Consider the following 60948-nt stretch of genomic DNA (forward strand, 5'->3'; position numbering starts at 1 on the left):
CCCCACCCCCAACACTGGTGGTTACATTTCAACATGAGATCTGGGGGAACAAATATTCAAACTACTGAACATTTAAGAACTCCACAGAACACACTTCAGAATTATCCTGACAAGGTACCAAGGGCCAAGGAATCTGGATCCAAACCCTCACAATATATCTGGGGGCTATTGCCACCCATTCCCATCCTGTATTGACTGAGGATTACTCTCTTAACCTCTCAGCCTTTTTGGACTGAGCCCCATGGGCCACGGGTCATAAGCACTAATGGCAGAGAAAGTGCTCTGACAGAGACACAAGTGTTCAAGATACGATGGCATCAATAAACATGGAAACTGCTGGTGGCCTCTGGTGTGGGCCAAGGGGATGCGGGTGGGGCACTGGCAGCATCTGCTGCATCTGATAAAATGCAAGCTCCTGAGGACGGGCCTGCACTGCTCCAGCATCCAGCACAAATGCAGTCACTTAGTCCTGGGTGGATGTTTAGATGGATGGATGGATGGATGGATGGAGGCACGGGTGGTTGGATGGATGGATGGATGGATGGATGCACGGGGCAGTTGGATGGATGGATGGATGGATGGATGGATGGATGGATGGATGGACAGTTGGATGGACAGTTGGATGGATGGACAAATAAGCAAAAGAATGTAGTAGAAAATAGGATGAACAGCAGGTGCCTGGGAGAGAAGGAAGTTGAAAACGGAGTTTGACTTCCGGGCACACCAAACTAATTGTCTTTATAATTTTGAGACAATTTTGCTAAACACGTGCCCCCCCACTTCACCCTCACACACAACTTCAAAGGTGATGGGGACACTAAGCCCCAAGCCATGCCACAAGCTTCACTCACTGTTGGCCTCTCTCCACTCAATTTAAGGCCATATTTTGGTTAGAAACTTTCTGTGGCAATGCTTGCATAAATCATATTAAGTATATTCTTTGCTCAATGGTATTGTGCACCAGGGTAGCCAGCTGTGCCAAGACAGCTGCTAAATTAGAATGCTCTTAAATAAGCCGCAGATGCCTAAATGTTTATAGCTCTGAAGTTCCCCCAGCCATGCCTCCTCCTTCTCCTCCCACCAGCCTGATCTTTATGATGCTTTTTAAAGCCAGCTGCAGGGTAAGCAATGTTTGAAACTCGAAACAGGGACAGAGGGCAGCAGTGCACATGTGGGGTCAACCACACCCCCAAGGTGAGTCCAGCCCCGGCCTGTGAAGGATGGCAGGAAAATGAGGGAAAGGATTCTTTCTCAGAGCAGAGTCATGGAGAGTCACAGAAGAACAGGCCCCAGGGGACATCCAGGCCTAGAACTCTCCAGCTTTTTCTCACCCAAAGCCCTGAGCTCAAACACAACCTTAAGCAGAAAACATAAACAAATGTACCAACAGGGTGGAATGAAAAGTGATTTTGTTTATTTTCAAAAAAAGCTGCCAGCAGCTTCTCAGGCTGGGTGGAAGAATATCACCTTGCAGCAGGTCTTCCTGAGAAGCGTAATGTGAGCGGCCCCCTCTGGCATGCAGTGGAAGGTGGGGGCACCAGCGAAAGTAAGATAGGACATTTGGTGGCATTGTGCCCCCGGAGCGGAAGGGGAGGAGTGGGGAAGGAGGACACATTTGCAAAGGAGCCAAGGAACCTCCAGGGAGGAAAAGCATCAAGACCAACTCTTCTTTCTGGGGCTCTGACGCGACAAGAACCTCTGGGGGGTTTGGATGGTCCTCACTGAGCCTCAGGGCCCCAGAAGAGAACCGCAAATGAGCTGAGTCCAGACTAGTGGTGGGGTGGGAGGATCAGTTCTAGGACATCAGGAAAAGAAGGCCACCTGGGCCCAGTGTTTTCTCTCTGAGAGGAGCAAGCACGGCAGTGACTGCTGCCACCATGGACTCTAAATGATGCTGAGTTAGGCCATCAGGAAGCGCTGGGCTTCCCTGCCAGGCTAGACAGGTAAATGCTCAGAAATGGAGAGGAAAGAACTGCACCTGCACCTCAGGCTGATGGGTTATGCTGAACAGATGCAAGAGATCAGGTGGGGTGGCTCATGCCTGCAATCCCAGCACTTTGAGAGGTTGAGGTGGGAGGATCGCTTGAGGCCAGGAGTTTAAGAGCAGCCGGGGCAACATAGCAAGACCCCATATCTACAAACTTCTTTTTAAAAGAGACAGGTGTGATGGCAGGCACCTGTGGTCCCAGCTATTCGAAGACTAAGGTTGGACCATTGCTCGAACCAAAGGCTGAGACTGCAGTGAAGTGTAATCATGCCCCACAGCACCTCAGCCTGGGCAACAAAGAGAGACCCTAGCTCTAAAAACAAATAGCAAAAAAATAAACAAACAGAGGTGAGGCTGACTGTAGAAGAAGCAGACTTTGCCAGGTTAGCTTTAAGTTGGAAACCTAAGTCTAAAGGCAGAGGTTGCTCACTGGCACTGGTCATGTCACTGTTAGATGCCTAGAAAGTACAGCCACTTGGGATAAAACAGGTTTTACTACTGGAGACCCTCCCCATGCACGTGGTGGAATGCTTAAGGGTTCCAGTTATTCCCCTTTCCTGTGTCCACATTTTTGCATCAAATCTGCCTGGGGGCAAAAGGAAATTCCCTGACATCAGATGCAGTCATGTGACTTGTTCTGGCCAATGAGACACTGGCAAGCATGGCTCACATGCTACACCTGCATGGTGGAGCTTCTCAGCCTGTGCCTCTACCATCACCTGGGAAGGGAGAGACTTAGAGAAGAGCTGCCCTGCCAGAGCTCAGTGCCAGCCACATGAACTGTAGGAACCAGTGGCTGGGGTTTCGAGCCACTGGCTTTTGGGTTGCTTTGCTATGTAGCATTTCTGTGGCAATAGCTAATACAAAAATTCAAGAAGAAATGGGCAGACCAGTCGGCACTCCAGGGAGCACTGTCACCTCTCTCAGCTGAAACAATGGGCTGTCCTGGAGCAGCTGGCAGCCCTTTCCCGAGGGCAGAACCATTAGGATGGTGTCTCCTAGGCCCTGCCCTTAACCCCACTCCTCCTCATCTCTGCCCCCCTCTCCCCCAACCCCAGTCCCAGAATCCCTGTGGGCCACACTATCTGTGCACCCTCTTCTGGACATTGATCTGTCCCCAAGGTCCCTGTTGTTCCAGAGACTAGGCTGGAATTGCAGCTGCTTCCTCAGGATATTCTAGCAGAAGATAATGGAAAAAACCCAGCTTGATTCTCTAGGATATGGGTGTTATTAATGTTCTCCTGAAAGCAGAACTGAGCTGAGGATTTAGGTATGGTTGGTTTCTTTATAATTTGATCCCAGGAAGCTGGAATAAGAAAGTGGAGAGGGTGAGGAAGGAAAGGGAGAGAAGCTACGGTGGGTCTGCTGCACTTGTTGCCACTGTGGGAAACTGAGGCTCCATCCTGCTGGGGACTGTCTGGGGAGCTGTAGAGAAAACACCTCAGACTCATCCCTCTAAAAGATGGGAGGCTGGGGCATTTACCCACAGGTCCTATCCCCATGGAGAGCTGCTGTCCCTGGTATATTAATTCCCTCCCCTGAACCACAGCCATTCCCACCCTGCACCTGCCCTTGAGGGCTGAGTAAGTACACAGTTTGGAGAAAGTCCTGAGAACTGCTGAGAGCCTGGATGGCCTGAGGTGAGAAGCTTGCAGCCTGCAAATGAAGGCAGAGACAGGGCAGGAGACAGCACGGGCACCAACTGGGTCTGCTACACTGAGGGCCCACGAGCCAAGTAGGTTAACTTTGCACTGTGATCTTGCTAGACCCTCACAGCAAACCTAAGAGGTGGTCAGGGATCATGAACCCTGTCTTACGAGTAAAGAAACAGGCTCCAAGCAGTGAGTAACTTCACCAAGGCCAGCTGGCAAGTGATGACTTTTGTCGCCAAAGCCCTGGCAGCCAGATTCTGAATCCATTGTTCTTACCCTGGACTCAGGGCTTTCCCATTAACTAATTAATTTACTCAACAAATATTAATTATGATGTACACACTGTGGTAGGTGATAGGGAGGGTTGCCGAATACAGTTGTACAATTTGTGCACTGTGAAAAAACACCATATCTGGGTCACACCACAGTAGCACAGAACTCTGTATTTATTATGCTAATTTTCTAGCAGATGGTAATAATGTGCCTTGTTCTAAAAAAGTGTACCAAAACAATGTTCCAGTAGATATATCAAGTGTCCTGAGGAAGGGCCCCTGTCCACTTTGCAGAAAGGTACCATCTGGGCTCCCGGCAGCCCTGTAATGAGGGGAGTACAGTGTAAGAGTGAAACAGACACAGTTCCTGCTCTCATCAAAACTGTGGATTAGCCAGAGAGCCCCATGTCCAACTAAACATGCTGCAATTTGTATTTATGCATATATTTGTATATACTGTGGATGAAAAGAACCTAGTAACAGTCTTTGCTCAGAAAGCCTTTCCCGGCCTATCTCCCTGGAAGAAAGAATGAGAAGAAACTACTCAGGCAAAAAGTGAGAGAGAGTGTTTCAGGAAGAGGGAACAGCAGGGGTTCAGGCAGGAGGGAGCTAAGCATGCCTAGGGAGATTTTGGAAGGAGCCAGGAAAGGAGTGAGTTCAAGGGGGGGTGAGGGAGAGGCCGACAGGACAGGACATGCAGGGCCCTTAGAACAAGGTATGTGACTGAGGGCATGAGAAGCCACAGGAGGGTTAGAAGCAGCCTCATGGCAATAGCATCTGCACCACCTTTTTTTTTTTTTTTTGAGACAGGGTCTTATTCTGTCACCCAGATTGGAGCGCAGTGGCACGATCTTGGCTCACCGCAACCTCTGCCTCCCAGGCTCAAGTGATTTTCCTGCCTCAGCTTCCCGAGTAGCTGGGACTACAGGAGGGTGCCAACATGCACAGCTAATTTTTGTATTTTTAGTAGAGACGGAGTTTCACCATGTTGGCCAGGCTGGTGTTGAACTCCTGACCTCAAATGATCCAAAGTGCTGGGATTACAAGCGTCGGCCACCACACCTGGCCATGCACAAGCTTTTTTTAAAGCAGCCTGACCTGCTAATTTGCAAGATTGGAGGGAAGCTGAAACAAGGCAAATTAGCAAATAGAAGAGATTTTTTTTTTCCCCTGGGTAAGAAAAGGCCCTGTCCTTGAGTTCCATGCATTCCACCAGCTCTGTGGAGAGTCAGCAGCGGTGGGCAAAGTAGCAGGCGTGACAGGTAAGCAGTCAGTCTGGGAGAAAATTGGAGGGAAAGCGGCAGTGGTATTGACTATTGTGTATGGGAGAAGAGATAGAGAAGCTAATTAGGTAATGGGAGATCTCGCCAACTGCAATTTCAGCTGTCCACAGCACCCTGAAGGCTGCAAAAACCACTGAATTATGCCAAGAAACTGAAGGAAGGAGACCACAGGGGGTTCACACCCTCAGGTGATGAATCTACTTCTAGCCCTGAGTTTTTTTGTTTTTTAACTGCTATTCAGAGTGGAGTTTGGAAAACTCCCATTTGCAATACTGAGATGCACCGCGCACCCAAATAATACCTGAAGCAGGCACAGAGCAAGAGCTGAGTTGTTAGTGCCCAGCTCACCTCACCTCACTTGGTCTCAGAAGAACTCTGGGAGGTGGTGATTCTCTACCAACGACGGAACTGAGGCATGGGGGTAGGGTCATTTTCTAGGATGATACAGCCAGTGAGTGTTCCAGTTGGGATCTGTGTCAGTCCAGCAGGTAAGCCCTTGGGTAAACACTATATGACCCCCCGCCCTCGCCCACCCCAGGCCTCCCCCTTAGTCTTCTCCGAATTCCAGCTTAAGTCATTCCTATTGTCTTCTACTGGAGCTTTTTCACCTCATCGCAGGTACATAAAATCGCCTTCCCTCTTCTGTTACAATTTGCCCTCCTCTCTTGGATTCAAAGGTCTCCCCTAGGAAACCTTCCCTGATCCTGTGTGATGGGGCTGTCAGCATAGCTCCACATGTGACTGTGTGTACACACATGTGCATCTGAAGTGACACACCCATTTTTCATGAACTGAGACTCAAGGAAGTCAAATGCAAAACAAGTGGCTGGTATGGTGGCTCACACATGTGATCCCAGCACTTTGGGAGGCTGAGGAGGGCGGATCACTTGAGGCCAGGAATTCTAGATTAGACTGGCCAACATGGCAAAACCTCTCTCTACTTAAAACACAAAAGATTGGCTGGGCCATGGTCATGCGCATCTGTAGCCCTAGCTATTTGTGTGGCTGAGGCACAAAAATCACTTGATCCTGGGAGGCAGAGGTTGCAGTGAACTGAGATCCTGCCACTGCACTCCAGCCTTGGCATCAGAGCAAGACACTGACTCCAAAAAACAAAACAAAACAGAATAAAACAAAAAAAAAAGTAAGAATCCACAGAGAAACATCCATGAAATTAAAAACAAAATGCAATTCTCATTGAGATGGAGTGTTCTAAGACAGTAGGACTTTATGTCTTGTGGAAAAAAAAAAAAAGACTCAGGACCTCAATGCACTCTGCCATAAGGAAAAAATTAAGGTGAAAGCTGAGACAGGCAAGAAGTTGCCTCTGCATTTGTTCCTGAGCAGAGCTACAGAAAAAAGGTTAAAGATTGGCTTTTCTTAAGTAAACTGCTGATTTACTGAGCGAGAGAGGATTTGTGATTGACTACTCCCCCCACTACTCCTCCTTTTCCCTTGCCACATGTGGATTCAGTAACATGACCATGCCCTTCCTTTTTCCTCTCCAGCCTGCTTTTCCCCTTTAAATAGTGAAGCCCTCAGGTTTATCTTTGGAGAAGGCACAGACCACAGACTGTTTTTGTGATTCTGTATTCCTTTCTTCCAGGCATGTCCTTAACCTTGGCAAAATAAACTTCTGAGTTGATTGAGAACTGCCTCAGATACTTTTCAGTTTGTCTGCCCTCCACTCTCCCACCGTATGGACATTTGAGAAATCAATCCCAAGGAAATAAATGCAGGCCACTGTAATTATGGCAGTTCATTAGGAATACAGAATTTTTTTAAGGCTTCGAGGCCAAATACCTGCTGATATAGTCAACAGCAAATACTAATAACTGCATGCAGAGAACAGCAGTGACAGACAAGGCAACTGCGATATACATGAAGGCATATTCCTCATGAATATTCAAGGCTTTCTTCTAGGAAGAATTAGGCACATGGTTGCCTGACTGGGTAAACAGGCGATCAGCGTTCGCAGCAGATCCAATGTAAAAATATGGCAGCTGATGTAGGCATAGAGACCACATGCCAGAAAACAGTATGGGGAAGTCTTCCTGGTAAAAAAGCATCTCTGAAGATCAAAACGGCCCCCTAAGTGAGAGCCCTGAGCAGTCATTTTGATATTTGTCCATAACAAAGTGGGGAATGTCAACCAAATGGCCTGAAGGTAATGGCAAACAGGCATAAAGAGGCAGCTTCCAGGCCTGGCAGGAGCCAGGAGGCCCAGGTCTGAGTCTTGCTTCTGCCAAAACCCTTTTCATCTCCTGCCCTCCTTCTAAGGCCATTGCCACCTCTGACGTTCCATGATTCATGCATGGAGGAAATGCACACTCCTCTTCCGTAACGCTAATGTGGCTTCTGGCTGTGTGGACCGTGCACCAGATGTTGCGCTGAGCGCTTCACAGTGAAGCACACTGCTCTGACCTCGGGCTCCAGCTCGGTGTGGAAGATGTGGTTCCACTCTCTTATGTGATCTTCACAGCAAGAAACAAGTCTATTATCCAAATTAACATTCAAGATGCTTATATTAAAATGGAGTGGCATAAACTCTGCAAGGATAAACAGCCATCTCCTTGCTCTCTTGGAGCAATTCAATGGGCTTCACAGGGGAAGAGGCCACCAGCTGCTTACTGACTTTGCTTGGTTCAGCACCATGTGCACAGTTATTGCCCTACAGCACTGCACAAACAAAGCCTATATGCTATACTGGTGGTGATTGAAGGGATTTTTCAAGGCCTGATTTCGCAACAGGCATTATACCACCAGGCCTGGCATTTCATTCCAGGTCAGGGTCTGCAAATACCTTCAGGGGCAGTTAGGGCATGACTGGCTAATCCACCTGGAGGGACACAGCTACGACTGCCTCACCTTTTCTAAACAGGACAACAGTGGTGTGTATGAGGACACCACTCCCCCAAAGCTGTACCCTTACACACACACACTTATACACACACGCACACACACTCATACACACACGCACACAGTAATACACTCATACACATGCACACACAAGCTCATATGGTATATACCTTGAGAGAAACTGTTCTTGACAAATCACTACTACCTCCTACCGTCAATGAACTTGAGTCCTTACAACTAGGAGGAATGGAACCCCGGCCCACTGGGAAAGGTAGAAGCTGAATATTAGATCGGCAAGTAATTTGGAATAATCTTGTGATCCATTAAACCTTCAAAACTTAAAGAGATGTTTACTTTACACTCCACCTAAAATTCAGCAGTTATCACACCTTCCATCCCCTTCTTCATGGGCAGGACAGCATAGCTAATCAGCACTCGGCTCTTGCCTCTGGGTGAACTAAATCTGTCTTCAGCCACAACGGACCTAAGCTTAATGAGTTCCATCTGGTCTTCGTGGACAGCAGCCTGCACCACACAAAAAGGCAGGGAAGTTTCCCTGGGAAGGCGTTGGGATGTGAGGGTGGGGGGACCTCTGGGGCTGGCATCAACCCTCAGGTGGCCTTGATCTGGAGGAGACAGCTCTGTCTCAGGGCTTGTAGGGGCACCACGTGGGCTCCCGACCATGCCATCCCTCACATGAGTTCCATTCTGTTCCACTAGAAGCCCCTCTAGATGCCCAGCTCTCCAGTAGCCATCTTGACTTTCCCCTCTCCCCATCTCCTAGACTGGTAGCCCACTGGAGAATTAGCTTGTGTTTCTAACTGGTGCCAGGAAGCTATCTGGGTGACCTTTGGGGGAAGTGATTGCAGGGTGGTGCAGGATATTCCTGGGGGGGCTCGTTGCAAGGGTACTGCCTGAGGAAGCATCTCTGCTCCTTTGCAGACCACCTTAGGTGCAGCCAGGCACCACCCTAGAGGACAGAAGTGTTATCATAGTTTCATCAGAAGAAGAAGTTTCCAGTGACAATTGTTGCCCCTTATCCCACATCAGTCCTTTTGTGTCTGGAAGGCACATGCAACATGCTCTCCCATATATGGAGAGTGTGGAATGCCCAAGGGGCTTTGGGAGTGGTCCACGGTGGACCTGGGACTGGTGAGTGGGTGGGGAACAAGGTTCTCAGGTAACTGAAGCCCAGACCTCTAGGCAGAGAGGCTGCTCAGGGAAACGGTTGTGGGCGTGATGAGACCCGTCACTATCTCATATTCTCAGCCTCCATCACCGCTGCCCCCCATCCCCAGCTCCAGACTGCTTCTGTTTCCAACCCTCAGCTCCCTCCATAACCTCCTGTTAACTTATGCATCAGTCTCTCTCTAAAACTCAGAGTACTCTCCCTAAAACATCTTTCCTTTTAGCACCACCAGGCTGGAAACTTTGGGGGCTGCTCACTGATGCCCAGACAAACTCCACAGGCCTTGGTCCTCTGCAATCCAGGTGCCCTCTGCTCCCACAGCCCTGCCAGTGCCTCTGCCCTGCCCCTTCCTATGCACAACTTGTCACAGCCCAGCTCTGGGCCCACCACCTCCATGAAACCTTCCTGGCCTGACCACTCCAGCCTACACCACTTCTCCTTCCCCAGGGCCTGTCCCCTGCACCCTTCCCTTGTTCCTGCCTCTTGATAACACTTCTGGGAACATGTCATTATCACATGTCTTTGATTCTAAGACTCACATTTTTTTACACGTCAACCTCTCTGAAACAGGGGTGCAGCAGTGAAAAGGAGGCCCACCATGACTAGCTTCATGTATGCCAAGCTTACTATGGGACGAATTTTGTTTCTGGTTTAAAGCAAGGATGACCACAGCAGGGGTCAGTGATGTCTCCTGACCTGAAGCAGCTTTAGGCTGCAACTCTCCTAAACGGCTCTGAGGGGGACCCTGTACAGGCCATCAGCCCCTCAAAGGGACAGCAGCGAGACATTGATGTGTCTCCTCTTCTCATCCTCTATTGTTTCTGGAGACAAAAGAAACCCTTGAAATATTTATTGGAGTAATAAAATGTCATTTAATTCCTTGAGCCTAAGGAAGAGGATGGAGACCTGTTCCCAGGGGTTGTCCCTGAGCCTCCCCCCAGGACATGCCAAAGCTGCCTCAGATACATTCTCTTAAAAGTGGAAAATATCTCTGCCTGATGCTGCAGAGTGATCGCTAATGGAAGAGGCCTCACCTGCTTCCTATCACCACAAAAATGTTCATGATTTTGACAGCTCAGCCCTAGGGAGGAGCTGGATTTGGGCCTGGCCGCCAGTCCCTCACATGCTAGATGTGCTCAGATGTGTCCCTGGCGATTAGTGTCACAGCAGGCAGGGGCATGAGTGTCTCCAGGAAAGGGCCCTTCCCCCTGCATGTATCAGGAGAAGTAGGACTGGACGCCAGATACAGCAAAACAAGCCAAGAAGCCAGGCCTGGGAGCACCATGGCTGTTAGACACGGGCTCTTCCAGCTGGAGAGACCGGCAGTTCTGGACCTTAACTTCGGGCGAGTGAGGCTTAGGGGAGCAGGCTGGCCCTAGGTCATGCAGGGGCAGGGCCACTGGCTCTTTACCCTGTGGGGTTAGGAAAGCCCAATATTGGAAATGGGGCCCAGAGGAGACAGCATCCAGGGGCTGTTCATGGAGACCACAAATCTGGCCTCGGGTAACAACATTCTCTCTGGGAAGAACAGAACCCACCCACCCAGAAGCTCTACAAACAATTCCAATACCAGACAAATAGAAACCAACATCATCAGAGAGAGCCAAAGGGTGAGGAAACAGCCACTTTCACTTGAGGTAGTCAGGAAGGCTTCAAGGAGGATTTTCAGTGCACAGAGTACAGGATGAGAAGAATGAGTTTTCCAGGAGGAGTACGTGGCAGGAGCCAGGGCCCCATGATACGATGTCCCCAGCCCTGTGATATGATGTCCCCAGGGGTCCCCACCAGCCCAGCAGCCACTGGGGAAATATCTGCAGGTGCATCAGGCCCTTGGGGAGGCAGCAAGATGGGAAAGATCAAATGGAGACCATGCTTGTTTGGCACCCACAGCCCATCTCAAAGTACTTGCTGGAATGCTTCTCAAGACACCCATCAGTCTTCCAGAAAGTTATCCCTCATGTCTATCAGCAAAAATCTTACACTTTGTCCTCACAGGTTTTCAGGGGCCTGAGGCCACTTTCTAGAATAAAAACTGAATAGATGCAAAACACAGTGGTGTATTTATTTTATGTTCACCTTTTATAAGTATTTTCAAATACATGTAAGTATCAGAGTATAATGAACCCTTTCGTAACCATTACTCAACGTCAATAATTATCAACATTTTGACAGCCCTGTTTCATCTGTTATTCCCATCTCCATCGCCTTGAGGTATATTTAAAATTCAGCAAATAAAGACAGTTTTTAAGACCAAAAAAGGAAAAAAAATTATCTATATAGCTGATGCTTACATCCTAGTTACAGAATTTGTAAAAATGGGTATGCATTCATGGTGTGCCTGAGACAGTGCAGGCCAAGAACGGAACGTCAATCTGAGCTGCTGGGTAAACATTTTCTTCCTCTCCATCAGACCATCTGTGAAACCGCCACAGAGAGATGTGCATCATCAGAGTGTGGAGCCCTGCAGGGATGTGACCCTCACTGCTCGGATAAAGCCTGCCCCAGCCAGCCCCCAAGTGCAGCCAGGACCACAGCTGGGGTGGGAGGACAGGCGCTGAAAGGGAAGTGGCAGTGCTTGTGACATTAGAACCCTCCTGGGCTGTCACTGAAAAACTCTCCTCCTTCCAGCTCTCCCCACCCCTGCCAGCTCACTTGCATGGTACAGAGCTTGGCTATTAGAGTCAACGCACCATTTGAGCCTTTCATCCAGTAGCCTATGGACACTGGCGTGGCAACAGAAGGAAAAACTGTGAAAGTCTCATTCGACTTGTCTTCCTTCTGTTTTGAAGGGAAAAAGAAAATGTTTCCTGGCAGTGATTATTACTGCCTTGGTGAAATATCGTCTTTAATCTTAAGATCTGAACAACCCCTGTAGGTGGGCATTTTTGTTTTCTGTCTTCCCACAAGCAATTAGAGGTTTCAGCTAAGATAGTTAATTCCCTACTTATTATTTTCACTCAAATACTCTTAATGGAATTATACAGACTCCACATTGTCTAATTAGAGCATTTAAAATGGTATCATGAGATTATAAAACAAATGTGTGATGAAATGTGTGTGAAAATCAGAGCAGGGTGAGGCCTCAGAGCGGCATGTGTATAGACAGTGTCAGCTTAGATGTGTATTTCCAAGGGGTCGTTGCCACCTAGCCCCTCCTGGAAGCAGCCAATGCAAAAGAAAACCAACCCCCAAAATGTAGGGGGTTAGTGGTCCTGAGGACCCTGGAGCCAGGGAGAACAATGGCTTCCATCTCATTACATCTTGGCCTTTCCCGCACATCCCATGCAAACCAAAAAGTTACCAAGACAAGTCTCAGTCAATGCAGAGGTTTATTTTGCCAAGTTTGAGGAAGCGCCTGTGAAGAAGAAACACAAGTCCCAGTAGGATCTGTGACCTGTGCTTTTTCAGGAGGGTTTCGAGGACTTCAATATTTAAAGGGGAAAGAGTGACAGAAGAGAAGTAGGGATGAAAAAAGCAGGGAGGGTAGGCAATGAGGCCAGTGGTTGTGTGCTCATGAGGCTTTGCTTAGTGCTCAGTGAATCTACATTTTACATGTGAAAAGAGGGGGTAAAGAAACAGTCAATTATCCACATCTTACATAAGATAAAGTAAGCATGTGGGCCGTGCCTCACACCTGTAATCCCAGTGCTTTGGGAAGCCAAGGAGGGAAAGTCTCCTGGGGGCAGAAGATCATTGATGTCAGGAGTTTGAGACAAGCTGTGGCAACATAGTGGGACTCCAACTCTATTTATTAAAAAAAATCATTAATAAATAATTTTAAAAATTTAAAAAATAATAGGAAGAGAAAGTAAGCATGTGAAATTACAGCTGTCTGCTTGGGAACATAAAAAAGAAGGCAGAATTGGTGACTCCGCTCCCAAGCTTAACTTGTCCTTTGGCATAGTGAGTTTGGAGTCCCTAAAATCTACTTTCTTTTACATCCACATACCCCTTCCTGAAGACCCAGCCCCAGGCTCAGACACACCTGCTGGGACCCTTGTTGTGGAGTAAGAAGCACATGTGCCCCTGGACTCCCAGCCTGCCTGGCGCCACCCGCCTCTCCACCCTCCTTTCCTGCTGCTCTTGTCTCGCTTACTCTCTAGGTTTCCGCCGCACTGGGCCCATCTCTCTCCCTTTCAACAGCCAAGCCCTCTCCCATGGAGGGGAAGCTCCAAGATCTTCAGAACACACTCCCCTGTTTTGGGGCTGACTTCTTGTCTTTCTGGCTGAAACGCTGCCTCCTCAGACAGGCCGCCTGTGAGCTTTTGTCATTCTCTGCCCCACTCTGTGTTCCTTCCACAGCGCTCCCAATCATCTCTGTTTTCTCTGCTTTCACACATTCTGTGTTCCACACTAAAATGGAGGCTGTGTGGAGAAGGGACCACGCTCATCTTACTTAGGCTTTGAGCCCTAGCACCGGGCAACCACAGGGCCCGGTACACAGGAGACACAAGGTGAAAACATGGCAATGAAATGAACGAGCAAATGAATGAAAGCACAAACAGAGAGTGGAGGCCCCTTTGGGAGACTGCCACAGCCCTGCAGGGGAGCATGCTGCAGGTGGGAAAGCCCCTTTGAGAGACTGCCACAGCCCCGCAGGGGAGCAGGCTGCAGGTGGGAAAGCCCCTTTGGGAGACTGCCACAGCCCCACAGGGGAGCACGCTGCAGGTGGGAAAGGCTCCCCAACACTTGATGTGATCCTGTCTGGCGCTAGAATTAGTGAATAAAATTCAATTCGGTTCAGAAAACCTTTACTGAGGCTTATTGGGGGCTGGGTGGTTAGAACTTGTGCAAGCTGTTATCGTTCCAAGATCTCTACGTAGGAACTGGAGCTTCGTAAGGCCCCTGACCAAGCCACAGGGAAGATTCTATCTTGGCTCTCTCCCTCCCCTTGGCCACTCTTTCTCTGATTCTTTTACAGCAGTTTCTCAACCTTGGCAGGATTGAGGCTTGGGGCCAGATAATTCTTTGTGGTGGAGTCCGTCTGCACTGTACCTTGTAGGACGGTCACCAGCATCCCTGGTCTCCACTCACTAAATGGCAATAGCACTCCCATCTCCAGTGGTGACAACAAAAGATGTCTCCAACTATTGCCAAATATCCCCTGGGGCAAAACTCTGTTGAGAACCTCTGCATTACAGACTTTTCAACTCCTGATTTCTAAACATCAGAATGAACAAGACTCATGTAGATGGGTTTTAAAACCTTGAAATTGGATGAGATTCACCAGGCAGTGAGCGTAGACAAAGAAGAGTGTGGGGAGTGGTGACTCCTGTATACACATCTCCATTCTGGGCCTCTTCCCTTGTCACAACCAAACTGAGGCCCACTTGCCTGGTGTGGTGCCCAGAGCAAGGTTTTTGCAGTGATAGAAAAAAAGGTGCTTACTTGCAGGGTGCCAGGTGAAGAGGACCAGGCAGCTATTTCTCAAATCCTGGCTTCCCTGATGGCTTGCAGGCAAGGGTTTTTAAAGGCAGGGTAAATTTCAGGAAAGAAGCTACAGGCAAAATCATAAATCAAATATACCATGGAGGTTTTACATTGGTTTAAGCTTAAAAAGGTAATGTACCTTGAAGTAGGGGGCTTATAGGTTATAGGTAGAGTCAAAGATTTTCTGATTTTGTAATTGGCTAAGGAAGAGAAGCTTTGTTTACAAATTTTGGGTTACTAGAAACATGTTAACTGGCTAAGAGTGATTTTCTTTAAGCTCCCCCAGGAAGAAACAAAGCAATGAAGCTTAGTTCTCACTTCCCTCTTGTCTGCATCTGGACTCATTAGGTGGAGTCGGCACCTCTGAAGGACAACTTCAGGGATACAGGTTAAGGAGCAGCCTTTAGATTTTATAGTGAAACCAAACATCTCTGGAGCTTTAACTTCCTGGGCTACTGTTTTAGGCTACGATATCCTTTTATTTTAACAAGTTGCTTATTTACTCCTGGGGCTTCATTCACATCCACATACCCCTTCCTGAAGACCCAGCCCCAGGCTAGGTGTCTGAAATTTCTCTTGAAATAAGTCAGGATTTTCCTTTATTTCCATGCTTAGGGTCTGCAGGCCCCTAAAAGAAGGGGTCCCTGCTTCATCTCACCCTGAACTCCAAGATCACATATCTGACATCCAAGCTGGTATCCCCACTTGATTTGCATCTCAAGCTCAGCGCTCCCACTGCTGAGCTCCTAATCCTACTCTGCTCTCCCTGCCATCTCTCCCGGTCTCAGTCAACAGCAACTCCATCCCCAACTGCTCAGGCCAAGAGCCCTGTGGTCACACTTGACTCCTCTTTCTTCTCTCAACACAACTATCCCATCACCAAGTAACCCATGGGCTCTGGCTGCAAAACTTCATTTATTCCCCCCAGAGTTGCCATCCTGGGTCAGGCCCAGTGATGGCTCATCAATGTCATTTCACGGCCACCTAACAGGTTCCCGGACTTTGAAGTGGCTGGGTCTCCAGGCGGCAGCTGCAAGGGAACTCCTAAAACACAGAGGAAACCATGCCACTCCCTGCTGTCAACCCTCTATCAGCTTCCCTTCACACCTACAAGGACATGCACACTCCTGGCTGGGGCCCAGAGGCCCTGTGTGATCTGCACCCTGCCTGCTGCCTCACACACTGGCCCTGTGCTCTCCCACTTTGCTCCTCAGTGTCCAGTACCTGCTGCTCCCCCTGCCAGGCTCCATCCTTCCAAAGATAGCCGGGTGCTTGCTCTCTTCCTTCCAGTGCCTGTTCAAATGGCAGCTCATCATGAAGGCCTTCCCTGGCTACCTTACATAAAAAGCAACTTGCTAGGCTCCCTCACGCCCAGCTGACTTAATCGGCCTAACCGTTCACCATCCGGCTGTCATGAACTCACTGGTGTATGTGTGATGCCTCTTGCAATAGGATGTGAGTTCCATGAGGGCAGGAACTCTGTTGTGTTCACTGCTGTATCTCCAGCACTTGGAAAACAGTAGGCACTCGTTTGTTGATGAGAAGGTCTTTTGCTTTACATACCTTGATGGAATACAACCTTCACAAGGCACTGGTCAACACCATTACAATGCCTCCAGCCTGTCTCAGGGACTCACCCACAGTTATGTTATCCTCTCTAATACCATATGAATTCTGTCTCCACCTGTCCAGGAGGGGCTTCTGGGGAATATTTTCTGGAATCTGATCTGTTTTTTTGATATTCTTGATTGATAATACTGCCGATTAATTCTGGATATGTCCAATTATTCCAGATTTTCCAGTACTTGCCATAGCTTATACCTAACATTATGCCTTGAAGATTCCAAATTTCCCCAATTTTATATGTCACATAGGGGAGACGGGGTTGTTTGAGGCACAGCCATAAATCACTATCGATAAGGAAATGCAAGATGAGTAGAACAAGTGTTTTTAAACTCTTATTAAGCTCCATGGTCAGGCAGGACTAGGCGGTGTTGGATGCAACTAACAAACATCCCTTAGCACGGGGGTGCTTTGGTCTCCTATACTCATATCCAAAACTCACCCACATGTTGACTTCACTGCTGGAATCTGTAAAAGGTTGGTTGGTATCTCTGTAAGATACTGATGGCCAGGTGGCCACCACAGGTGGGATGGCCCTAACCTGCCCACCTTTGTGGCCGTAGTTGCTTGTTATTATATCAAGTTCCAATGGACAGATTTAACCGATAAAAGTTGACCAAAGGCAAGCAGGTCGTGAGGTGCAAAATATGTTAAATACAAATCTTTCCAGTGTTTCAGGGCTTTAAGGAGATGGTTAATTCAACAGAATATCAGTCAGCAGAAAATCAGTCCTTTCCTTTCAGGGAGAGTCACAAAAGGGCACTGAACTAGATGACCTGGAAGGCCCATGGAAGAAACTATGGCCAAAGCCTGCCAACTCTTCAGAGAATTTGGAAAGGAATTTTAAAAAGGAACAGTACATGAGTCAAAGTCATCTCCTTAGGGACTGGTCTATAATGACCCTAATGATGGTTGGTTTCTTTAGAGTTCACCTTTCAAGAAACCTTTCCCCCACCACTATCACCACCACTACCAGTAAAAGGGGTCACCTGCACATCCCCAACTTGCAATCCACAGAAAGCACCTGCCACCCCTTGACAGTGAAGCCTCTTCACCTTACTTGAAGAAGGATTCTCCTTTTGTAGAACCCACTGTTAGCCTCTCACATAAGGAACCCAGAGACTGTTCAAAATGGGGGTTGGCAAACTACAGCCCAGGCATCAAACCCAAGGCTCTGCCTGTTTCCATGCATAAGTTCTACTGGATCATAGCCACACCCATTCCTCCACCCACTGCCCATGGCTGCTTCCTGCTAGGACAGCAAAGACCTGGGGCCCACACCATCTAAGACACTTACTACCTGATCCTTTATGAAAAAAATGTACCAATCCTTGTCTTAGAGCAGTCAGCCAAATCAACAGACACAAGAATGCCATTGTAAAAACTCACGGCCACACAGGACTGCTGTCCTGTCATCCACTTCCACAGTTAGCACACAGAGGAGAGCAGGCAAAGGAGTTTTGCCCATCAGCATTGTGGCAGATGCTGTGTGCCCCACAGCGTCCCCTCACTCCCACCTCTAGAATTGAAAGTTGCTTTCTGCAAATACCCTAGACTCTGCCTGAAAATTTTTTCTGGCCAAACAAGGCAAGCTGAAAGCTGCCCCACAAGGCTGATCTTAATCATAGATACATGGGTAGTTGGTGGATAAATACCTTAGCTCCTTCACTCTTCAGTTGGGCTAACAGAGGTACCTCCAAAAAATTCCTTTTTTGTTTAAACGAATTCAAACTGGCTTTGTAGCCCTTGTAATTTAAGAGTCCCAACTAATCTCAGTGAGCTTTTCCACAGCATCTTCTCCAGGAATTGATTGGGGACCAAGGTGCCCAACACAGAGTCACTGGGCGCTCAGGGATCTGCTGGGACAGAAACCCCAGGTAGGCCCCTTGAGCACCATGACAGTCAACACACCGGCCTCCCAACTCCCACCATTCAACCAGAGGCTCACACTTGACGGCAAGTCTCTGTGGCTTCTGGGGCTACCATGAGAAATGACTTCTGTCCTCCAGGGGCCTGCATGACCTGCCTCTGCCTCTCTCCATGTTTGAGGCTGCCCCCAGCCTCCCCGCTCATAATTCTGCAGCCACACTGCCTTTCTTCCATTTCTTTCACCAGGCCAGGGCTTTGCTCTCCTGGGGGACTTTGCAGTTGCTCTTCCTTCTGCCTGGAACATCATCCTTAAGATTTTTAAATGACTGGCTCATTATGGTCATTCAGTACTCAGCAAAAATGTCACTTCCTCAGAAAGGTCTTCCTTGACTACCCTGTCTAAAGTGGGACTGTCACTCCTGCCCCCACACTCTAACACATTGCCCTGTTTTACCTTCTAATTAGCACTTGCTACTGTGAGTTCATCCTGCTTATATGTGTGCTTATATTATCGGCCTCTAACACAGCTCATGCTCCCAAAGAGCAGGGACTTCTTTCTTATTTACTACTGTTGCCCCCAGCACCAAGAGGGCACATTATAGGTGCTACATCAATGTGTGTTGGGTAGATGAATGAGTAAATGAGTGGATAGAAGGAAAGAGGGAGGAAGAAAGGAAGGAAAAAAGAAAGGAAGGGGGGGAGGGAGGAAGGGAGAATAGAAATAAGGTTGATTCCTCTCCAGAACTATCCAGATCTTGCAGCTTGGGGCTGGGTTGGTCACCACTTGAGCCAGATATGTTTTCCCATAAAATAAGTATCAATGAGAAATGTATTAAGCTGTAAAACTCAACTACAATAGCTAAAAGATATGAGATTCTTTTTCTTTTTTTTCTTTTTGAGACAGTTTTGCTCTTTTTGCCCAGGCTGGAGTGCAATGGTGTGATCTCAGCTCCCTGCAACCTCTGCCTCCCAGATTCAAGCAATTCTCCTGCTTCAGCCTCCTGAGGAGCTGGGATTACAGCTGCCTGCCACCACATCTGGCTAATTTTGTATTTTTAGTAGAGATGGGTTTCACCATGTTGGCCAGGCCAGTCTCGACTCCTGACCTCAGATGATCCGCCCACCTCAGCCTCCCAAAGTGCTGGGATTACAGGCTTGGGTCACTGTGCCCAGCCTATTTTTCTTACATAGTAAGTGTCATGTTAGGCAGTTGCTAGCATCAGTTTAGCTGTTTAATGGTGTCATCAGAGACGCAAGCTCCTTTCCACTTCATTGTCTTTAGTGTGGTGGCTCTCCCATATGTGTCTTGCCTCATGGTCACAGGATGGCTGCTGCAGCTCAAACATCACATTTATACTCAAGCAGAAAGAAAAGGAAGAGGTGATGACAGCTTTACCCATCTAATTCCTTTCAGGAAAGCAAAAGCTTTTGCTGAAACCTTCCACCAACCACATTATATCACATTAGAACCAGATCCCATGACACAGCTGCAAGGAATTCTGGGAAACTGACTATATCTCCCTTTTATCCCCTATAGCAGAGAAGCAGGTGAGAGACAGGGGGTTGGAAACAGGTGTTCTGTTGAACCAAATTCTAGCTGGTCACTGAGCATATCCCCAGCAGCCATGACAACTGAAAGAGGGAGGACAGGAAGCATCCAGTACTGACCAAGAAGTGTTAACAAGGCCACCAGAGAGAAATGTTTCTCACACCAATTCCAGCCACCTCAACAACTTGCAATGCAGTGAGTGTGCTGAATGCAATGATTTGGGAGAACACACCCCAGGAGTACTGAAACCAAGTTGTTCTTATTTCAATAATCTGTGGGCTTCACAATTAAATTAAATGAGATGAAACAATAATGGTGGGAAAATATGTCAGTTTTTTTTTCTTAGAAAGGCTAAATAACTCACTATATTTAGTTATGAAGTTGTTGCAAGCTGTTAATTATTTTCAGACTAGGTAAAAGAAACAAACCTGGGAGATGTATCTGGTGTGTTAACACATATTATTTACCCCAAGGTGACATTTTAATAGCAGGGAAAACACAGGCAGTCTCCCAGCCCTGCTGGGAGCACATAAATCCTAGTTCTGTCAACAGTAATGAGGCCCAGAGAGCAGGCACCTGCTGGGGCCCTGAAACTTTTTCTGAGGAAAATGTACATAATTAAGGAATTGTGAGCACTCACCCCTGATTTATTATTAAAACAACACACCTGGGGCCACATTTGCTCCCTGACTCGTCGGTGCTAAACAGACAAGTGATTAAACATCAGCCTCACAGGGGCTCCCCCACACTCTCCCCCCAAGCTTTCCACATCCGGGCCCCTGTTCTCAGAGAAGGAAAAGACAGCGTGGAGCAGCGTGGCAGTGAGGGTGGGAAGTGCGTGCTGGGAGGCCTCCGCTGGCCCAGCTCTCAGGAGAAGAGCAGGGCTCATGGTTAACAGCACTGACTCTGAGATGGGCCACACCTGGATTCAGAGTCCATCTCTACCCTCTAATTCCTGTGTGCTCTTCTACTTCTGAACCTCAGTTTCCTCACTGGTAAGATAGGGTGGATAATGGCTCCTGCTTTATAAGGTTGCAGTAAGGATTAGATATAGCCCTGGGCAGAGTTTCCAGCTAAACGGTCATTGCTCCTGGTCACGGGACAGCTGCCAAACAGCTAACACATCCACATTCAAGGCAGAAGGGCAAGAAGTGGGTGACACTAGCCGTATCTGTGCTATTAAATCTCCCCAACCCCTTGCCAATAGCAGTAGGAACTGCGATGAGCTTTTCTGTGCTCCCTGAGGCCTAGGCAGTTTCTTCTCCATAGTTTCTTCTATATCCTCCACCTATGAAGATTCTGTTCCTAAACCCACTTTCTCCTGCAGGAAGCCATCCCTGACCAAATGAGAGCTTGGTACCATGTCAATTTCAGTGAGGGCTACCACAGTGCATCTTCAAATCACTGTCTCTGTGGACACAGAGTGGGAGGAGATGGCAAGCACCCACCAGTGGGCCTTTCCCCACTTTGTTATGATGCCTAATAGATACCACGAAAAGACACCAGAGTGCCAGTGTGAAAGCAAGCCCATGCGCCAGGTGGAGGAGGTCATCATGGACTACTCTATTGCCAGAGCCAGCTCCCCATGAAGGAAGGAGGGTGCCCCACCCTGCCCAACACTGGAGCCAGGCTGCTCCTCACAGTGTGCTGCTGGCAAGTGGGAGCTGGGGAGACTGGCAACACATCAGAAATACTCTAGACGAGGGCACTGCTTCTGACAGAAATGGCTCCCAGGATGCTCTAGACAAGGGCACTGCTTCTGGTGGGAATGGCTCCCTGTATGTTCACCTGGGTAAGGGCTCACAAAGGCTTCCCCATCTCTACCTGGGGCTCAGGGTTGGTGTGTGACAGAGAAAAACACAAGAGGCCTGACCCTCAGTGTATCGCTCCATGGCAGCTGCGTGGCTCATCTCACACTGGGTAGCCCAGGAGGTGAGCGCTTTCTGAGCTGGCAGGACACAAAGGTGGCCCTTCAAAGCCTGGGAAGTGAGGGAGGGCTGCTAGGGACAGTAGGGACTGGAAGGACAGTGAGATTCCAAAAGGCAGGAGGAGGGCTAGGGAATGGAGGTAAACACGGGCAGGCTGGGTCCATAACACTGGATTTCCTCAAATCTAAGACATCAATTTGGGGATGAGCTTTCAAAACTCATGCAAACTCTCCCTTAAATGACACAAGGGTAAAATGCATCCTAATTCCAGAATCTCCGGATGTGGGGGTGGACTCAAGAGCGGCCACACCTGCATCAAGCACTTCCTGTCCCCATCTCTGGTGCACGTGTGTCCTCATCTCATCTTCACAGCCACCCTATGAGGGACACCACTGCCAGTTCTATTTTACACGAGGAAGCTGGAAATTGGGGCTTGGCGATTCGGTCAAGGCCTTCTGTAGCCTTCACTGGCTGGAGTTCCTGCAAGGCTCATGGGAGGCAGGGGCTGTGGATGGGGCAGGTCCAGTTGGGGGAAGAAGAAAGGCAGTCACCCAGGCCCCGGCCACCATCATCACCCACCTGTCTCATCCTCCTCCACTCAGCAATCAGGGCAACCTGCCTTCCCTTTGCACTTGGCATGAAATCGAAGCGCCTTGCACAACTAAGTTCTTATCCCACATGGCCTGGGCCACTCCCCACCACGTCCTTTCTCTCCTGAAAAGGACTCAGCCTCTAGTCATTGAGCCCATGGCCTGCTGACCTTCCAATTACAGTAACACTAGTCTCCTCTATTTCCTTCTTAGCTCTGTGAAATTGCCTGTTTCATTTTTGTTTGCCTGTTGGCTCCCTCTGGCCACACACACACTGGAATGTGAGCCCCACCACAGCAGGGACTTTTGTCTTTTTCTCACTGTTGCACACCTTGTGTTCTCCGAATGCATAAACCCACCCCACCCCCAGCGGGTAGCATGCCTTAACTTTGAACAAGTCACCCAAAGCAGGGGGCCCAGTGGGACCTAAGTCAGAAGCAAACAGAGCTGAGCAGTGTCCCAGAGGCTCGTCCTAGCCTGTGCAGATGACTCATCTCTAAGCCCTTCGTCCCTGAGAATGAGAGCTTCCTAACTGCTCCTTTCTGCCCTCTGCTCTGCAACTTCAGACCCAGTTCTTCTCTGTCTTGTCCTGTTAGGAGTGGAGCTCAGGTGTCTCTCCATGTCCATTTGTCTTATCACACCAGAGGCAGCCTCTTCATCTGCGATGGCATCCCAAGGCCACTCAGCATTCCCAGAGTTATAGGAACTACTAGAAAAGTAGTTCCAGAACCTTCTTTCAGTGGAAAGCCATTGGAAGCTTGTGACCCTTTCAGGACATCAGTTAACATGTGCTTAGAGAGGTCTGGCCTGGCTCACCTTGGGGTTTATGAGAGAAGATGCAGTCCTGCCTTTGGAGAACTCGGTCTTCTTAGAAAACCAAGACTGGTGCTTGCACAGCTACAAAAGATTCATTCAGAATTATGTCGCCTTTAAGGCTAAATTGTGAAATAAAAACAGCAGGTGCCTGAAGAGTTCACAAGCCACGGCGGGCTGGAATTGCCAGGAAGGGCTTCTCGGAGAAGGTGGGAGAGCACGCAGCCTCAGCCCTCACAGACTTACAAGGATGAATTCTCTGGGAGAGGAAGGTGCTTCTGAGAGCATAATTGAAGTCTTGTTGATGTTGAGGTTTTTCCAATGCCCCCATGGGTTTTTTTTTTGTTGTTGTTTTATTTTCTAATATATTTTACAACTTCTACACATGTCGAAGTCAGAGATGAAAACTTACATTTCCCAATTAATGCCACTAAAACATCATTCTGACAGTTCTGTCAGGCATCTAAAGTTTCAAGCCCCTCCCAGCTTCGGGGAGCTGGGAGAGAGGGGCAGGAGCATAGCCCGCTCCCATGCCTTAACTGGCCCCAAGGATGGTTGGGGTTTGCAAACCATAATCAGAAGTGGAGAGAGAGGAGTGCTTCCCGGGAGAAGGAACTCAATGGGTAAGGAAGGTTCCACAGATGGAAATGCATAAGGAATTCACAAGAGTCTTACTGAACATGCATGGAAGCAGCAATTCCTATTCACCAAGAGCCCCGTTGCAGGTGCTGGGGGAGGAGCCCCCACTGCTGCAGCTGTGTCACTGCACAGCGTTTTTCTCTAATTCCTCTGCAAATGCAGAGGCTCCGCCCTAAGATTACTACTCACCGTGACTACAGACAAAAACTCTAATGTGCATTTGACACTTGAAATCCTTTATTTCATCAGATCTTCAAAACAGCCTCATAAGGAGCAGAATCTATAAGCTAAAGAGACTGAGGCTCAGAGAAATTGAGTGGTTTGCCCTGAGTCACACAGCCAGCAAAAGCACTGGACTCCGCCTGGCATTCTTCTCTTCCAGTCCCCTCACTACACTCTCCACAGAGGCCTCATCCCACTATTCTACCTGCAGTCCTCACGAGTGTACACACTAATTCCAAGTATCAGACTGAGGAAGAAATCTTTTTTATGCAGTGTTTCCCCATTACAAAGTGATATTGCCTTGTCTTTTCATATTCCACTTTCCCCCAAAGCTGTATCATTAAGGAATATGTTCTGACTTATCCAGTAAAGTGTTTAACCTTTTTTAATGTTTTATTGATTCTTAAAGCTTTGGTTCCCCCAGAAGATCCTGCTTACTACATTAACAATGTCATTGATATTCTTTTAACAGGCCCTCTGCAACATAAAATGCAGCATGGGAAAGATGGGCCCCAATGACCTGTTAATCAATGAGCTAGTCTTGCATCCATCTGCTGCACATTGCAGGAGAATGGGTGGTGAGGAGATCGACTCTCAGGTTCTGGCGGGGGCTGTGACATCCAAGCCCAGACAGCTGGGCTGCCCGAGTGTGCAGCAAATGCCCCCTTTGGAGGCAGTTGGTGGAAGAGGAAAGCATTTTTCTCCACGCTGCTCCCTCCAACCCCTTACAACCAACCTGGTTTTCACAAAGCCAAATTCAACTTCAAGGGCAGCCATGCATTACCACTGGAAGCTTTCAGCAGAGTTGAGATATAAAGTCCAAATACATTTTTTTTTTCCTGAGACAGAGTCTCACTTGTTACCCAGGCTGTAGTGCAGTGCCACAATCACAGCCCTCTGAGGTGCAAGCGATCCTCCCACCTCAGCCTCCTGAGCATCTGGAGCTATAGGTGTGCACCACCATGCCTGGCTTTTTTATTTTTTGTAGATACAGGGTTTCACCATGTTGCCCAGACCAGTCTCAAACTCCTGGCTCAAGTGATCCTCCTGATTTAGACTCCCAAAGTGCTGGGACTACAGACATGAGCCACCACAACCAGTCAAGTCCAAAATCTTTAGCAAGGCATGCAGGCCCTCATGTCCTGGCCTCCACTCCACCTGGCAGCCTCATCTTTCTTCACTCACACCTCTCTGACATCTATGCTGCAGCCACACCCACCTACCAGGATTAGGGTAAGGCAAGGGAAGCACTCGCTTCAGGGGCAAAATTAAAAGGGGCAACAAAAAACTCAGTGATCAAGACAAATGTTATTTTAATGCAATGTTTTTTAAAAAATCAAAGTCAGTGCAAAAGATCCATGGTTAACAGATATCAGAAGTTTAAGACATGATCTGCCCTGCACTCACATGTTCTAGCCTCACCTGCCACAGTCGAATCCTGGCCCCACCTACTCCTTCTGGTTTATCAAACTGTGCTCTTTCTCACCTCCTGTGCCATTTTCCCTACCTAGAAGAGTCCCCTGTAAATCATCCTTCAGGCATGAGCTGTGATGTCACCCTTTTCAGGCAAGTCTTCCTTGACATTCACAATAACTACCCACACACGCACATGCACACACCCGGGACTCAAGCTCCTACTCTGTGCTCCAGTAACACCCTCCTAGTATTCACTATATGCGATCACAATTGCCTGGCTGTCTCCCTGACCCATCTATAAGCTCCATGAAAGTGGAGGCTGAACTTCTACTGTTGCTGTCACCACTGTTTCCAGAGCTGGTGGCAATGGTCGGGACTATGGCTGCAGTGACAGCTCCTGTGAAGGCTGCCTGCACCAAGTCAGGTTGGGCCCACACGGAGACAGGTCCCTGGGAAGTCCTGATGGGCTGGGGACCTCACGCAGGCTGCTGGCTCCCCCACCTGAAACCGCATCTGCAGATGCTGTGAGATTAGGGTTGATGGACCTGAAACACTGAAGGAGAAACTGAGAGACATCCAAGAAACACAGAAGTTTGGGTCCCAATGTGAGAGAGACAGCAGCCCAAAGGACCAGGTGTCATTTTCAGGGACAGGTGAGGGATGGCTGTTTTTTTTTTTTTTGCCAGCCTTTCTCTGGGTGGTCTGTGCCTATTTACTCTTGCTGGGATATTTTCTGTCTCACAGCGGTAGTGGTGAGGCAGTTGTGACAAGGAGCCTGGCTGGGTGGGAGGAGACAGAGCCAGATGCAGGTAGACCAGCAGGTCTTGTGCATTCCCCGCTTCCCCAGCCCACCTCCCTCCCACTCCTCAGGTTTGGGTGATTACAGCCAAGGATGACAGCTCTTGAAACGGAGAGGGGCTAGGACAAAAGTGCCAAGACTTTAATAAGATAAGGTGGGAAGCCAAAGGGAGAATGGGGCTGATAAGCCTGGGCCATCTCTTCCGCAAAGCACCACCCCTTCTCCTCCTAAATCGCCTGCCCCTAGTCCATCAACACCCCCTTGCTAAATTTACCAGAAGAGACATGAGCTAGGGCTTGGGCTTTAGCCCAATATATACTCCATGGTATTCACTTAGCAGCCAATGTAGCTGATTACCCCAGGGAAATATGAACTCTGGGAGAAAAGATAACAAGACACTGAAGGATGTTTCTCCATAAAAGAAAGAGTATGACACCCAACAACCTGCACTCTACTGACAAAGCCTCTCTCCTCAGCCAATCTCCAGCCAGGCTCCTCTGAGCCCTCTTCTCGTCCAGGCCTCAACCAAACGTTCACTGGGTTTCTTTTTTCTTTTCTTTTTTTTTTGAGATGGGGTCTTGCTCTGTCCCCCAGGCTGGAGTGCAATGGCATGATCTCGGCTCACTGCAACCTCCGCCTCCCGAGTTCAAGCGGTTCTCCTGCCTTAGCCTCCCCAGTAGCTGGGATTACAGGCACCCACCACCATGCATGGCTAATTTTTGTATTTTTAGTAGAGATGGGGTTTTGCCATGTTGGCCAGGCTGGTCTCGAACTCCTGACCTCAGGTAATCCTCCAGCGTTGGCCTTCCAAAGTGCTGGGATTATAAGTGTGAGCCACTGCGCCTGGCCTGTTCACAGGGTTTCTAACAGCTCAAGGCCATATCCCTAGGATGACCCTGGGCCCGCTTAAAGTGCCTGCCTGAGAAAACTCAAGGCTGCCAAAAAGATTTACTGTTTTTTTCAGCCAACACCTGAAGACAATATAGAGCCTCTGTCTCCCGCTCTCTGAGGAAGGACAGGGTCCTACCTCAGTAACTGCCAGCCTCAGCCACAGCTGACCTAGTCGCATTTACACAAAGTCTGCATTTTTCACTTCCCTAACTCTGCTAAGCTTCTGCTTTCCCATCCCTACTCCCTCTCTGTCTCTTAAAACACCTGTTCCCCTCTGCACAAATCAAAGAAGAGTTCGGTTCTTGCGGAATTCTTTTCCCTACTGCAGTAGTTATTGCTGATTAAAATCTGGCCTCACCACTTTAATCAGTGTCCAACTTTGTTTATCTTTGATATTCAGAATAATAATTTATGACAACCATAATAAACACAAAAATATATGAAAGGCTACTGACTAAGCCATTATAAACAAGATTTAATTAGAAATTTGGAGAATGGAAATGAGAATGATGAAAATATACAGCTCAATAGATGGGCTGATGGTAGAGAGGAGGGGCAGTGAGTCAGAAGGCCGTGTTTCTTGAAAATAAGACCCATTGACCAGCAGTATCTGTATCCCCTGGGAACTCGCCCCAGACCGCCTGAGTTAGAATGCGCCTTTAAAACTACTCCCGGGTGAAGTGTATGCACGGTAAAGTCTGAGAAGCAGTGATGTGGTTCTCAGCCTTGACTGCATACTGGAGGGATCTGGGAGCTTTAAAAAGTACTTACGCTTTCGTCCTTACTGTCAGAGAGCTTCCAAGTAAGTAGCTTGGGGTATGAAACTGTAAACGTCCCCCTGGTTATTTTAATGTGCAGCCAAGTTTGAGAACCACTGACTTAGACTCTTAGAAAAGGGATAGGGATGAAAAATGTAAAAATTACAGGATGTGGAGCACAGAATTAGAAGAATCAACATACATAGGACAGAAGTCCTACCTGGAGAGATGAAAGAAAAAGGAGAAGAGGGAATACTTTCTGAAAAAAAAAATGACTGAAAATTTCCAAGAATAAAGGAAATGTTGAAGACCCTATGATGATATATCGAAAGAACTCATAGAGTGCCAAAAAGGAAAAATTTTTAAAAATTCACATAGAAAAATATAGGCTGAGTGTGGTGGCTCACATCTGTAATCCCAGCACTCTGGGAGGCTGAGGTGGGAGGATCGCTTGAAGCCAGGAGTTTAAGAAATATTACATTGATATTTGGGAATATTAAGGACAAAGAGAAACCTTTAAAACTTCAGAGTGAAGAGGTAGATACCCAAACAGGAAAGAGAACTAGATGACAGATGTCTCAACAGCCACACCCAAATGTCATTTCAGTCTTTTCATATATTTAAAGTAGTGAAGAGAAAAAAAAATTAACTCAGCATTTTTTATCTAGTTAAACTATCATTTAAAAATTAGGGTGGAATATCCACAGTGGTACAAGGCCTCAGAGGGTTTGCCATAAAAGACCACCTCTGAACCACCTGTGTCAGTCCAGGTCCATGGCGGAAGCAGAGCTGGAAGCTCAAGCACTGCAGTGGGAAAATGGAGGAGAAAGATCAGGCAGGGGCGGCAGGGGAGCAGGTCACAGACTGTTCCTTTGGCCCAGGCTCCATTATGGCTCAGCACAGTGCTGTCGCTGATGCTGGCTTTATTTAAATATGTGAGATTTGGTTCATTATGGATTTTGCATTAATTTTGATTTTTCAATATTATTTGTCTTTAATTGCTCAGTTTTTTGACACCCCCTTAAATTTTGCTCCTGAGGCGAATGCCCCACCCACCTGACCCTCTAGGCCTCTAAGGATAGGGATATTCGCAAAAAACCACCTCAGTTAATCAATGCTCCAACCCAGGCACCATCCAGGTTCATGGTTCTTCTCTGGTTGTGAAAATCAAAAACCGGGCCACCACCCACTTCTCAGCCCTATCCCCAGCCAGCCAGCAGAGCATTGCAGAATGTGGGCTTGCATTGTGAACACTCTGAAGATTGAAATTCAGCCTGAGAACTTTGTGGCTGGAGATGGATCCTGCTGCAATTAGGGAATATGACAGATGGCATAAGATATTACAGTAATTTTACTGACAAAGCACTAAGCATATCACAAAAGAAGTTCAAAATCAATTCATCTGCTTCCAAGCAGAAGCGAGTCTAACAGGCAGTGAAGCATCATCTTGATAATGTAGTCGTTCTAAAAGAAGAAGGAATTAACCAGGCTACCCTAAATGTGTCTGTATGACACGCTTTTTTGTTTCTGTTACCCTGATAAGGACTTAAAATTCCATTTGTATGGAAATAAACTAAGCTTCCGAAGTTATCTTCCTGTTCCGGGGAGTTATCTCAGGAGGTTTGCCGCAGAATTTTTCTCTGACTAAATGGGATCTTAGGCTCAGAGGCTGCAAGGTGTCAGCTTTTGTTGTTAAATAGTAAAGCACACCCTACTTCCAGCCACTACAACTGTGCTTCTTTAAGGGTGGTATCCATTAAGGTTGTTTGATTACAAACAAAGAAAACTGGCTCTGAGCAACTTGCTATCCTTCCAACAAGTTCTTTTTCTACTTAATATTAACTAAAGAATCAGCTGAGCAGGTTAAAATTAGAATGGGAATCATGCAGCGCACTGGGTGGTAGAAAATAGTTGACAACTCTCTCAGGGTTTATTCATTCCAACAATAGAACCCGCTGCATCCATTCTTTTCTGCATTCTATACAATTTTTTCTTTTTTTTTTAGTATGATGTTTTGCAATCTAGCATTCTCCCCTCAAGACTGAAAGTCCCAAGAAAATGAGCCCAATTGTCCATGTTTGAGTCATATGCCCACGCTAGGTTGACAATCTCACCAAGATGTTCCTCAGTGAGTGAGGAAAGTTCGCTAAAGAGACACGGCAGTGCTGTTCCAAGAAAAGAAAGAGCTGGGTGCTGGGTGAGCAAGGACCACAGAGGAACTAAGAAGAGAGGCCATTTCTCCTACTGTCCCATCTCCAAAGAAAAGGAGGAAGTAAAAACTGAAAAATAAAAGACTGATCAGTGCCACTGGCCAGGCCTGTAGGTTAAAGATTAACCCCCACCCAAACCGCTTGTGCTATCTATAGATCACAGACAATGGTATGAAGAAATACTTGCCTTGCTCACCACTCCCACCTAGTCACATACCCCATGCTTGCCGGATCTATCATGACCCTTTCACGTGGACCCCTTAGAGTCTTAAGCCCTTAAAAGGGCCAGGAACTCTTTCTTCAGGGAGCTTCGTTCTTGAGATGCAAGTCTGTTGACACTCCCAGAGGAATAAAGCCTCTTCCCTCTTTAACCTGGTGTCTGAGGGGTTTTGTCTGTGGCTTGTCCTGCTACATTTCTTGGTTTCCTGACAGGGAAGAGAGGTGATTAAGGGATGGTCGAGGCAGCCCCTTAGGCAGCTTAGGACTGCCCTGTGGAGCATCCCTGCGGGGAACTCCAGCCAGCTTGAGCGATGTGGATCCTGAGAGTGCTCCTGGGTAGGCATTTGCCCCAGTGGAATGCCTCGTCAGAGTGGTGCACGGCAGGCCCCCACAGAGGATCAACGCAGGGGCTGAACACCAGGAAGGAACTGGCGCTTGGAGTCTGGACATCTGGAATACAGTAGGACCAGTCCTGGGAACTTACCCACTCCATTTGAGTGGAAGCGTGGCCTGATCACCCATGGTGTGCCCTTATCGGCACTTTGGTCTCAGTTTTGATTTTGATTTGGCTTGGCTTGTTTGAAAAAAGGAAAGTGAAAGTGAGTGAATGCTTCTTTGAGATTGGCACCAGATGGACAGCGGTTGCCGTCTGATGTGAGTGTTGAGCTCTGAGCCGCAGTTCTGTAGGATACCTCATACAGCTAAGTGGCAGTTCGTGCTGGTGCCTGGTACCAGCCTGCCTAAGCTAAGAGGATCTGAGATTCCCATAAGGGAAGTGGCCAGCATCGGGCGAGGCAAGTGAGTGACCCCTTTACCCTTTCCCTTCTTGTGTTGTGAGCATCGTTTTTGTCTGGTGGGGGTGGGGGCAGTGGAGATGGGTGAGATGCAAAGTAGGCCCACTCCATTAGGAACTGTGTTAAAGAATTTCAAAAAAGGTTTTAATGGAGATTATGGGGTTAATATGACCCCAGGAAAACTTAGGAGCTTGTGTGAGATGGATTGGCCAGCATTAGAAGTGGGTTGGCCATCAGAAGGCAGCCTAGACAGGTCCCTTGTTTCAAAGGTATGGCACAAGGTAACTGGTAAGCCAAGATACCCAGACCAGTTTCCATACATAGACACTTGGTTACAGCTGGTTTTAGGCCCCCCATGGTGGTTAAGAGGACAGGCAACAGCAGTACTAATGGCAAAGGGACAGACAGCCAAGGAAGAATCCTGCTCCACCTGCCGAGGGAATTCGGCTCCTAAAGTCCTGTCCGACCCAACATCAGAGGATTAATGGCAAGAAATGGTGCCCGTGGCCCCCCTCTTTCACCACGAAGGAAGGCCTACCACTCCTGAGCCCTCTGCACCCGAGCTTCCACAAGGCCTACGTACCCCTAGGCCACCCAGAGTAGAAAAGACAGGATGTGAGACCTTGGGAGAAACCCCTCCCTTGGCAGCCTGTTTGAGGCCTAGAACTGGGATACAAATGTCCCTGAGAGAGCAATGGTATACTGGGGTAGACAAGGACAGGCATATGGTGGAAAGGCATGCCTTTGTGTACCAACCCTTCACCTCTGCTGATCTCCTCAATTAGAAAAACAATACCCCATCCTATACTAAAAAGCCTCGAGCTATAATTGATTTGCTCCAAACTACTATGCAGACCCACAACACTACTTGGGCTGATTGCCACCAGTTGCTCATGTACCTCTTTAACACGGATGAAAGGCGAAGGGTGCTCCAAGCAGCAACTAAGTGCCTAGAGGAACATGTTCCTGCTGATTACCAAAACCCCCAAGAGTATGTGAGGATCAAATTACCAGGAACAGATCACCAGTGGGACTCAAATGAAAGACAGGGTATGCAAAGGCTAAACTGGTACAGGGAAGCCCTTCTGGAAGGGTTAAAAAAAGGGAGCTCAAAAAAAAGGGAGCTCAGAAGGCCACAAATGTTAACAAAGTCTCTGAGGTCATTCAAGGAAAAGATGAGAGTCCTGCACAATTTTACGAGAGACTATGTGAGCCCTATTGTATGTGTACTCTGTTTGATCCCGACAGCCCTGAAAATCAGCGCATGCTTAGCATGGCTTTAGTTAGTCAAAGTGCAGAAGATATTAGAAGAAAACTACAGAAACAGGCTGGGTTTGCAGGCATGAATACTTCACAGTTATTGGAGACAGCCAACCAGGTGTTGTGAATAGAGATGTGGTAAACTGCAGAGAGAACCACAGAGAGAGCGAACGCCAAGCCTGGTGAAACACCAACCTGCTAGCCGCAGCTATTAGAGGGGTCCCCCCAAAGGGGCGACAGAAGGGGGCCCCAGGAAAAATACCCAGTCTGGCCATCCATGTTTGCAGCATAACCAGTGTGCTCACTATAAGGAAACAGAACATTGGAAGGACAAGTGCCCCCAGTTGAAAGGGAAACCAGGTGGCTGTGAGCAGGAGGCCTCAGACAAGGATGAAGGGACTTTGTTCAATCTGGCAGGAGGGTTACTGGACTGAGGGGGACCGGGCTCATGTGCCCCCAAAGAGCCCATGGTCAGGATGACAGTCGGGGGCAAGGACATTGAGTTTCTTGTCGATACTGGTGCTGAACACTCAGTAGTAACCACCCCAGTTGCCCCCTTATCCAAAAAGACTATTGATATAATTGGAGCCACAGGGGTTTCAGCAAAGAAAGCTTTCTGTTTCCCCGGACCTGCACTGTGGGGGGGCATAAGGTAATTCACCAGTTCCTGTACATGCCTGACTGCCCCTTGCCTTTACTAGGAAGGGACCTACTTAGCAAGCTGAGAGCCACTATCTCTTTTACAAAGCACAGCTCTTTACAGCTCAAGTTACCTGGAACGGGAGTCATCATGGCCCTTATGGTTCCTTGGGAGGAGGAATGGAGACTCTTCTTATCTGAGCCAGGCCAAGAGATAGGACCAGCTCTGGCTAAGCAGTGGCCAAGGTTGCGGGTGGAAGACAACCCTCCAGGGCTGGCAATCAAACAGGCCCCCATACTCATAGAATTAAGCCTGGGGCCCAGCTGGTCAGGCAAAAGCAGTACCAGGTCCCAAGAGAAGCCCTTAAGGGCATACAGGTCCATCTCAAGTGCCTGAGGGCCTTTGGAATTGTAGTCCTTTGTCAGTCTCCATTGAACACTCCCCTCCTACCTGTTCCCAAGCTGGGGACCAAGGACTACAGGCCAGTACAGGATTTGTGTATGGTCAACCAAGTTACAGTGACTTTGTATCCAATGGTACCTAACCTGTACACATTGTTGGGGTTGCTGCCAGCTAAGGACAGCTGGTTCACCTGCTTAGACCTAAAAGACACTTTCTTTAGCATCTGACTAGCCCCTGAGAGCCAAAAACTGTTTGCCTTTCAGTGGGAGGATCCAGGGTCAGGTGTCACCACTCAGTACACTGGGACCCAGCTCCCCCAAGGGTTCAGGAACTCCCCCACCATCTTCGGGGAGGTACTAGCTTGAGACTTCCAGAACTTTCCCACCAGAGACCTAGGCAGTCAGGTGTGCCAAGGGAACGGATACCCTGCTTTGGCACCTGGAGGACTATGGGTGTAAGGTGTCCAAGAAGAAAGCTCAGATCTGCAGACAGCAGGTACATTACCTGGGATTTACTATCCAACAGGGAGAGCACAGGCTGGGATCAGAAAGAAAGCAAGTCATCTGCAACCTGCCGGAGCCTAAGACCAGAAGGCAGGTGAGAGAATTCTTAGGAGCTGTAGGGTTCTGCAGCTCCTAAGAGCTGTGGATCCCAAACTTTGCAGTATTGGTTAATCCCCTGTACGGAGTCACAAAGAGGGGAGATAAGGAAACTTTCAAATGGGGGTCTCAACAGCAACGAGCTTTTCATGAGTTAAAAGACAAACTCATGTGGGCCCCAGCCCTGGGGCTACCTGACCTAACAAAAACTTTCATGCTGTATGTGTCAGAAAGAAAAAATGACAGTTTGAGTTTTAACCCAGATGGTGGGGCCCTGGCCAAGACCGGTAGCCTACCTCTCCAAATAGCTAGATGGAGTTTCTAAGGGTTGGCCCCCATGCTTAAGAGCCTTGGCAGCAACTGTCCTGCTAGCACAAGAGGCAGATAAGCTAACTCTTGGGCAAAACCTAAACATAAAGGTCCCCCCATGCTATGGTAACACTAATGAACACCAAAGGTCATCACTGGCTAACAAATGCTAGACTAACTAGGTACCAAAGCTTGCTCTGTGAGAATCTCTGCAAAACCATTGAAGTCTGCAAGACGCTGAACCCCACCACCTTGCTCCCAGTGTCAGAAAGCCCAGTTGAACATAACTGTGTAGAGGTGTTGGACTCAGTTTATTCTAGCAGGCCCGACTTCTGAGACCATCCTTGAATGTCAGTAGACTGGGAGCTGTACGTGGACAGGAGCAACTTTGTCAACTCACAAGGAGAGAGGCGTGTGGGATATGCAGTGGTAACCCTGGATGCTGTCATTGAAGCCAAATTGTTGCCCCAGGGCACTTCAGCCCAGAAGGCCGAACTCATTGCTTTAATTCGGGCCTTTGAGCTAAGTGAAGGTAAGACTAAACATTTACACTGACTCTCAGTATGCTTTTTTAACTCTCCAAGTCCATGGGGCATTATACAAGGAAAAAGGCCTGTTGAACTCTGGGGGAAAAGACATAAAATATTAGCAAGGGATCCTGCAATTATTAGAGGCAGTTTGGAAGCCCCAAAAGGTGGCAGTCAAGCACTGCAGAGGACACCAGCGAGCTTCCACCTTGATCGCCTTGGGGAACTCCTGAGCTGACTTGGGGGCTCAAAAAGCAGCATCCACCCCCTCCTGGGCATCAGTCACAGCCCCCCTGCTCCCTCAGGCACCTGACATTTTACCTACTTATTCTAAAGAAGAGAAGGACTTTCTCCAGGCAGAGGGAGGGGCAGGTGACAGAAGAGGGATGGATCTGGTTATTGGACGGAAGAGTAGCCGTGCCACAACTGCTAGGAGCCACAGTCGTACTGGCTGTGCATGAGACCACCCACCTAGGCCAAGAGTCACTTGAAAAGTTGTTAGGCCGGTACTTCTACCTCTCTCATCTGTCAGCCCTTGCCAAAACAGTGGTGTAGCAGTGTCACCTGCCAGCAGCACAATGCTAAGGTCCCACTGTCCCACCCGGCACACAAGCTTATGGAGCAGCCCCCTTTGAAGATCTCCAAGTAAACTTCACCAAGATGCCCAAATGTGGAGGTAACAAGTATTTGCTAGTTCTAGTGTGTACATACTCTGGGTGGGTGGAGGCCTATCCAACATGGACCAAGAAAGCTCGTGAAGTAACCCGTGTGCTTCTCCGAGATCTCATCCCTAGCTTTGGACTGCCCTTACGAATCGGCTCAGACAACCAGCTGGCATTTGTGGCTGACTTGGTACAGAAGAGAGCAAAGGTATTGGGATCACATGGAAACTACATACCACCTACCGACCACAAAGTTCCAGAAAGGTGGAGAGGATGAATCGGACTATCAAAAATAGTTTAGGGAAAGTGTGTCAAGAAACAGGATTAAAGTGGGTACAAGCTCTCCCTATGGTATTAAGATTAGATGTGCCCCTTCTAAAAGAACAGGATATTCCCCTTATGAAATATTATATCATAGGCCCCCTCCCATACTACAGGGACTCCCAGACACTCCTCAAGGGCTAGGTGAAATTGAGTTACAGAGACAGCTACAGGCTTTAGGGAAAATTACACAAACAATTTCAGCCTGGGTAAATGAGGTGCCCCGTTAGCTTATTCTCTCCTGTTCACCCTTTCTCTCTAGGTGATCAGGTGTGGATCAAGGATTGGAATGTAGCCCCCTTGCGGCCACAGTGGAAAAGACCCCAGACCGTTGTTTTGACCACTCCCACCGTTGTAAAGGTAGAGGGAATCCCAGCCTGGATCCACCACAGCCATGTAAAACCTGCAGCACCTGAGACCTGGAAAGTGAGACCAAGCCTAGACAACCCCTGCAAAGTGACTCTGAAGAAGATGACAAACCCTGCTCCACTCACACCTGGAAGCTGACTGGTCCACGCATGGCCGAAGCATAAGGAAACTCATCATGGGACTCATTTTCCTTAAAGTTTGAACTTGTACAATAAGGACTTCAACTGACGTCCTCAGACTGAGGACTGTACCCAGTGTATACATCAAATCGCTGAGGTAGGACAAAAGGTTGATGCAGTCCTATTATTTTATAGTTATTATGAGTGTACCGGGACTCTAAAAGGAACTTGTTTGTGTAATGCTACTCTATACAAGATATGTAGCCCAGGAAGTGACCAGCCTGATGTGTGCTCTACCCCATCTGAGCCCCCTGTGAATACCATTTTTGAAATAAGATTGCGGACTGGCAGCTGGGGAAAAGCTGATATGAGTAAATAACTGGAACAGAAGAGAAAGGAGTCCCCAAACAAATTATCTTAAAATTTGATGCCTGTGCAGCAATCAACAGTGACCTGTATGGAAATAGGATAAGATATGGCTCTCTAGATTGGGAAAGGGGCTATATAGAAGAAAATAAGTATGTTTGTCATGAATTAGGAATGTGTAGTGATGAATGTAGTTACTGGTCCTGTGTCATTTAGGCCACCTGGAAAAAAAGATGAGAGGGACCCTGTCCACCTTCAAAAAGGAAAGAGTAACTCTTCCTGCACTAGTGGTTACTGTAACCCATTAGGACTACTAATTACCAATCTCCTTGATCCCTGTTGGAAAACAGGAGAGTATGTAACTCTAGGAATTGATGGAACTGGACTAGATCTCCGAGTAAATATTTTAATCCAAGGGGAGGTCCACAGGTGCTTTCCCAAACCAGTGTTTCAGACCTTTTATGATGAACTGAATCTGCCAGCACCAGGGCTTCCACACACACAAAAAAAGACAACTTGTTTCTCCAGTTATCAGGAAATGTAGCTCATTCCCTCAATGTTACTTCCTGTTATGTATGTGGGGAACCACTATGGGAGACCAATGGCCTTGGGATGCCCGAGAATTGGTGCCTACTGATCCAGTTCCTGACATAATTCCAGTCCAGAAGGCCCAAATTAGCAACTTCTGGGTCCTGAAAACCTCGATTATTGGATAATACTGCATAGCCAGAGAAGGAAAAGACTTCACCATCCTTCTAGGAAGGCTCAATTGTCTAGGACAGAAGCTGTATAACAGCACAACAGGGACAGTCACCTGGTGGGGTCTAAACCATACTGAAAAGAATCCCTTCAGTAAATTTCCTAAATTACAGACTGCTTAGGTCCATCCAGAATCTCATCGAGACTGAACGGCTCCCTCTGAACTATACTAGATATGTAGGCACAGAGCCCACACTCCATCACCTGATCAATGGGTAAGTAGTTGTGTCATTGGCACCATTAAGCCATCCTTTTTCCTACTGCCTGTAAAAACAGGTGAGCTCCTAGGTTTCCCTGTCTATGCCTGAGAAAAGAGGAGCATATCTATAGGAAATTGGAAAGATGATGAGTGGCCCCCCGAAAGGATCATACAGTACTATAGGCCTGCCACATGAGCACAAGACAGCTCCTGGGGATACCGAACCCCCATCTACATGCTCAACCAGATCATATGGTTACAGGCCATATTAGAAATAATCACTAATGAAACTGGCAGAGCTTTGACTCTTTTAGCCCAGCAGGAAACCCAAATGAGAAATGCCATCTATCAGAATAGATTGGCCTAGACTATTTGCTGGCAACTGAAGGAGGAGTCTGTGGAAAATTCAACTTGACTAATTGCTGTCTGCAAATAGATGATCAAGGACAAGTAGTTGAAAATATAGTTAGAGACGTGACAAAGCCAACACATGTGCCCATGCAGGTTTGGCATAGGTTTGATCCTGGACCCTTGTTGGCAAAATGGTTTCCAGCTCTAGGAGGATTTAAAACTCTTGTAATAGGCAAATAATAGTGTTAGGAACCTGCATGTTACTCACCTGTATGTTACACGTATTTCTCCAGTTACTAAGAGGCTTCATTACCACCTTAGTTCATCAAAAGACCTCAGCACAAGTATACATGAATCACTATTAATCTGTCTCACAGGAAGATCTAGATAGTGAGGATGAGAATGAGAACTCCCACTAGTGAGTGAGGTTCTCAAAGGGGGGACTGAGAAGAGAGGCCATTTCTCCTACTGTCCCCTGTCTCCAAATAAAAGGAGGAAGTAAAAACTGAAAAATAACAGACTGACTGGCTCCACTGGCCAGGCCTGTAGGTTAAAGATTAACCCCCACTCTAACCGCTTGTGCTATCTATAGATCACAGACAATGGTATGGAGAAATACTTGCCTTCCTCACCACCCCTACCTAGTCACGCAGACAATGGTATGGAGAAATACTTGCCTTGCTCACCACCCCTACCTAGTTGCGTACCCCATGCTTGCTCAGTCTATCACAACCTTTTCACGTGGACCCCTTAGAGTTCTAAGCCCTTAAAAGGGCCAGGAACTCTTTCTTCAGGGAGCTTGGTTCTTGAGATACAAGTCTGCCAATGCTCCCAGCCGAATAAAGCCTCTTCCTTCTTTAACCCGGTGTCTGAAGGGTTTTGTCTGTGGCTCGTCCTGCTACAGACCCAATTCTTCTCAAGTCAGATCCACACTTTTATGCACACTGAAGCTCTGAAGTTTCCCAACAACGAAAGGTTTAGAAAATGCTCTTTGCACAGTGTCTGATACAACATGCAAAACCTTATCATTATCATCTTCATCATCATCAGCTAATGTTATTACTTAGAAAATCTGGCCGAGTATTAATAAAGGTGGGGTGTTTACTGTGGGAAAGTGAAGGCTGCCTTGAAATGGCTAATTTTTTTCTCAATAGAAGAAATAAAAAAGGGTGCCAAGAGTGGTGGCTCATGACTGTAATCCCAGTACTTTGGGAAGCCTAAAAGTGTGGATCCCTTGAGCTCAGGAGTTCGAGATCAGCCTGGACAACATGGTGAAACCCCATCTTTACAAAAAAATACATAAATTAGCTTGGTGTGGTGGCTTGTGCCCGTAGTCCCAGCTACTCAGGGGGCTGAAGTGGGAGGATCGCTTGAGCCCAGGAGGGGATCAAGAGGGTGCAGTAAGCCAAGATTGTGCCATTCCACTCCAGCCTAGGCAACACATTAAGAATCAGTCTAAGAAAAAAAAAAAAAGAAAGAAAGAAAATACAAAAGCGAGAAAACTGGTTATTGTTGGTATCTGCTTCTGGAGAGCCCTGGATTCCTGCTGCAGCCTGTGGGTCACTGCCCTGCCACACAAAGGACCATGTATCCATTAGGCACGATGGGCACACACTTAGGGGCACACAAAATTTTTTTAAATTAGAAGAAAAAAATGAATGTTTAAATTGAAGAAAATGCATAATGTTATATATTTGTCTTTATACCAAAGCAGTTGCAAAATTTAACCACAAAAGTCATAATGTAGCCCCAAGTCACCCCCCACCCACCGTGGAATTTGTATGCTCTGTACGGGAGAGCAAGGGCTAACTTTACTCCCATTCCTGACAACAATCTGCCTCCAGCTCACATGGCACCTTGCTGAATCATCCCCAGTGCTTTTCTCAGAAGTGGGATCTAAAGTTATTCACAAATTCCGCATTCTTTTCTTTTCTAAAAACTCTACTTCTGTGACAGATTACAAATCCTTCATTCTTTATTCAATAAATATTAATTATTTAGTATTACACATGCAGACACTGCAAAATACTGGGACAAAATTGGCCAAGACAGGCTTAGTTTTTGTGCTTATGGGGATTAAAGTCAAATTGCAGAAATATGTAATCAATGTGCTTATCTTACTGGGCTGTAATTAGTTAGTAGAGGAATATATATCTATGCCTAAGATTTTCTACATTTACACTGATCATAGCATATATAACCTACCTCCTGAAGTTGCCATTCGCACACACACACAAACACACACACACACACACAGAGTTCAGACAAATATGTTGTCTCTTGTTCTGTAACTTTTCCCCCAAATGCCTATCCTCACTACCCCCATGAAGTCCCCTGATAAAAACCCTTATTCAAATAAGTCTAGAATACAGACTTCTCATTGTGACCCCGCAAGAACAGAGGAAAGAACAGATGAATGGATGGTGTTAAATTGATATGTTAAGACCCTACCCCCCAAATGGATGGTATTAAGACAGTGGGTCTTTAGGAATTAATTAGGTCATGAGGGTGGAACTTTCATGATGAGGTAGTGACCTACAAGAAGAGACATGCAACAGCTTCCTCTCCACAATATAAGAAAACCTGGACCCTGCTGGCACACTAATCTTGGACTTCTCAGACTCCAGAACTGTGAAATGTTTGTTTAAGCCACCCAATCTATAAGGCACTTTTGTTACAGCAGCCCAAACAAAATGAGACAAATGGATCGATGGACGGATGGACAGACGGATGGATGAATAATAGACTGAATAGAGGAATAAGAGGTGGATGGGTGGAGGGAAGAAATAACGAGGATGAAAGAAGATGAATAGGGAGATCAAGGAGTGGATGCCTAGATAAATAAATACATAAAAGAATAAACAGAAGATAGAAAATGAAAGAAAAAAATGAATAACTAGAAAGATGGATAAATTAATATACATATAGAACTTTGACAGTAGGGATAAATAAATGGGTAGAATCCCAGCACTTTGGGAGGCCGAGACAGGCGGATCACGAGGTCAGGAGATCGAAACCATCCTGGCTAACATGGTGAAATCCCATCTCTACTAAAAATACAAAAAATTATCAGGGCATAGTGGTGGGTGCCTGTAGTCCCAGCTACTCAGGAGGCTGAGGCAGGAGAATGGCGTGAACCCGGGAGGCAGAGCTTGCAGTGAGCCGAGATTGCGCCACTGCACTCCAGCCTCGGCGACAGAGCCAGAATCCATCTCAAAATAAATAAATAAATAAATAAATAGGTAGATGGAAGGAGAAGGCGACAACTGATTTGAGGAAAAAGGGAATGAAGGGGTGTGTGAATATATATATATTATTTAAAAAATTATAGACAATTCAGTAAGTAAGCATGAAATAAGGGTGAAATGAATAAATGGATGAATAGATGGACAATTAGGTAAATGAACATAGTGATGGGCTACTAAATGGGCAGATGGAAGGATCAAGCAATGCAGTAAGAAGGGATAGATGTAGGGAAGGTCGAGCTGATATTTGGAAGGGCAGATATATACATGAATAGGAGGGTGATGCAAGATAGATACACTGATGACTTAATGGATAAATGAACACACAAATAATGGGTGGCCAAAGTAACACAGGTAGAAATAGATGGAGTTTCATTTGGTCTGGTACAGGGAATGGTAGGTTTGTGGGTACATGAATTTATGAGTGGATTGCATGAATAACTGGATGAGTGGATAGATCAATGGATGATGAATTGGTGAATGAAGATTCAATAAACAGGCAGGCATATGAGCATATATGCGAAGATACTGTATTTAATGTGATATACTAGAATGTGGAACACAAAGTGTTATGTTATAGCTTGGCCTAATACTGCTTTCAACTCTTTGGGGTCTGAACGTCTCCGAAAGCATCTGAGGTAATTAGCTCTGTAAAACCTTGAAAGCAGATGTTCATTCGGACTGCAGTGACACAGGAAGATTTTATAGGGAGGCTGGCATATTCACCAAAGTGAAAAAAACATGGGGCTGAAGGGAGCTGAGGGCCCCATCTTTTCCTCCTCAGGATGAAGAAGTCCTCACCTCTTATTTCTCTGAGACAATTTGTCTGGCAGAGATTATCACTGATAAATTGTTTGTGGTTAATTAAATAACAAAACAGGTGGGGTGGGAAGATACTCTGCAAGTTCTCAGATATTCCCTTTTTGGTTGTGGCACATATGTATATATTCATCCAGTTAGATTCCTGTTTAGAAGGGCCTGCTCTGTGCCAGGTCCTGGGCAAGTCCCCATGTGGATGACAGGAAAGAGTAAGACAATCACTGTACTGCACTGAGTCCCAGAGCCTCTACACCTAGCAGCCACATGACCCTGGGCATGCTCCCTATCTCATGTCATTGTCATAGCAACCCCATGAAGTGAGTACTACGACCATCCCAATTTCAAAGACGAGAAACCTCAGGCACAATGGGATTGGAACACATAAAACACTCCCTGTATAACAGGCACTGTTTTAAGTGTTCAAAAACATTAGATTTTTTGTTACTCTGCTGTAGGTTACAAAATTTGCCCCAATCCTCCACCCTCTCCCTGACTTTGTGATTTTGTAATGTCACTGCAGCAATTCCCATCAAGAGATGGCATCTATCTCCTTAATTCTTGAATCAGAGCTGGCTTTAGCCAACAGAATGTGGCAGATGTGATGTTGTGCCAATTCCAAACCTAAGCCTCAAGGGACACTGAGGGTTTTTCTGTCTTTTGGACCCTGATGTTGCCATGTGAAAAAACTCAAGCTAGCTCCTAGAGGATGAAAGTTTTTATGGTTGAGAACTCTGGACACCCGGTGACAAGTAGCCAACTTCCAGACCTGGGAGTGAAGGCCTTCTAGACCAGTCAGTCCCCAGATGACCCTCAACTGACTACAACATGTAAGTGAGCCCATCTGAGATCAGCTAAGCTTTGCCCAGGTAAGCAGAACTGCCCAACTGCTCCCCAGACTCGTGAGCTAGACTCACGGCTGTTGTTTCAAGCCACTGAGTTTGGAGTGATTTGGGAGACATGACAGGAACCTATAAAGGCCACATAAGTTTGAAAGAGAGATAAACTTAAAATGACCAAGAGATGAATATATGGGAGCACAAAAAAAGGAAGGAATTCTCCTCCACAAGGGAATCAGTCAGGTTCCTGGAGAGGGTGATGTCAGGATCAAGCCTTGAGAAAAGTAGAGTCAAGTTTCTGCCAGGAGTGTCTGCAGGGCATCACCATCACCATTGGCAGAGCAGTGAAACCTAAGTGCCAAAAGCCCACCCAAGAGCCTCAGACAAATAGGTGAGTCAGGCTTTCTATCAGCCACCAGAATCAAGACTTGGGTAGGCAACAAGCTGGTCAGGACAAGCAGCACAACATCTCCACTTTGGGGCCAGACTGCTGGACATCAAGCTACAATCTAAAACACCCAGCCAGGGACTACGCCCTCCATCTCCCTGCTTCTCCCACCCCTGCACTCACCAAATCCCTTATCCTCCCATACTCCCATCAGCATTCGTAACAGCTCCTGTCAAGAGCCATGTAGCTCCAGACTCAGGGAAATGCTCAAAGCCATGTTCAATATCAAAATGAGACAGGAGAAATTATGTTTAATTCAACAAGGAAGTAACTGGCTTTGGAGATGAGATGCGGTAGGCAAGAAGACAGCGGTGCCTGCCAGCTGCAGTTACCACAAAGAGGTGCTCTGTGTGCAGTATATACCATACACCAGCCACGGGGCTACTGACTCTCTGGGAAGGAACACACAGCCAACTACTGAACGGGCAGCTGCAGAGGGAACTAGGCATGATATCTAAACTGGATTTGATCAAAAAGATATACATACTCATAGTTTAAGAATCAAGTACATTTACAAGACTTGCTACAAAAATAGCCTTCTGCCTCTCTCTATTCCTCCCACCCCCCCAACTCCCAGAGACAACCACTTGCGACGTCTAGCTGATTAATTTGATATTACCTTGATATCTCTGAAATATAAAAAAGGACCAATATAGTGCGCTTTTAGTTTTAGGTATTATCTCTGATCTTCCATAGTTATAACATTCCTCTTTCACAGCTCCCCTGCCTCCACCATACCTTACTTTCCTTCCTGCCAGCTTTCCAACGTGGGTCTTCTTGAAAGAATCTCTCCAGACCATCCGACTTGCTCCAGTCTGAACGAATCACCCTGGTATCTGCTGCACAGCTGTTGCCCGGGGGTCTCCCTTCATTCTCTACCTGAGAATTTCCATCACAACTCTCTTCAGTTAGATATCCTGCATTTCCATTCTCTGTTTTTCTCGCTCCCCTGATTTAAACCCTACTTTTGGTGGAGCACATCTCCTAATAATTTGATAACAAAGAGTACATGAGACTTTAATGTCTAAGAAAGCTATTATTCAGTCCTTACACTTGCTTGATAGCTTGGCTGGATGAAGATTTCTAGGTTGAAAAGTATTGTCCTTCCAATCTTCCAAGGCATTAAACCAACACTGTCTTCTAGCTTCCAGTATTGCTGCTGAAATGTTTCAAGCCATTCTGTTTCCTGATCCTTTGTATATGACACATCTTTTTTTCCTTCCTGGAAGCTTCTAGTATCTTCCCTTTGTCCTTAGTATAATAAAATTTTATAATACAACAAAAAAGCTATAAGAAAACATTCAGAGAACAAGAAAGTATAGAACATTAAAAATTGTAGAACATGAACAAAAATTCCTACAGAAGTATTGGATGACAAATATTTAAAAATCTACAATAAAGGCCAGGCACGGTGGCTCACATCTGTAAATCCCAGCACTTTGGGAGACTGAGGCGGGTGGATCGCCTGAGATCAGGAGTTCGAGACCAACCTGACCAACATGGTGAAACCCCATCTCTACTAAAAATACAAAAATTAATTGGGTGTGGTGGCGGGTGCCTGTGATCCCAGCTACTCGGGAGGCTGAGAATAGCTTGAACTAGGGAGGCAGAAGTTGCAGTGAGCTGAGATCGCACCATCGCACGCCAGCCTGGGCAACAGAGCGAGACTCCGTCTCAAAAACAACAACAACAACAAAAAACCAATAAAATAGAAAGGAAAGGCAATCTAAGGACACTTCTGGTTGTGCTGACTTCTTTCATGTAACAGGCTTTCCTCAGCTGTCTGGAGATCCTGAGCTGTCTGTGTAATTTAAGGTCAGGACACTAACACAGTGATTGGAGGCTCAATCACATGATGAGATCTATCAACTATGGACTTCACCAGAGAGGAGTCATGGGGCATTCCCTTAAAGAACCTCCAATATCAGTATCTCTGGGGAAACCAACCAAGAGGAGAGACCTAAAAATTTCTCTAAACCCCTGCCTATAGAGTACAGGCCTGGCAGTCAGCATCCTGGAAGCTGAGTGTGAGAAGAAAACCAGGGGTCATTCAATATAGAAATGTTCATATAACCCCATTTTCAGTACAGCGCCCCTGCTGTCTTTCATGCCTAGTGTTTCATCCTCTCTGAGAAGACATACTTTCTACTTTTTCAAGCCTCATCTTTACCTCCACTTCCAGAAGTACCTGGAAGTGCCAATTCCCGAGCCTTTAGTGGTTCTTCAGTGTAAATCAGGTTGCTTCTCAGCAGACCAGAGAAAGCTGACTCCTAAGCCAGAGTGGGGAGAAGCAATCAGTTCCCACTTGTCCATGTGCTTTTCAACTCCCCAAATTTCCATGTTTTTTTTTCCTCTCCCTTTTTATGAGTTTACACATATCTATATTTTAAATCTTCTTACTTTCTGTTTACGCTCAGAACTGCACTAATATGCTAGTTGATGCATACATTCAATCAGCCATCTATACCTAGAACCTAAGCTGGCTTTCAACCACCAAAGAAAACCGTACTTCCCTTTTAGTTTCCTAAGACCAACCAAATACTCTTCCTATGGAACCATGAAAGAAAGAAAAGTTCCCACAATATCTCACTCTGGGCTGTAGTAGATGATAACAGCTATTGTTTGAGGCTGCCCAGCTCCATTCCCTTTCTGTGGTTGGGCATATAATCCACAAATAATCAATCATAGCATCTCATTACCCAGGGCAGTGACTGGCTCAAGAGTGGACATATGATTCAACCAAGACCAATCAGCATCGTTTCCTGAGACAAATATACAGATATTGGGAACAGCAACTGCAATAGAAAAAGAGTTTCTAAGATGAAAAGTTGTTAACTTGGGGCTGCCAGGGGCTATCTTTTCAACACATAGAAAACGTCTATCTATAATGAAGAAAAAATCAAGCAGAGATGTGTGAGAGAGAAAGTGAGTCCAAAAGAGAGGCAAAGAGAATGCTGACAGCATGCAAAGAGCAAAAACAGAAAGAGAAGGGGATCTGGAGTAAGAGGAAAAGAATTTTGTAGCATGGACATGGAGACTGGAAACAGAGTTTTTAGAATGGGAAACGGGAAGAAGTACAAAACTAACAACATGAAAATAGATGAAAGTATAAAACTCACTGTAAAGATAAAAATGTAGTCAAATTCAGAATACTCTAATACTGCAATGGTGGTGGATACACCATTTTTAACTCTAGTGTAAAAATGTAAACACAAAAATATTAAAATAACTATAGCTACAATAATTTGTCAATGGGTATGTGATATATAACAGGTGTAAATTGTGACATTAATATAAAATGTTGGGGGAAGAGAAGTTAAAAGGGTAAAGCTTTTGTATGAAATGAAAGTTAAATTGTTATCAGCTTAAAACATAATGTCTTAAATATAATAAGATTTAGGTAAGCCTTGTGGTAACCACACACACACACAAATCTGACATAGATACACAAAAGATAAAGAGAAGGGATTGCCCCTACAAAAAGTTATATCACACAGGAAGACAGCGAGAGAGAAAGAATGAAACAAAGAAAGTACAAAATAGTAAGAAAACAACAAAATGGCAAAATTAAATTCTTACCTATCAAAAATTAACTTATATGTAAATGGATTAAGTTCTCTGATTTAAAAATACAGAGTGGCTGAATGAATTGAAAAACAAGATTCAGATAAATTCTGCTTAAAAGAGACAGTTTAGCTTTAAGGACTCAAAGACCTGACTTAGGCTTTCAGTCCATGACTGAAAGGGATAGAAAAATATATTTTATGAAAATGATAGTCATGAAGTCCTTGCCCATGCCTATGGCCTCAATGGTATTGCCTAGGTTTTCTTCTAGGGTTTTTATGGTTTTTAGGTCTGACATTTAAGTCTTTAATCCATCTTGAATTAATTTTTGTATAAGGTGTAAGGAAGGGATCCAGTTTCAGCTTTCTACATATGGCTAGCCAGTTTTCCCAGCATCATTTATTAAATAGGGAATCCTTTCCCCATTTCTTGTTTTCGTCAGGTTTGTCAAAGATCAGATGGTTGTAGATGTGTGGTGTTATTTCTGAGGGCTCTGTTCTGTTCCATTGGTTTATATCTCTGTTTTGGTACCAGTACCATGCTGCTTTGGTTACTATAGTATAGTTTGAAGTCAGGTAGCGTGGTGCCTCCAGCTTTGTTCTTTTTGCTTAGGATTGTCTTGGCATTGAGGGCTCTTTTTTGGTTCCATATGAACTTTAAAGTAGTTTTTTCCAATTCTGTAAGAAAGTCATAGGTAGCCTGATGGGGATGGCATTGAATCTATAAATTACCTTGGGCAGTATGGTCATTTTCATGACATTGATTCTTCCTATCCATGAGCATAAAATGTTCTTCCACTTGTTTGTGTCCTCTTTTATTTCGTTGAGCAGTGGTTTGTAGTTGTCCTTGAAGAGGTCCTTCACATCCCTCGTAAGTTGGATTCCTAGGTATTTTATTCTCTTTTTAGCAACTGTGAATGGGAGTTCACTCATGATCTGGCTCTCTGTTTGTCTGTTATTGGTGTATAGGAATGCTTGTGATTTCTGCACATTGATTTTGTATCCTGAGACTTTGCTGAAGTTGCTTATCAGCTTAAGGAGATTTGGGGCTGAGACGATGAGGTTTTCTAAATATACAATCATGTCATCTGCAAACAGAGACAATTTGCCTTCCTCATTTCCTAACTGAATACCCTTTATTTCTTTCTCTTGCCTGATTGCCCTGGCCAGAACTTCCAACACTATGCTGAATAGGAGTGGTGAGAGAGGGCATCCTTGTCTTGTGCCGGTTTTCAAAGGGAATGCTTCCAGTTTTTGCCCATTCAGTATGATATTGGCTATGGGTCTGTCATAAATAGCTCTTACTATTTTGAGATACGTTCCATCAATACCTAGTTTATTGAGAGTTTTTAGCATGAAGGCTGTTGAATTTTGTCGAAGGCCTTTTCTGCATCTACTGAGATAATCATGTGGTTTTCGTCATTGGTTCTGTTTATGTGACGGATTACATTTATTGATTTGCGTATGTTGAACTAGCCTCGCATCCCAGGGATGAAGCCGACTTGATTGTGTGGATAAGCTTTTTGATGTGCTTCTAAATTCGGTTTGCCAGTATTTTACTAAGGATTTTCGCATGGATGTTCATCAGGGATATTGGTCTAAAATTCTCTTTTTTTGTTGTGTCTCTGCCAGGCTTTCATATCAGGATGATGCTGGCCTCATAAAATGAGTTAGGGAGGATTCCCTCTTTTTCTATCGATTGGAATAGTTTCAGAAGGAATGGTACCAGCTCCTCTCTGTACCTCTGGTAGAATTTGGCTGTGAATCTGTCTGGTCCTGGACTTTTCTTGGTTGGTAGGCTATTGAGTATTGCCTCAATTTCAGAGCCTGTTACTGGTCTATTCAGAGATTCAACTTCTTCCTGGTTTAGTCTTGGGAAGGTGTAGGTGTCCGGGAATTTATTCATTTCTTCTGGATTTTCTAATTTATTTGCATAGTGGTGTTTATAGTATTCTCTGATGGTAGTTTGTATTTCTGTGGGATCAGTGGTGATATCCCCTTTACCATTTTTTATTGTGTCTATTTGATTCTTCTCTCTTTTTTTCTTTATTAGTCTTACTAGCGGTCTATCAACTTTGCTGATCTTTTCAAAAAACCAGCTCCTGGATTCATTGATGTTAGGGTGTCGACTTTAAATCTTTCCTGCTTTCTCTTGTGGACATTTAGTGCTATAAATTTCCCTCTACGCACTGCTTTAAATGTGTCCCTGAGATTCTGCTATGTTGTGTCTTTGTTCTCGTTGGTTTCAAAGAACATCTTTATTTCTGCCTTCATTTAGTTATTTAGCCAGTAATCATTCAGGAGCAGGTTGTTCAGTTTCCATGTAGTTGTGCGGTTTTGAGTGAGTTTCTTAATCTTGAGTTCTAATTTGATTGCACTGTGGTATGAGAGACAGTTTGTTGTGATTTCTTTTCTTTTACATTTGCTGAGGAGTGCTTTACTTCCAACTATGTGGTCAGTTTTGGAATAAGTGCTATGTGGTGCTCAGAAGAATGTATATTCTGTTGATTTGGGGTGGAGAGTTCTGTAGATGTCTATTAGATCCGCTTGGTGCAAGGACTTCATGACTAAAACACCAAAAGCAATGGCAGCAAAAGCCAAAATAGACAAATGGGACCTAATTAAACAAAGAGCTTCTGTACGGCAAATGAAACTACCATCAGAGTGAACAGGAACATACAGAATGGGAGAAAATTTTTGCAATCTATCCATCTGACAAAGGGCTAATATCCAGAATCTACAAAGAAGTTAAACAAATTTAGAAGAAAAAAAAAACCATCAAAAAGTGGGCAAAGGATATGAAGAGACATTTCTCAAAAGAAGACATTTATGTAGCCAACAGACACATGAAAAAATGCTCATCATCACTGGTCGTCAGAGAAATGCAAATCAAAACCACAGTGAGATACCATCTCACACCAGTTAGAATGGTGGTCATTAAAAAGTCAGGAAACAACAGGTGCTGGAGAGGATGTGGAGAAATAGGAACACTTTTACACTGTTGGTGGGACTGTAAACTAGTTCAACCATTGTGGAAGACAGTGTGACGATTCCTCAATCTAGATCTAGAACTAGAAATACCATTTGACCCAGCCATCCCATTACTGGGTATATACCCAAAGGATTATAAATCATGCTACTATAAAGACACATGCACACATATGTTTATTGTGGCACTATGCACAATAGCAAAGACTGGAAACCAACCCAAATGTCCACCAATGATAGACTGGATTAAGAAAATATGGCACATATACACCATGGAATACTATGCAGCCATAAAAAAGGATGAGTTCATGTCCTTTGCAGGGACATAGATGAATCTGGAAACCATCATTCTGAGCAAACTATCACAAGGACAGAAAACCAAACACCGCATGTTGTCACTCATAGGTAGGAATTGAACAATGAGAATACTTGGACACAGAGCGGGGAACATCACACACTAGGGCCTGTCCTAGGGTAGAAGACTAGGGGAGGGATAGCATTAGGAGAAATACCTAATGTAAATGACGATTTAATGGGTGCAGCAAACCAACATGGCACATGTATACCTATGTAACAAACCTGCACATTGTGCACGTGTACCCTAGAACTTAAAGTATGATTAAAAAAAAAAAGAAAATGATAAACAATAAAGAGCCAGGGTGGCTATTTTCATATCAGACAAAATAGACTTTAAGTAAAAGAAAATGTCACAAGAGACAAAGAAGGTCATTATATAATGATAAAGTGGTTAATTCATCGAGAGGATATAAGAATTGCAAATATATATGCATATTGGGTGCACACTGGAGCACCTATTAAATAAACCAAATATTAATGGCTATAGAGGGAGAAATAGACAACAATACAGTAATAGTAGAGGATTCCCATTGTCTTTCTTTCTTTTTTTTGTTTTTTTGAGAGAGTCTTGCTCTGTCACCCAGGTGGGAGTGCAGTGGTATCATCTCAGCTTACTGCAACCTCTGTGTTCCGGGTTCAAAAGATTCTCATGCTTCAGCCTCCCAAGGAGCTGGGATTACAGGCATGCACCACAATGCCCAGCTAATTTTTGTATTTTTAGTAGAGACAGGGTTTCTCTGTGGTGGCCAGGCTGGTCTCGAACTCCTGGCCTCAAGTAATCCACCTGCCTCGGCCTCCCAAAGTGCTGGGATTACAGGCGTGAGTCACTGCACCAAGCCAGTACTCCCACTTTCAACAATTTATAGATAATCCAGACAGAAAATAAATAAGGAAACAGTGGACTTGGGGCTAATGGGCCTAACAGACATATACAGAACACTCCACCCAACAGCAGCAAAATACAAATTCTTTTTAAGTGCACATTAAAAAACATCCAGGACAAATCATATGTTAGGCTACACAACAAGTTTTAACATATTAGAGAAGACTGAAATTGTATCAATTTTCTTTTCCAACAGAATGGTATAAAACTGGAACTCAAGAACAGGGAAACAGTTGGAAAATTCACAAATATGTAGAAATTAAACAACATACATCTAAACAATCAACAGGTCAAAGAAGATGTCAAAAGGGAAAACAAAAAAATATCTTGAGATGAATGAAAATGAAAAAATAGCATATCAAAACTATATGGCATGCAGCTAAAACAGTTCTAAGAGGACAGTTTATAGTCACCAACACCTACATAAAGAGAAAACATCTCAAATAAGCAACCTAACTTTTCACTTTAGGAATTAGAAAAAAAAAGAACAAACTAAGGCCCAAGTCAGCAGAAGGAAGGAATTAAAAATCAAAACAGAAACAAATAAATGAAAATAAAGCCTAGGAAAATAATAGAAAACATTAAGGAAATTAAGACTGGTGCATGTGTGTGTTTTTTTAAGAGATAAGCAGAATTGAGAAACCATTGGATAGACTAAGTAAAAAGAGAAAACTTTCAGATAAAAAAATCTTTAAAATTAATAAAATTATAAATGAAAGAGGAAACATTACAACTGATATGTCAGAAATATAAAAGATTTCTAGAGATACTATGAACAATTATATGCCAACAAATTGGATAGCCTAGAGAAACAGATAAATTCCTAAAAACATACAACCTACCAAGACTGAATCATGAAGAAACAGAAAATCCAAACAGACCAATAATGAGTAAGGAAATTAATCAGTAATCAAAAATCTCCCAATAAAGACAATCCTAGTAACTGACGGATTTATTGGTGAACTCTACCAAATATTTGAGGAAGAATTAACACCAGTCTTTATCAAATTTTTATCTGAAAAATTGAATAGGAGGAAGCACTTCTAAATTCATTTTATTAGGCCAGAATTACCCTGAGATTAAAGCCAGACATTATAAGAAGACTACTAATCAATATCCATAATGCGCATAGATATAAAAATCTTCCACAAAATACTAGCAAACTGAATTTACCAGTACATTAAAAGGATCATACATTATGATTGAGCAGGATTTATTCTTTCAATGAAAGGATGATTCAACATTCAACATACACAAATCAATAAATGGGAACCCACATTAGCAGAATAGAGGACATAAAACATGATTATCACAACAGATGCTAGAAAAAAAATCTGACAAAATTCAACATCATTTCATGATAAAAACTCTCAACAAGTAACAACCATATATGACAAACCCACAGCTAACATGGCACTCAACTGTGAAAAGTGGAAAGCTTTTCATCTACGATCAGGAACAAGACAGGGGTGCCCATTTGTGTCACTTCCATTCAGTCTAATACTGGAAATCCTACTAAGAGCAATTAGGCAAGAAAAAGAAATAAATGGTATCCAAAGAGGACAGAATAAAGAAATTGTCTATGTTTGCTGATGACATGATCTTGTATACAGAAAACCCTAAACATGCCACCAAAAAACTGTTAAAACTAACAAATTCAGTGAAGTTGCAAGATACAAAATCTACATACAAAAATCAGTAGCAACTATATATACTAACAACAAAGTACCTAAAAACAGAAATAAACAATTCAATTTACAGTAGCATCAAAAATAAAATAATAAATTTAACCAAGGAGGTGAAAACACTGACAAAAATTGAAGATGATATAAGTAAATGAAAAAATATATTTATGAATTGGAAGAATCAATATTGTTAAAATGGCCATATAATCGAAAGTAATCTAGAGTTTGAATGCAATTCATATCAAAATTCCAATGTCATTCTTCACAGAAAAAGTAAAAATAATCTTACAATTGGTATGAAGCCACAAAACAACACCAAATAGCCGAAGAAATCATGAGTGAGAAGAAAAAAGCTGGAAGCTTCCATATTGTTTAGAAGTTAGAAATGAAACAAAACAAAAAACAAAGCTGAAGGCATCACACTACTTGATCTCAAAATATATTAGAAAGCTACAGTAATTAAAACAACATGGTACTGGCAGAAAAACAGACACATAGAACAATGGAACAGAATAGACAGTCCAGAAATATATCCATATGTTTACAGCCAATCTTCAACAAAGGTATTAAGAATACACAATGGGGAAAACATAGTCTCTTCTTCAATAAATGGTATTGGTAAAACTGTATATCAATATGGAAAAGAATAAAATTGGATTATACCATATACAATAATAAACTCAAAATAAATTACTCAAATATAAGACCTGGAAATGCAAAATGACTGGAAGAAAACATAGGAGAAATGCTTCTTGACATTGGTGTGGGTAATGATATTTTGGATATGACACCAAAAGCACAGACAGCAGAAGCAAAAATAGACAAATAGGATTATATCAAGCTAAAAAGCTTCTTCACAGCAAAGGAAACAGTTAACAGAAGAGACAACCTACAGAATGGGAGAAAATATTTGCAAGCCGAATATTTGATAAAGGGTTAATTTCCAAAATATATGAAGAACTCAACTCAATAGCAAAAGACAAACAAAAAACAACCAAATAACTTTATTAAAAAACAAGCAAAGGGACCAGGTGCGGTGGCTCACACCTGTAATCCCAGCACTTTAGGAGGGCAAAGCAGCAGGATCTGTTGAGCCCAGAAGTCTGACACCAGACTGAACAAAATGATGAGAAACTGTCTTTACAAGAAAAGAAAGAAAAACAAAATATTAGGTGGGTGTGGTGGAGCATGACTGTGGTCCTAGCTTCTCAGGAAGCTGAGGTGGAAGGATCACTTGAGCCTGGGAGGTCAAGACTGCAGTGAGCCATGATTGTGCCACTGCAGTGCAGCCTGATTGATAGAACAAGACCCTGTCTCACATATGTAAACATATGGATATATGTCTCAACATAAAACAAACAAAAAAAATTGGCCAAGGACCCAATAGACATAAAAATGGCCAACAGGTATATGAAAAAATGTTCAACATCACTAGTCATCAGGAAAATGAAAATTAAAACCACAGTGAGACATTACCTCACACTTGTTAGAATGGCTATTATCAAAAAGACAAAAAATTAGTGTTGGTGAGAATGTCGAGAAAAGGGAACCCCTGTACATTGTTGGTAGAAATGTAAATTAATACAGCCACTTTGTAAAACAGTATTGACATTCCTAAAAAAATTAGGAATAGAACTATCATAGGATCTAGTTGTCTCACTTCCAAGTATTGTGAAAGTTGATTATACAAATTGGGTCATTCTACTGAATGAAAACAGAGTTGAGAAGCCAGAGGGGAAAAACACTCAGGGTGCATAACACCCCTCCAAGAATGTAATTCTTTGCAAGCCTGGCTGTGAAACTGCCTGTAGTAACCTGAAGCCAGTTTTATCTAATAGCTACCGACATAACCTGCTGCAAATCTAGGACTAGTTTTACCATCACCACCACTCACCAATCAGAGCTTGCTCGCTCCCCAGAACTTTACAAGTGCCACGAACTTTCTTGAAGAACAAATACATAAAAGTTCTCCTTGTTATAAAACTTCCAACCTTCTCTTTGTTCTTTGGATCAACCAAAGACCACCCAGTCTGTGTATATCTTCCCAACTGCAATTTTTCCTAAACAAAACATTTTCATGTCAGAGATTCATCTCTATAGTTTATTTGACTTCAACAGTATATATCAAAAGGAAATGAAATTGGTATGTCAAGAAAACATGTGCACTCCCATGTCCTTTGCAGCAGTATTCACAATAATCATGATATGGCATCAACCTAAGTGTCCATCAGTGGATGAGTGGATAGAGCACATGTGAGATTGAGATATATATATATATGTATATATATATATATATATATATATATATACATATATATGTATAATGGAATACTATTCAGCTTTTAAAAAAGGATAATTCTGTCACTTATGAGAACATGGATGAACCTAGAGGAGGTTATGTTAAATGAGATAAGCCAGGCACAGAAAGACAACTACCATTTGATTTCACTCAAATGAGGAATCAAAAAAGTTGTTGAGGTTTTAGTTCAAAATGGCTGACTAGAAGCAGCTAGCCCATGCCTCTCTCACAGACAGGAACCACAATGGCAAGTAAATCCTCACACTTCACATAGATTATCTTAAGAGAGCACACTCGGATTCACCAGAGAAGCAATAGGACCCAAGGAAAGCAGGGAATAGTGGAGCCAGGCAGCCTGTAGAGCTGGGACGGTGTGGAGTGAGAGGAGGCTCTTACTCCAAGGAAGGAGTGAACCAGGTGAGAGGCTCCGGGACCCACACCTCCATACCAGACTTTTACAGTCCTAGCCACAGGAAAGCCCCCATAATCCTCCTTAGGCCTCCAGCTGAACACAGAGCCACCCAGAAACTTTGCAAAGGCACCGCTCAAGCCCACCTGGAATCCCACAGTCAGCCTGGTGCCAGCTGCCATGCCAAGGAGGGAGGCCAGGCTCTTTGCACACCCCCAGGAGAGACAGCTGCCGTACAGAGGAGCTGCCAGACCACGCACCACACTACCCCTGGCCTCGGCTGCTTCCTGCAAAATGGGGCTTACCTGCCGCAGGCCCCCCGTGCAGTTGACCCACCCCTGCAGAAACACTGGCTTGGCTAGGTGTTTCTCTGAGATCCGGACTCCCAGAGGCCACCGACAAGCCACTGATATTTGTCACTTTCTGCTGACCCCAGGCCAGGGAGTGAGGAGGCCTGGGACCACTGCATGCCCCCAAGAACAAAATCCAGAACTGCTTCTGCAGGAGCAAAGTGTGAGTAGGTCATGTGCCCCCCAGTTGCCCTGAGGGGCCCTCCCTTCCCCTAGTGAAAGGCCACCTAGCTCCTGCCTGAACATCTCCGTTGCAACCACAGCTCTTCTGAGAGCCCAGTACCCACAGGCCTGTGCTGCCCTCAGGCTCCCACCACTTGGGCCTTCTGTCTGTCCCCGGCCTGAGGGTTCTGTCAGCCTCTCAGGGAGCAGCCAGCCCCTTCCCCATCACAGCCAGTGCCTGAAGTCTAGGGTGCCCCAACGCCAGTCCAGCCCCTTAACCCATTTATGCCTGAGATTGCAATTTTTTAAATTTTTCCAATCAGACCTTGGCAATGATCTTGAGCAGTAGGATATAAATAAGTTCCACATGCTTAGCGTTCCAATAATGGAAGACTAGGCATAAATGGGTTTTAAGGACCCATACTCTCTGTCCAGTAGGCCATCTAAGGGCCTGGGAACTGGGGCGCTATGTAGACCAATCCAACAGTGCTGGCACCTGACCACTTTTCCAAGGGCCTGAGGTCAGGCCAGCCCAACTAATTGACACCACCACAAATGATACTCACCCACAGGGGCTGAAAGGCAGAGTGTATCCCCTGGCCCCGACAATGCAACATCATTACCACATCAAAGGAAAGAGAGCCATATGCTGTTCATATTAGGCTGAAAATGTTCTGCCCCAAAACCACTCCTGCGGAGAGTCTCAAGACAGGTGTGTTCCATAGCTCTAAACCCACTGTGGCCTGGATGTAGACAAAGTGAGGATATGAACTGAGAGTCACGAGTCCCAGGACTGGTGTGATTGGGAATAGATCACATTCCTGCCTATCTAGCACATGAAGCTAGTGCAGCCCCCTCACCCCATTTAGAGACCTCAGCACATGTCACTGGGGGCTCCCAAAGCCATCTCCATAAAGCTTGGTGCCTATACTTGGCATTGGAGTATTTGTGGGCAAACCAGGATGTCCAGCTCTGCCCAGCTGTACCCACTCCCTGCTGAACAGAAAACTCAGGGCACCAGGCACTTCACTGTCCAGCCCGTCACCAGAAGCAACAGAGATCACCTCCCAGCAAACAAAGACCAAGTACCTATCCATCTGCTGTGCTACAAGCGGGCTCTTGCCCGTTAGTGCCTTCTACTGTCCTTCAGGTTGAACTGCACAGCCAAATATAAAGCCTGGCCAGTGGAAGTGCGTGGGCTATAGAAGCAAAGCGTTAGCAACACAACATACGCTACAGTCGCTCCTTAGGGAAAGGGAGGGATGGAGAAAGAAAAAAAATAAGAAAAAAAATCCCATCTGAACAAAAATAAATTCAAAACTAAGAGTGGCTTTCTGTGAGCAGCTGCTCCAGATGAGAACGAATCAGCGTAAGAATTCTGGCATCATGAAAAAATCTGAATGTTGTGACATGACTAAACGATCATATTAGCTCTCTAAAAATATACCCTAATCAAAATGTAAACTGAGAACTGACAAAGAATTCAAAGTATAAATTGCAAGGAAATTAAATGAGATTGAAGACAAAGTTGAAAACCAACACAGGAGACTATAAAAACAATCCAGAAAATGATGGGAAAGGTAAATATCTTTTAAAAAATGCAAAAGGACTTCTGGAAATGAAAAGCCCACTTAAGACATTTGAAAATATAGTTGAAAGCTTTAAAAATGGATTACACCAGCAGAAGAAAGAATCTCAGAGCTTGAAGACTGATCGTTGAAACTAATTTGTCAAAAGTAAAAAGAATTTTGAAAATCGAAGCCTGTGAGAAATATGAATTACCTAAGCAATAAAACCTATGACTTATTAGCATTCCCGAAAGAGAAAAAGTAAGCCACTGGAAAACATATTTGAAAATAACTCAAGAAAATTTTCTTAATTTTGCTGGAGAGTTGAACATCCAGATACAAAAAATTCAGAGAACATCTGTGGGATTCTATACAAGATAAACATCACCAAGGCATACGGTCTTCAGACTATGCAAAGTGAATGCTGAAAAAATAAAAAAATATTAAAGGCAGCTACAGAAAAAACTCAAATCACCTAGAAAGGAAAACTGATCAAACATTGGACTTCTCAGCAGAAATCCTAGAAGCAAGAATAGATTGGAGGCCTATTTTTAGCCTCCTTAAAGAAAATAAATGCAAACCAATAATTTTACATCCTGCCATACTAAGTTTCATAAATGAAGGAGAAATAAAGTCTTCCCCAGACAAGCAAACACTAAGAGAATTTGTCACCACTAGACAGATCCTACAATAAATGCTCTAAGGAGTTCTAAATATGGAAATGAAAGTACTATACTCACCATCAGAAAAAGATACCAAAGTACAAAGCTCACAGATCCTATAAAGCAATTACACAATTGAAACTCCAAAATAACTAGTTAATAACACAATGACGCTTCCTTCCCTCCCTCCCTCCCTCCTTCCTTCCTTACTTTCTTCTTGCTTTCTTCTTTCTTTTCTTCCCTCTGTGGCCCAGGCTGGAATACACTCAACTCGCTGCAGACTCCCTGCATCTGGCTCCCGTGATTCTCCTGCCCCGGCCTGCGGGCTGCCTGGGATTGCCTGCGCGCGCCACCACCCCTCCCTGGTTCCTTTGGCTGGAGGCACAGTTTTGCCATGTCGGCCAGGCTGGTCTCCAGCTCCTGACCTCGAGTGGTCTGCCCGCCTCGGCCTCCCGAGGTGCTGGGACTGCAGACTGAGTCTCGCTCACTCGGTGTTCGGTGTTGCCCGGGCTGGAGTGCGGTGGCGTGGTCTTGGCTCACTGCAGCCTCCGCCTCCCAGCCGCCTGGCTTGGCCTCCCAGGATGCTGGGATTACAGCCTCTGCCCGGCCGTCGCCCTGTCTGGGAGGTGGGGAGCGTCTCTGCCCGGCCGCCCCGTCTGGGTTGTGAGGAGCTCCTCTGCCCCGCCACCCCGTCTGGGAGGTGAGGAGCGCCTCTGACCAGTCGCCACCCTGTCTAGAAAGTGAGGAACTTCTCTGCCTGGCCGCCCATCATCTGGGATGTGAGGAGCGCCTCTGCCCAGCCACCCATTGTCTGGGATGTGAGGAGTGACTCTGCCCGGCCGCCACCCCGTCTAGGAAGTGAGGAGCGCCTCTGCCCGGCCGCCCCGTCTGGGAAGTGAGGAGCACCTCTGCCCGGTCGCCCATCGTCTGGGAAGTGAGGAGCGCCTCTGCCCGGCCGCCCATCGTCTGGGATGTGAGGAGCACCTCTGCCCGGCCACCCAACGTCTGGGAAGTGAGGAGCGCCTCTGCCCGGCCGCCCCGTCTGGGAGGAAGTGAGGAGCGCCTCTGCCCGGCCACCACCCCGTCTGGGAAGTGAGGAGCGCCTCTGCCCGGCCGCCCCGTCTGGGAAGAAGTGAGGAGCACCTCTGCCCGGCCGCCCCTTCTGGGATGTGGGCAGCGCCTCTGCCCGGCCGCCCTGTCTGGGAGGTCTACCACAGAGGCCAGAAGCAATGTGGGGGCTGGACGTGGTGTCTCACGCCTGTAGTCCCGGTACTTTGGGAGGCCGAGGCGGGTTGATCACTTGAGGCTAGTAGTTCGAGACCAGCCTGGCCAACATGGCGAAACATATGAAAAATACAACAGACCAACCAACCAACCCAGCGACAACAAAACAGGTCTACCCTGGAGTCATACTCTAATTTTTTCTATTTTCCTACCTTTCTGATCCTTTATCCCACTTTCTTTTTCTTCCTCTTCCTTCTTCTTCTTTGTCAAATAGAGGATTGAGTTATTATCATTGACCCATACAAAATCCCTCTCTCATTTATTTTCTTTAATTCCTACCCCCCATTTCTATTCCCTGTCTTCCCATGTGCTACCTTCCTAATATGTTTGATATGCATCTTTTTGTTTGTATGTACTTTTAGAAAATATTTATTGTTTTGTGTGCAAAAAAAATTAATAAAAAAAATAACACAATGACAGGAACAAGACCTCACATATCAATATTAACTTTCAATGTAAATGACCTAAATTGTACACTTAAAAGATAGAGTGGCAAATTGGGTTATAAAAAAATAAGATGCAACCATCTGCTCTCTAAAAAAGACCCACCTACTGGCTAAAGACACATTTAGACTCAAAGTAAAAGGGTAGAAAAAGAGATCATGCAAATAGACACTAGGAACTCTTAAAAGGGAGGAGGGTGGAAGGGGAGCGATGGCTAAAATATTACCTGTTGGGTACAGTGTTCAATATTTGGGTGATGGAAACACTAGAAGCCCAGTTTCTATCATTATGCAGGCAATACCCTTGTAACAAACAAACACATATACCACCAGCGTCGAAAATTAAAATTTTTAAAATGAAATAAAATTTCAAACTCATGAAAGCAAAGAATGGTGTTTGCCAGGTACTGGGGATGGGGAGCAAAATGAGATGTTGGTCAAAGTGAACAAAGTTTGGTAGACAGCATGAGTAAGTTCTGCAGATCTATTGCACCAAATGTACAAGAATAATGTATACTTGGGCCGGGCGCGGTGGCTCACGCTTGTAATCCCAGCACTTTGGGAGGCCGAGGCGGGCGGATCACGAGGTCAGGAGATCGAGACCACGGTGAAACCCCGTCTCTACTAAAAATACAAAAAATTAGCCGGGCGTGGTGGCGGGCGCCTGTAGTCCCAGCTACTCGGAGAGGCTGAGGCAGGAGAATGGTGTGAACCCGGGAGGCGGAGCTTGCAGTGAGCCGAGATTGCGCCACTGCACTCCAGCCTGGGCGACAGAGTGAGACTCCGTCTCAAAAAAAAAAAAAAAGAATAATGTATACTTGAAAACTGCTAATAGAATAGATCTTAAATGTTCTCACTGCAAAATACAAATGTGTTAGCTTGATTTAATCTTTTAACAATGTATACTATATCAAAACATCACATTGTACACTGTAAAGATATATAATTTTATTTGTCAATTATACCTTAATAAAATTGGCAGGGAGGGATGGGTGCAAGAAGTAAAGGATATGACCAAGAAATGAAAGGTATCTGTGTTGGGCTTGACTTTTCCAATGTATTCACTTGACAC

The 60948-nt window shown here is 45.5% G+C and overlaps 1 long non-coding RNA gene across 1 annotated transcript; it reads left to right on the forward strand.

The window, feature by feature from the left end:
* The first annotated feature begins 30190 nt into the window (after positions 1-30190).
* On the forward strand, positions 30191-39053 carry LOC134732143 (uncharacterized). Its single transcript, XR_010115026.1, has 2 exons — positions 30191-30996; positions 35975-39053. It is a non-coding gene; the product is annotated as an uncharacterized lncRNA (long non-coding RNA).
* The last annotated feature ends 21895 nt before the right edge of the window (positions 39054-60948 follow it).

This window comes from Symphalangus syndactylus, chromosome 13 (assembly GCF_028878055.3).
Source record: "Symphalangus syndactylus isolate Jambi chromosome 13, NHGRI_mSymSyn1-v2.1_pri, whole genome shotgun sequence".
NCBI lineage: Eukaryota > Metazoa > Chordata > Mammalia > Primates > Hylobatidae > Symphalangus > Symphalangus syndactylus.